Source organism: Schistocerca nitens, chromosome 5 (genome assembly GCF_023898315.1).
Source record: "Schistocerca nitens isolate TAMUIC-IGC-003100 chromosome 5, iqSchNite1.1, whole genome shotgun sequence".
Classification (NCBI taxonomy): Eukaryota; Metazoa; Arthropoda; class Insecta; order Orthoptera; family Acrididae; genus Schistocerca; species Schistocerca nitens.
In genome coordinates, this window is record NC_064618.1 from 73,699,112 (window position 1) to 73,771,200 (window position 72,089).

Consider the following 72,089-nt stretch of genomic DNA (forward strand, 5'->3'; position numbering starts at 1 on the left):
TCCCTCTCAATGTTCGTCTCTTCCTCCATCTCCTCCAAATCCTATATGTCCAGCTTCTCCTCCCCTCTCTCTCTGTCCGACCACCCATGACCCCCTTCTTTTTGCATATATCCTACTCATCTCATCTTTCCCCCAGCCATGGCCATCAGCATGTGTAGCGCCTGAAAAATAGGTCGACTAACGCGGCAGATACTACTGCAGCACAGCATCTCTGTCATGAAAGACATCAGGGACTGGAAACCCATACCTTTCCCTTGGATACGAACACTGCACTTCGAAGCAGATCAATAGGCCATGTCTATAGTACTTCCACACTACATGTCTGTCATGCAGGGAAGCTTAAAATCACGGTCTAAAAACCAACCATATTTTTGCCCATATGGTAGTTAGGATACTCTAACGCCACTGGGCTGACACCTTCGAAGCGTGGTGTCTTTCTGTCGGTGATGGTTGAAATCGATACTTTTGGTTTCGGAGGAGATACTGGTAAAAAAAAAAAACACACACACACACACACACACACATGTATGCACATGTTACAATATTCCCACAAACACTTCACAAAAGTTATGACATGATGTTTTCAGCAGCGCTGTACCTGGGCCGTCACGTGAGCGACGCTGTCACTATAGACTAAATATTTCCGTCTACGACTCCGCAATTCAGCATCTGACCTGCTGGTGCCCATGGGAAAATAAGCGTTAATGACTTGCTTTAGCAACATGTACTTGAAGCCTCTACCCAACCTAAAAGCAGTGTCTTGTAAATAGCTATAAATATTAGTATGAAAATAACATAACTACTGATGTAATGCTGTTCAGTATACCGTCCTCGGTCACCAATAGAAATGTCTGCACTTATACAGATCAATGGGGTACAGGTATAGATATTGTGATAATCAGTACCTTAATGTGTACCTACTTAAGTTCTTTTGGTGTTTTCTCTCTGCACTTAACAGTCTTCTCACAAAAACATCACATAATTTACAACCTGATGGTCTCTGCACAGTCGCAAATGGGCCATGAAATATACTATGCCTCTCACTGTGGGCTGTTCGTTTAGTGTCCAGCCCGACATGCATTGATGTCTTGCTTGTGTCACACGTATTATGAGGGTCCAACCCACCACAAACATATTACTCGCAACCGCTGTAATTAGTAGTCTGCAGATGACGTAAATTCTAATACAATGTCATGTAGTAAACTGTCCTCAATCCTCAATAGAAATATATCCTTGACACACTGTATACGATGTAAACGTAAATCATTGCGTTGTAATTGTTGATATTGCTGTTCAAACGTTATTTGAGTACCGCAAATGTGATTGCACAGTACAGATACAATGACTAGGCACTGAGATTTCAGCCAGATAAACTGCTTGTGTGATGACGTAGTTTTCTGTTCCTCAAACCATCAGAATGCATGACATCGATGGCCGCCCTCGAACCCAGCCAGCGTAATTGATTTCAGATTGTTTTCCATGCAACTGCTACGCGGCTAAGGGCGGAATACAAACGACAAACATTGTAATAATAACGTAAAATGTCCATGAAGTCATTATGACAGGCGCACCTGCCGTGAACATTCACCGAAATCAAGAATGGTGAGAGGCAACGGGACTCATCGAAATAAAGTATCTCGATGAGAACAGAAAACTGTTATTCCTCCGTCGTTGTCCCTGGATCAAGCTAAACACAGTTTCTAACCGGACACTGAACGACTAATCATATTGCACTTGTTGTGTCTAGTTCCTACAGCATAGACACAATGAGGTAGCTAGGTGCACGCTAAACTAACGCAGACGGGCTTGAAGTTCTGGAACATGAGACTTATCAATGAATAAGAAGAAAAGTACGTAGATGTTACTTAACTTTTATTCTCTTGTTGGAATACATCTCTCTTGAATTTTAGTAAGCTATAAGCACTGATACAAATGGCGCCTTGCTAGGTAGTAGCTATGGACTAAGCTGAAGGCTATTCTATCTGTCTCTCGGCAAATGAGAGGAAGACTTGGTAGGTCTAGTCGCAAGCAATGTCGTCCGTACAACTGGGGCGAGGTCTAGTCCGTGTCTTGTGACCTGCCATGTGGTGGCGCTAGGTTAGCGATTACACAGTGGCGACACGCGGGTCCGACATGTACTAAGGACCGCGGCCGATTTAAGTTACCACCTAGCAAGTGTGGTGTCTAGCGGTGACACCACATTCCTCCCCCGCAAATCGGCGAACGGTCGTGAGATAAGGCTTCCGCCCGCCGTGGGGAGGACCCCATGTTGACGTATGCGATGAGGTGGGGAGCCTAACAACAGGCGAGGCTGTGCCACCCGCACCCGGCCATTCGGTCCGAGGGGAGCTAGGAAACGCCTGCAAACCTAGTCCAGGGTGCACGTCAACATGGGGTGTATGCGCACGTAATGAGACAGGAGGGGCCGAAGGGTCGACCTCCATGTGGTCGGAGCACCCGACGGGCGAAGACGACATCTGGTCCGGAGCGGGCAAGAGGTCCATGGCGGAGGACGGCTGGTCACGGGAAGCGAGCGGCGGCGCGCGACCCAGGGAGGCGCATGGTGGCTGCAGCGAAGCGTCCACTGCGGGCGGCGCCGGCGGCAGCTGCGGCGGCGGCGCGACGCCATGAAGCAAAAGGGAAGGCAGCGTCGGTAACACCTGGGGATGAGGCGAGCCAGTAGTTGGGTCCCCAAGGCGCTGACCTGACGGCACCGTCGCTGAAAGCAGACGGGGAGCGGCAGAACCCAGGCGACGACAGAGGCGCAGCTGATTGAGATGCCGACGCACCTCACCAGAGGCCCCCAATACCAAATACATCGCGCGGCCGAGGCAGCGAAGAATGCGCCCTGCGAGCCAACGCTGTGAACCACGATAGTTGCGATAATAGACAACGTCGCCAGGAGCAAAAGCAGGAGTCTGCCGCTGGACAGGAACCTGATGCGGCGGATGCAGCAAAGACATCAGGGTGCGATGAGGACGACCATGGAGCAATTCAGCCGGCGAGCGACCATCGCGGGGCTGAGAGCGATACGAAGACAAAAAGAGCAACACTGCGTCCTCCCGAGAATGCGACTCTTTCAATTTCAACATCTGTGACTTGAAAGTCCGGACCAATCGTTCCGCGGCACCGTTGGACTGAGGCGAAAACGGCGCGGATGTCAGATGGTGAATACCATTGGCCTGGCAGAATGACTGAAATTCTGCGGACATGAATTGTGGGCCATTGTCGGAAACAATAGTCTGCGGAAGACCTTCAATGCAAAAGATAGCAGACAAGGCTTGGATTGTGGCAGAAGACGTCGTGGAAGACATCCGGACAACAAAAGGAAAATTACTGAAAGCATCGACCACAACCAACCATCGAGCATTCCAGAATGGACCAGCAAAATCGATATGCAAGCGTTGCCAAGGGGAAGTGGCTTTCGGCCATGCAAAGAATTTCCGCGGCGGTGCGGATTGTTGTTCAGCACACGCCACGCAAGAGGAGCACATATTCGTAATCGCAGCATCGATTCCGAACCAAGTACAGTGCCGACGAGCAAGTTGTTTCGTACGCACTATACCCCAATGTCCTTGGTGAAGAAGCTTTAAGACAGAGGACTGTAACGAACGTGGGACTACGACTCGGGATTGATCATTATCGGAACGCAACAACAAAACACCACGTCGTACAAAAAGTCTCTCCTTGTGAGCAAAAAAACGGCGAACCAAAGGATCCTCGATCCGTGACTTTGACAAGGGCCATTGCGTAGCAACAAAACGCAAAACAGTAGCAAGGACAGGGTCAGCAGCTGTGGCTGTAGCGACACGACGAAAATCAATCGGAAACGATTCGACCACGTCATCGGTTTCCGAATCAATGAACATGCAAGCAAGTTCGGAAGAATCGAATGCTTTATCCTCAGCAACAGGCAAACGGGACAACGCATCAGCGTTGCCGTGCTTAGCAGTGGACCGATACAAGATATCGTAGCGGTACTGCGAGAGAAAAAGTGACCAGCGAATGAATTTCTGCGCTGTACGTGGAGGTACAGGCTTGTTCGGATGAAAAAGCGATGTCAAAGGTTTGTGGTCAGTGATGATGGTAAAGTGACGACCATACAAGAAGTCATGGAACTTGGTCACACCAAACACGAGAGCTAAAGCTTCTTTCTCTATTTGTGAATAATTTCTTTGCGCAGATGAGAGCAATTTGGACGCAAAGGCAATAGGGCGATCATGCGAGCCATCCTTGTGCGCAAGCACAGCACCGATCCCGAATTCCGAAGCATCTACCATCAACAAAAGGGGTTTTCGGGGATCGAATGGCGTAAGGCAAGTATTTGAAAGTAACGCCGATTTCAACTGGCGAAAGGCGCGTTCGCATTCCGTCGTCCAGACGAACGGAACACCTTTACGGCGTAAGCGATGAAGCGGAGCTGAAATGGAAGAAGCATTGCGCAAAAATTTATTATAATAATTTATTTTACCCAACACACTCTGTAGCTGTTTCAAATCTTGCGGAGCAGGTAAGTCCTGTATGGCACGGAGGTGCTCTGGACTCGGATGTATACCTTGGGCATTTATGACATGCCCCAGGTAGGGTAAGTCCCGAGCAAAAAACACACATTTGTCCTTCCTCAAGCGAAGACCATTCTGACGCAATACCAGAAATAATGTTCGGAGATTGTGCAAATGTTCGGCTTCTGTCGTTCCTGAGATCACAATATCGTCCAGATAGTTCGCAGCAGTAGGGACCGACGCACAAACAGTTTGTAAATATTGCTGAAACAAAGCAGGTGCGGATGCACACCCGAATGGCAGTCTTTTGAAGCGATACAAGCCATGATGCGTGTTTACCACCAAGACGCGCTGGGATTCTTCGTCCACAGGTATCTGCAAGTACGCATCTGCTAGGTCCAACTTTGAAAAATATTTTCCCGGGCACAGTTTGTCAAAGAGATCTTCCGGGCGGGGCAAAGGAAAAGTAGCAGTCACAAGTTGTGGATTCACAGTTGCCTTGAAGTCCACACGAAGTCTCAATTTTCCGGAAGGTTTCGGCAAAATTACTAAGGGTGAGGCCCAGAGAGAAGCCTGCACACGTTCAATTACACCTTGAGATTCTAAATCGGCTAATGTTCTTGCGACATCATCACGCAATGCGTGGGGAACATTGCGCGCTCTGAAAAATTTCGGTTGCGCGTTGTCCTTCAGTTCCAAATGCGCTTCATAGTTCTTAGCGCAACCAAGGCCCGGTGCAAAAATGTCTGCAAAGTCTTCACAAAGAATAGAAACACTGGCGGAAGGCACAGTCTGATTCACTGATAGGACCTGATTTACTATAGACAAATTAAACAATTGAAACAAATCTAAACCAAACAAGTTCACTGCAGTAGAAGAACGAAGAACGTAAAATGATACAAGTTTTGTTTGTCCCTTGTATGTTGCAAGAAGGCTGCACTGTCCTAACACAGGGATCTGCTGTCCTGAGTAACCATGTAACTTAACATTTGCGGCACGCAATGGCGGTTTGCCCAGTTGTTTGTACGTGTCGTGATTGAGCAACGAAACTGCAGCTCCGGTATCGAGCTGGAATGGTATCACTTTGCCTTCAAAGTCTAAGTCCACAAAAAGTTTATTGTCCTGTTGAGCCGGCCGAAGTGGCCGTGCGGTTAAAGGCGCTGCAGTCTGGATCCGCAAGACCGCTACGGTCGCAGGTTCGAATCCTGCCTCGGGCATGGATGTTTGTGATGTCCTTAGGTTAGTTAGGTTTAACTAGTTCTCAGTTCTAGGGGACTAATGACCTCAGCAGTTGAGTCCCATAGTGCTCAGAGCCATTTGAACCATTTTTTGTCCTGTTGACGACAAGAGCGACTGTCACGTGCAATTTGAACTGATACAGGTACAGAAGCACTTGCGACTTTACGGGATTTCCGGCGACGTCGACGCACACTTTTGGTGGGACGAACACAGTCACTGTTAGCTAAAGTGTCACTGGACGGGTGGGAATGAACTACATGAATGTCCATGGGCGAAGGTCCACGAGCCCGATTGTCCTGGGTTCGATTCCGGCGCGAAGCAAAAGGCCTGGAATTTGTGTGATTGTCTGATCTAAGCTTTTTCTGGCAAACACGTTGAACATGTCCTTTCTTGTGGCAGTAAAAGCAAATAGCTTGGCGTGACGGGCAATTTTCACGCGAATGTCTAGTTGCACACCGCGGGCATGATTTCACTGCATTTGCTTGCTTACGCGGCGCACGTGTTTGCAATCTAGGCTGCCGCTGCGAAGACGGGCGCGAGGGCCGCTGAGCGTCCCGTGCAGCGGGCCCGGCGGGCCGGGGAATGTGACACACTGCTGGCGAAGTTTCAAATGAGTCCTGAGCAAAGTCAAGTGTGTCTTGCCTATCCAATATGTCTATCACTTGTTGAAGGGAGGGATTTACTAGTTTCAAAATCTGTTCCCGTATGCGAACATCAGAAACGTTCTGTGCTATTGCATCACGCACCATAGTGTCTGAATAAGGAAGTCCACATTCGCATTCAAAGGCACACTCCCTAGTAAGTCCTTGCAAAGTTGCTACCCACTCCCTATTAGTCTGACCGGCCGTACGTTTTGTACGAAAGAACGTATACCTTTTTGCAACTACATTTACTGTTTCTTTGAAATAGGCATCTAAAGCAGACAAAATTTCGTCGTAGGACAGAGTTGCTACGTCGCGTCGGGGAAACAATTTCACTATCACACGGTAGGTAGACACACCGACACAAGAAAGCAAAAACGGCTGCCGCTCTTTACCTTGTATTCTGTAGGCTGCTAGATGAAAGTTGAACTGGCGAGACCACTCGTGCCAGGTCTCTTCGGCCGCCACGTAGGGCCGAAAGGGAGGTGCAACAGCGTTTTGTGGCAGCGGTAGCGAAGAAGCGGCGGCTGCCGCATCGTTTTGTAGCGCACGTTGACCCTGGACGAGCTGTCCAAGGGCTTCCAATAACGCCTGCGTCTGCTGATTCTGCAAGCGAAAAAATTCGGACAGTATATCTGGAGATTGTGGCGAAGCCATGACACAAGCAAATTAATACAAACTCTTTTACTCGTCGCCAAATAATGTTGTGTCTAGTTCCTACAGCATAGACACAATGAGGTAGCTAGGTGCACGCTAAACTAACGCAGACGGGCTTGAAGTTCTGGAACATGAGACTTATCAATGAATAAGAATAAAAGTACGTAGATGTTACTTAACTTTTATTCTCTTGTTGGAATACATCTCTCTTGAATTTTAGTAAGCTATAAGCACTGATACAAATGGCGCCTTGCTAGGTAGTAGCTATGGACTAAGCTGAAGGCTATTCTATCTGTCTCTCGGCAAATGAGAGGAAGACTTGGTAGGTCTAGTCGCAAGCAATGTCGTCCGTACAACTGGGGCGAGGTCTAGTCCGTGTCTTGTGACCTGCCATGTGGTGGCGCTAGGTTAGCGATTACACAGTGGCGACACGCGGGTCCGACATGTACTAAGGACCGCGGCCGATTTAAGTTACCACCTAGCAAGTGTGGTGTCTAGCGGTGACACCACAGCACTGTACAAACAAATCTACCACATTAACGTAAATTTCGTAAACAAATGTCAAATGTTACAACACAAAAGCTTTCATTTATATCATAAATGAAATATAGAATCAAATGCGACGGTTCTTAATTGCAAACACAGGCACTCTTGGTATTTGTCAATTACAACGCCATGTACCACGGAAAACTGGTTTGCGTAAACCATACATATTTTTTTGGCGTAGAATCCGTAAATGCAATAAAATGGGGGGGGGGTTCCCATTTGGAAATACGATGTTCACCCCGCCCACGAGGGATGTATGTTTAGGAGATGGCCAGTGCAGCAGAAACAGATATGGCCACTTACTAAAATTAACTTTCCACCTAGAGCATTTGTTTTGTACGATGCGTCATTTTCTACATAACTAATTATTTCAAGTGACAACAAACACCCCCTATATACAGGGTGAGGAAAAAATACAACACTTGGAGGTCGTCACGCGATTCGTCATCCGGATTCAAGACAAATGTTTATGAAGCAAATTCATGTCGAGTGAATTTTGAAAAGACATGTATGAAAACGCGGAGCTGGTAACATTATCACGTCGTGCAGTGCATCGGAATGTGTATCACCCTCCACTATCGTGATAGCATTCGTAGCTCACTGACCCAGACACGCCATGGCCAGTGGTGTGGCGAGCAGTCCAACACTCCTTCCTCCATACATGGATATGAGCAGCTTGGTACCATATGGGCAACCGGAAATACGTGACGCTATTGGACTGATGGATTCCCCCCTATGCCCACTGTGCCACTTCCCAGACACTGATGAACACGTATTAGCATGTGGAACAGTGTTTGATGTTGGGGTACTGGTAGAGAAGATCTTGCATGTTACCTTAGTGCCTCGCCTCACACGGTTTAACGCAGGCTCCACTTATTCCCAGAGGATACATACACTACTGGCCATTAAAATTGCTACACCAAAAAGAAATGAAGATGATAAACGGGTATTCATGGACAAATATATTATACTAGAACTGACATGTGATTACACTTTCACGCAATTTGGGTGCATAGATCCCGAGAAATCAGTACCCAGAACAACCACCTCTGGCCGCATTAACGGCCTTGATACGCCTGGGCATTGATTCAAACAGAGCTTGGATGGCGTGTACAGGTACAGCTGCCCATGCACTTTCAACACGATACCAAGTGTAGTGACTGGCTTATTGTGACGAGCCAGTTACTCGGTCACCATTGACCAGACGTTTTCAGTTGGTGAGAGATCTGGAGAATGTGCTGGCCAGAGCAGCAGTCGAACATTTTCTGTATCCAGAAAGGCCCGTACAGGACCTGCGGTCGTGCATTATCCTGCTGAAATTTAGGGTTTCGCAGGGATCAAGTGAAGGGTAGAGCCACCGGCCGTAACACATCTGAAATGTAACGTCCACTGTTCAAAGTGCCGTCAATGCGAGGTGACCGAGAAGTGTAACCAATGGCACCCCATACCATCACGCCGGGTGATACGCCAGTATGGCAATGACGAATACACGCTTCCAATGTGCATTCACCGCAATGTCGGCAGACACGAATGCGACCATCATGATGCTGTAAACAGAACCTGCATTCATGCGAAAATATGACGGTTTGCCATTCGCGCACCCAGGTTGGTCGTTGAGTACACCATAGCAGGCGCTCCTGTCTGTGATGCAGCGTCAACGGTAACCACAGCCATGGTTTTCGAGCTGATAGTCCATGCTATTGCAAACGTCGTCGAACTGTTCGTGCAGATGGTTGTTGTCTTGCAGACGTCCCCATCTGTTGACTCAGGGATTGAGACGTGGCTGCACGATCCGTTACAGCCATGCGGATAAGATGCCTGTCATCTCGGTTCCTAGTGATACGAGACCGTTAGGATCCAGCACGGCGTTCCGTATTACTCTTCTGAACCCATCGATTCAATATTCTGCTAACATTCATTGGATCTCGACCAATGCGAGCATCAATGTCGCGATACGATAAACCGCAATCGGGATAGGCTACAATCCGACCTTTATGAAAGTCGGGAACGTGATGGTACGCATTTCTCCTCCTTACACGAGGCATCACAACAACGTTTCATCAGGCAACGCCGGTCAACTACAGTTTGTGTATGAGAAATCGGTTGGAAACTTTCCTTTCCTCATATCAGCACGTTGTAGGTGTCGCCACTGGCGCCAACCTTTTGTAAATGCAAAATTGTTGAGGCTTTCGTGGCCACTTGTTGACAAACTGCCTATTGGCTTCTGTCTCGGGTTCTTCGGCCGACGTTCATCTAATGATTTTTCTGACGTTTCGCCAGCACGAGTGGCTGGCATTGTCAAAGCTTCACCCTCCATTGCCGGTGGTGAACTGGAGCCGAGCTCGCGGGCGCAGACTATATGTACCTGGCGCGCCAACGTCCGGGGGCTTCTCCGCGGTCATTTCCGGTGCGGTTCTCCTCTTGCTACCTGCGACGGTCGTTCGCTGCAGTACGGGAAGCCAGGATCCGTTGACCTTAAGGCTTTCCTCTTTCTTGTTCAAACTGTTCGCGTGTTTTTGTATTTCTACAGCTTCTCTGAACAAGCGCGTGTGATAGTGGTTCTCTACAGCCAGAACTTCCGTGTCGGCGAATTTTATTACGTGGTCGGTCTCATTCAGTGCGTGTTCTGCCACGGCCGATTTCTCCACCTGCCCCAACCTGCAATGTCGCTTATGCTCCTTGATCCTGGTGTTAATGGATCGTCCAGTCATCCCGACATAAACTTTTCCGCATGTGCATGGTATGCGGTATATTCCCGACATTGAAAGTGGGTCTCTTTTCTCCTTCGCCGATCTAAGACACTCTTTGATCTTCCTTGTCGGTTTGAAGATCGTCTTTACGCCATGTTTGCGCAATATACGGCCGATTCTGTCCGTCACTCTGGGAATGTATGGCAGAAAGGCCGCACCCGACATTTCTTTTTCTGGTTCCTTACTTCGCCGAGTGTTTGGCTCAGTTACACTTCTAATATAATTTGTGGAGTACCCATTGCTCCTCAGGACTGTTTCCAGGTGTTGCATTTCTCGTTTGAGGTGTTGCGGCTCACATATTCGTCCTGCTCTCGTTACGAGCGTACTAATCATGCCCCTTTTCTGGCTCGGGTGGTGGTTTGACAGTTTGTGCAGGTATCGGTCCGTGTGAGTCGGTTTTCGATACACGCTGTGTCCCAGGTTTTCGCCGTCCCTTGTGACCAGCACATCTAGAAATGCCAGTTTCATGTCCCTTTCTACTTCCATGGTAAATGTTATGTTGGCATGGAGGCTGTTCAAGTGTCTTAGGAAGTCACCGAGCTGTTCTTCACCATGGCTCCACACCACGAAAGTATCATCGACGTACCTGTACCACACCTTAGGTTTGCACGTGGCCGAGTCCAGTGCCTGTGCTTCGAATTGTTCCATGAAGAAGTTGGCCACCACTGGACTGAGAGGACTACCCATGGCGACGCCTTCCAGCTGTTCGTAGAAGTCGCCATTCCACGTGAAATAGCTCGTGGTGAGACATGCATGGAAGAGCTTTCTGATGTCTAGCGGGAAAATGGAACCGATGTGCTCCAGAGCGTCACTGAGTGGCACTTTCGTAAATAACGAAACAACATCAAAGCTGACCAGGATGTCGTTTGGTGCAAGTTTCAGTTTCTTCAGCTTCTCAATGAAATGTCCTGAGTCCTTAATGTATGTGTCGGTCTTCCCCACGTGTGGTTGGAGCAGAGAGGCCAAGTGTTCTGGAACAATTCGAAGCACAGGCACTGGACTCGGCCACGTGCAAACCTAAGGTGTGGTACAGGTACGTCGATGATACTTTCGTGGTGTGGAGCCATGGTGAAGAACAGCTCGGTGACTTCCTACGACACTTGAACAGCCTCCATGCCAACATAACATTTACCATGGAAGTAGAAAGGGACATGAAACTGGCATTTCTAGATGTGCTGGTCACAAGGGACGGCGAAAACCTGGGACACAGCGTGTATCGAAAACCGACTCACACGGACCGATACCTGCACAAACTGTCAAACCACCACCCGAGCCAGAAAAGGGGCATGATTAGTACGCTCGTAACGAGAGCAGGACGAATATGTGAGCCGCAACACCTCAAACGAGAAATGCAACACCTGGAAACAGTCCTGAGGAGCAATGGGTACTCCACAAATTATATTAGAAGTGTAACTGCGCCAAACACTCGGCGAAGTAAGGAACCAGAAAAAGAAATGTCGGGTACGGCCTTTCTGCCATACATTCCCAGAGTGACGGACAGAATCGGCCGTATATTGCGCAAACATGGCGTAAAGACGATCTTCAAACCGACAAGGAAGATCAAAGAGTGTCTTAGATCGGCGAAGGAGAAAAGAGACCCTCTTTCAATGTCGGGAATATACCGCATACCATGCACATGCGGAAAAGTTTATGTCGGGATGACTGGACGATCCATTAACACCAGGATCAAGGAGCATAAGCGACATTGCAGGTTGGGGCAGGTGGAGAAATCGGCCGTGGCAGAACACGCACTGAATGAGACCGACCACGTAATAAAATTCGCCGACACGGAAGTTCTGGCTGTAGAGAACCACTATCACACGCGCTTGTTCAGAGAAGCTGTAGAAATACAAAAACACGCGAACAGTTTGAACAAGAAAGAGGAAAGCCTTAAGGTCAACGGATCCTGGCTTCCCGTACTGCAGCGAACGACCGTCGCAGGTAGCAAGAGGAGAACCGCACCGGAAATGACCGCGGAGAAGCCCCCGGACGTTGGCGCGCCAGGTACATATAGTCTGCGCCCGCGAGCTCGGCTCCAGTTCACCACCGGCAATGGAGGGTGAAGCTTTGACAATGCCAGCCACTCGTGCTGGCGAAACGTCAGAAAAATCATTAGATGAACGTCGGCCGAAGAACCCGAGACAGAAGCCAATAGGCAGTTTGTCTTTTGTAAATGCTCTGAAAAGCTAATCTTTTGCGTATCACAACATCGTCTTCCTGTCGGTTAAATTTCGCGTCTGTAGCACGTCATCTTCGTGGTGTAGCAATTTTAATGGCCAGTAGTGTATTAACAGGAGGAACAGTATTTGATGTATGGGCACTGGTACAGCAGATCTCTCATGTTACCTTAATGCCTCGCCTCACACGGTTGACCGCCGACTCCAGCTATTCACGGAGGAAATTAGAACTATATTAATACCTTGAGCTGCTAACGGGCTTTGATATATATCAACGGGGACAGGTGAAAATGTGTGCCCCAACCGGCACTCGAACCCGGGTTCTCCTACTTACATGGCAGACGGTCTATTCATCTGAGCCACCGAGGGCACAGAGGATAGCGCGACTGCAGAGATCCACATTCTCACCTTGTATGTCCACACACTACATTCGTAGCGTCCCACCCCAACACACTCGTTACTCGTGGAAGACACTCTTACCAAGTCCGGTAAGAGTTTGGGGAATATTGAAAGGTTGCTACACTGAGCCACAGCGACAGAGATCGCTAGAGAGCATTGTTCCGCCGCCTCCACGGGAAGTGATTATTGGGATGTCGTAGTGGGCAGTGCTTGTCGAGGACTCGTAGTAGTCAGTTCGTGTTGAGATGTGCTAGTAGGGAGTGCTTGCTGAGATGTGATACTGAAAAGTTCTTGTTGAGATGTGGTAATAGCGAGTCGGTGTGGAGATATATTGTAATGATTAGAGTGATTTTGGTCAATATATGAAGGTAACGAAACTTGATTTATTTTTCATTATTTCCATGTTTTAAATAATGCGTCATTACAGGTTCAGTCAACAAAGCATCTGGCTTGTGTTCTTGTATTAGAGTGTAATTCTGGTTTTCTTGAGTAATTATGGTATTTTTATTTTCTTTAATTAATTCAGTATAAATGATATTTAAAATTTCTTGTGTTATTGAAGAAGAACCGTGCCAGATGCGTACGTTGAGTCATACTTCCACACGCAGAACAGTTACACTTGTGCTTTGGTTTCGTAGGTTTTATAGTTGCTGGGGACTTAATTAATTAACTGTGTTAATGAAAATTTCCATTTCATTCTTTGTTATTGTTCTAAGCAGTCAGATTGCGTAATAATAATAGTCAGGGCCAACCGTTACGAGACTTCGTAATCGGACAGACAGCTACTAAAGCAGAAATTAAAATTATTTGCATTCAATATTTATATTAAGCCCCCATGCAATATGTGTGCATCCACACAGAAGAAGAAGGTTATGGTCGGTGTTGCCAGAACTATATACCTATATGGATATGGTGTCTGTTCTTTCGGACATTCCCGGAGGATACATACTTCCAGACCACGAATACTGACGCTCTCACATGGTTTAAAGGCATTTTCAGCTATTACCTATTGTACCATAATGAGAAGATGGTTCTTGACTATTGGCAATATATCCAAGATAATCATAGCACACTTGAGCACACCCCTCGCTATCAACAACTCCTAACAATACTTGCTTAGTGTCTTCATAAACCCATCTCACAGTTGGGGTGTATCGGACAGAAGACGACCTCCGTAGTGGACCTTGATATGAAACGAAATGGTTATCGACTTGGTCCTAATGAACATTGTCCGCAGATGGGAAACGTTTGTCGAATGGCTTGCTGAATTGTTTCTCATCATTATTTTAGCCGGCCGGTGTGGCCGTGCGGTTCTAGGCGCTTCAGTCTGGAACCGCGGGACCCGCCTCGGTCGCAGGTTCGAATCCTGCCTCGGGCATGGATGTGCGTGATGTCCTTAGGTTAGATAGGTGTAAGTAGTTCTAAGTTCTAGGGGACTGATGACCACAGATGTTAAGTCTCATAGTGCTCTGAGCCATTTGAACCCTTTTTTCCATCATTATTTTCATTTCCTTTGATAGGGCAGCTGTCGTATAAGCAATGAACTTGTAAGGGGTTGCACTTTATTTTTTCTTAGATGTTTTGATTTCACTCGTGTGTTGGATGATGGGTGCATGGTTTTTCTAAACATCAATTTCATTTTAAGATGATTTATGTTGTTTAATTTCTAACAGAAACAATTTCAATTGCAATTACAAAGGGCGTTCAAAAAGTTTTGCACAGTCGTCTCTAACTTTTTATTTTTTGCAGGAGAAGAATGAAATTTTTTGTGAACATACTTGGAACATTTAGCTATAAGTTGGTATATAAAAGTGCTTTCTTATATTTACAGGTGAATCATAATGGACCGTGATGCAGATGTCAGGTTGCGACAACGGTCGGTGATGGAATTCCTCTTCAAGATCGGCGATGACTCTGCCATATCGATTCACAGGAAGTTGCTCCCTATTTATAAGGAGGACACAGCGGATCGCAGCAGTATCCAGCAGTGGTTCCAGAGGTTTAAAGATCTTCACAAACTGCCGGCTGGAAGGCGATGACGTCCTTCTTCTGGGATCAGTGTGGTGTCATTTTCATCGACTTTTTGTAGCCTGGCTCCACAATTAACCGGGACAGTAGCTGTTTGTCATTGGAGAAAGCTACGACGTGCCATTAATACGCACAGACCACAGACTCAGGGTCAGTTCATCAGACTACACCATGACAATGCCAAACCCGATACAGCCGTTATGACGCAGCAGAAAATCTGGAAAATGGGTTGGAAAATTGTTCCTCGTCCTCCCTGCAGTTCGGAGTTGGCTCCGTCTGATTTTTACCTCTTTGGTTGCCGGAAGGCCCACGTGCGCGGTAAAACATTTAGTGAGAAAGATCTTGTTTCCTGTGTCAAGCGATGGTTGAAAAGTCAATGCCCAGAATTTTACCAAAGTGCTTTTACATCATGGAAAGAACATTGCGCCAGATGCGTCACAGCTGATGAAGGCTACAATGAGTAGGCTCAATGTATAGCTAAATGTTCCAAATATGTTCACAAGAAATTTCATTCTCCTCCTGAAAAAAATCAAAAATTCAGAGACACCTGTGCAAAACTTTTTTAATGCCCTTTGTGTATTCCAAATTCTTAAGTTGATCCCAAATTACTGAGTTCTAGAACAAAGTAAATAAATAAAATAAAAACAAAAAAGTAAAAGACAAAAAACTAAATGATAATAAATTCTGAGGGGGCTTTCAGGGACGGAATGGGGAACGTGTATTGTCCAGGCCTTGGAATTCGATCCCTGCCTATCATGTCTCCACCAGCCTGAAGCTCGCCGCTCTGCCAAGGTTGAGACAAAGTTTCACGGTGCCTTTGGGATGAATGCGTCCATATGCTTTTGGTGCTGGGTGCGTCTGATAATCAAGCTGCTGCTGCTCGGCGTATGCTGCACGTTACCCTCAAAGGCGCCATCCCGACTAGAATGTTTTTCGGCGCCTATCCGTATAAGTAAACGGTAAGTCAGTACCAGAGACCAGAAGACCGCATTCGACGAGTACAGTTTGTTAATGGCTTTTGCACGAAGTGAAAGTTAACGACCATTTTATAAATAATGTGATGTGGACTGTAGAATATAGGTTCACGCGTGAAAGTAATTACGCACGCTTTGGCATAAAACTGTGGGCTGAAATAGTAGAAATAGTGCTTTTTTGCCCTATTCCTAGACAAGTTGAACATGCCTCTGTATCTCCATTTATTTGCAATACTTTCCCTGTTACATTAGAAAACATTCCACTTGGTGTTCGGCGACGAGTACGGTTTCAGCGTGATGGCGCACTGCCCCGCTTAGGAATGAACGTGTACAATTGTTTCAATGATTCGTTTACAGAGGAATGGGTTGGTCGTGGAGGTCCAATGTTCTGGCCTCCACGTTCTCCAGACCTTAATCCGCTAGATGTTTACTTCTGGTACACTTACAGGAACAAGTTTATAGTACTCTATTCGTCGATGTACACAACTTAACAGCTCGCGTACATGCCGCTTCGGCAGTAGTGGATGCAAGCGTGTGGCGTAAGGCTCACCAAAATATGATCCAGCAAATGGCGAAGTGTTTGAAAATGTAGGGTGGTCGCTTTGAACATTTCCTCTAATGACGACGTTGCTAATATGTGTACGTACTGGCTCTGTGAAGGTAATTCTCGGCGTCAAACGTACAGCATGGGATTATTGTGCGTAGCATAATGTGCGATCTAGTGCAGCCTACCTATGAACTTCTTGTACCTCATTGGATAAAGGCAATGTTGTATTCATTGTTATTTTCTGTTGGTTTCATTTATGTCACGGACGAAATTAAGTGGTTGTTAACGTCTGTAAGAAGTTCATAGTATGTCTTAATCAACATATATTACAAAAGTAACTGCAAAATGTGCTTGCCGCTAAAACTCAGAAATGACTAGCGGTACGATCGAGGCAATTAAATGGCATGGTAGCCCCGTATCCCCCATCCATGAACAACGTTTCCCTTTTTAACCGAAGGACGTAATTTGTAGATGTAAGGGCTGGGAACTTTCGCCCTGTAGAAATTTCTAGAACATTCCAGAACATTCGACAGTATTCGAGAAGTTTCACAACATTCTATGGTATTCGAGAGCATTCTACAACATTGCAGAATGTTCGGGAATGTTCCACAATGAACCGGGATGTTCTGAAATGTTCCCGACTAGTCTGGAACATTCGGGAAGATTCCAGAATCATATAAAGCAACACCCGTCGCTGGTTCTAACATCAGCTTGTTCTCAGTGACGAAAGGAGGAACCGAGGAAGTGCAATGAGTTAATAAAAACAGTGAAGTGTGAGTAGTCAAGGTGATACAGTGACTGAATATAAATCGAAAATAAAGTGTGAAAAGTGTGTAAAGTGTACTTAGTGTATTTATTAGTAAAAAGTTGATTTCATTTATGTTTTAGACATTGCCCATACCTAAAAGAAGAGAAACAGATTAAGAGGGCGAAGCATGTTGATGTACCCAACGAATGAGAATGAGCACCGTGAGAAGCAGGGAAACCGAAGAACAACGAAATGAACAGATTAAAGAATCACCAATTGCGACACAATCTTATAATAAAAGACTGCGAACTCAAGCCAGCCCTTAAAATATCACACTAAAAGAAGGGCAGACGAGGACAGGTAAACAGTACAAGCTAACAAATGAAGTACTCTGCTATGACCCGACGAAAGAATATAACAAACACAAACACATCGGAATCGGAAAAATGGATACCATCTTCCAATTCTGCAACGAAAAAATATTCAGTAAGCTAACACCAGGATTCTGCTGCATAAAGGGAGAAATTCGAATACCACCACTCGAAGGACCACCGCAGGAATTTTTAAATTACGTGACCGGACAAACTTCAGAATCAAAATTTTCTTCAAAATATAAAAGTGTACAACGCCTGCGTCCAAATATTTCCTCCGGTGTCACCCCGATCAACACTGACAGAGATGATACCGATTATGTTTTTTCTCATCATAGGGCAAAGATATCACAACATAGCATAATTACTACCACTGCTCAACGAAGAACAAAGATTTCTGCAAGTACATTGACTCAGGTATTTAAAACAGCACTAGACCAAATGACTTCTGATGACTATAAAATTATAATTCGACCCTACAAAAGTCCACCTGGTGAGCACGAACTTCGATTTAAGGCACCTCACATAGACTAAGTCGCCATCGTAATTGTAGACAATGAAAACATAAGCCGTGACACAACTGTACAACGAAGAAGACAAGGGTTACACGTATTAGGAAGACACACCGTTCAGATGATGACCTCCAATATTCACTAATACACTCCTGGAAATGGAAAAAAGAACACATTGACATCGGTGTGTCAGACCCACCATACTTGCTCCGGACACTGCGAGAGGGCTGTACAAGCAATGATCACACGCACGGCACAGCGGACACACCAGGAACCGCGGTGTTGGCCGTCGAATGGCGCTAGCTGCGCAGCATTTGTGCACCGCCGCCGTCAGTGTCAGCCAGTTTGCCGTGGCATACGGAGCTCCATCGCAGTCTTTAACACTGGTAGCATGCCGCGACAGCGTGGACGTGAACCGTATGTGCAGTTGACGGACTTTGAGCGAGGGCGTATAGTGGGCATGCGGGATGCCGGGTGGACGTACCGCGAATTGCTCAACACGTGGGGCGTGAGGTCTCCACAGTACATCGATGATGTCGCCAGTGGTCGGCGGAAGGTGCACGTGCCCGTCGACCTGGGACCGGACCGCAGCGACGCACGGATGCACGCCAAGACCGTAGGATCCTACGCAGTGCCGTAGGGGACCGCACCGCCACTTCCCAGCAAATTAGGGACACTGTTGCTCCTGGTTTATTGGCGAGGACCATTCGCAACCGTCTCCATGAAGCTGGGCTACGGTCCCGCACACCGTTAGGCCGTCTTCCGCTCACGCCCCAACATCGTGCAGCCCGCCTCCAGTGGTGTCGCGACAGGCGTGAATGGAGGGACGAATGGAGACGTGTCGTCTTCAGCGATGAGAGTCGCTTCTGCCTTGGTGCCAATGATGGTCGTATGCGTGTTTGGCGCCGTTCAGGTGAGCGCCACAATCAGGACTGCATACGACCGAGGCACACAGGGCCAACACCCGGCATCATGGTGTGGGGAGCGATCTCCTACACTGGCCGTACACCACTGGTGATCGTCGAGGCGACACTGAATAGTGCACGGTACATCCAAACCGTCATCGAACCCATCGTTCTACCATTCCTAGACCGGCAAGGGAATTTGCTGATCCAACAGGACAATGCACGTCCGCATGTATCCCGTGCCACCCAACGTGCTCTAGAAGGTGTAAGTCAACTACCCTGGCCAGCGAGATCTCCGGATCTGTCCCCCATTGAGCATGTTTGGGACTGGATGAAGTGTCGTCTCACGCGGTCTGCACGTCCAGCACGAACGCTGGTCCAACTGAGGCGCCAGATGGAAATGGCATGGCAAGCCGTTCCACAGGACTACATCCAGCATCTCTACGATCGTCCCCATGGGAGAATAGCAGCCTGCATTGCTGCGAAAGGTGGATATACACTGTACTAGTGCCGACATTGTGCATGCTCTGTTGCCTGTGTCTATGTGCCTGTGGTTCTGTCAGTGTGATCATGTGATGTATCTGACCCCAGGAATGTGTCAATAAAGTTGCCCCTTCCTGGGACAATGAATTCACGGTGTTCTTATTTCAATTTCCAGGAGTGTATTTCTGCACGGAGAGAACGGATATCGTTTTAACGTGAAACAAATCCAACCTGAAACAGGTGTAGAAACGAACAAAAGAGTCACTTCTATGGAGTTCTAAGCTTACTGCTGAATGATGATCGACATCGAAACATACAATCAGATTCTCAACACCCGCCGTTTATTCCAACAAGTCCTGGTAGATATGTATGCAGATCTCTGCTGAACTGCCATTCCAGTTTAAAAGACAGCAATTTCCAATCAAAGTAGCCTACAGTTTTAAAATTAACAAAGCGTGAAGATACTCTTTAAAACAAAGTGCGAAGATAAACTTTAAAACATTGCGATATCATTCTCAAAGAGTCATGCGTCTCTCACGGTCAACTGCACGTAGCTTGCTCTCGAAAAGGAAATTCGAAAAATTTGTACATACATACCGCGGATAACAAAATGCAAAATGTTCTTAATAGACAAGTATTGTAAATAGTTAGACTCTGTTTTCAGTACAATTTGCTTGCCTCTTAGACTTTAGCTAGTATCGTCGGTAACAGGATTATGTTTCCAATCAATTTTTTATCTTATACTTTGACGCTTATGTTTTTATTCCAACTACAACACAATCTCATGTCAACTCCCTGAGTGAAGCCGGGTAGCCTAGCTAGTGTTTAAATCTAAAAGTAACAGTAATAGAAAGAAACTCACAAGATACAGCGTTGTGGAGGTGAAAACTGGATACATTTTGATGCTTTAATTGAAAAAAAAAAGTTTGGTTCTAATGCGACTCGAACATCGACGAACATGTGTTGCCTTGAGTTTTCTCATCTAACGGGACAGCTCCGTCACAGTGCAAGGTTCATGCTACTTCGCCACGATGCACGCGCATACAGCGTTGCCGGAGCCTTGATTTTTCAATCGCATCTCTATGAAATCTATTGGTGTGACTAGGTTTTGTCACATAAACTTTTGCTTGAACTGGGATGAGGAATCGCATGCTAATCGCATAGTGAGGCGTTTTCTCTTCACACCTTATACATAGACGATGGATTAGTATACTACATAATGAACATGATGATGACGGCCACGTAATAATAAAAGAGCATCAGTGAGAACCTTATTTGTAAACCATAAAGTTTGTTTTAGCCAGCGATGACATCAATTTTTCAATGGGTATATTTCTTCCAGCTGACTAGCCATTATTAATAGTCCATTAACACTTTTTGGCCGATGACTGCGTCAAATCATGGTATTAGTCAACACTTCTATCAGCCTTCAACTAACGTCTTGTAATGAGTGCCTCATGAAAGTACCGACTTCTAGAATTATATTAGGCATGAATAGTGTCCATGAACTACTGATAATATCCAGTCAGCTGAAACTGGTATAGCCATTAAACAACTGACTAAATGAACGTTCTTACTGAGAGATTACTGAGAGCTTGGAGTAAAAAGATCCTCGAGAACTTCAACAGGAAACAGTAAGTGAACGCCATGGAGAAGAATTAGTCACCCCTAGGAGATATCACGAGGGAACGGTGTAGCACAGCTGATACATTGAGCAACTTCACTTACATGTCGGTCATAGGCACTTCCAAATGCGGTAGATCCTTTCTACTATTCTGTGTCGACGACCTATGTTATTGAGCTCATTTTACACAGTCGACTGGCATATACACAGCTCTTTATTGTCGAGAAGTACATTACGACGGAGGGCCACATTGCCGCAGAACTTCAAAGAGATCAAGGTGTTAGTTTAGCGGAGTAATTAATATATTGTATGGTGAGATCATCAGTGATATGTAAACAGTTTCAGTCTAGATAATTGACTGAACTGGCCTTGTAACATGATCCAAAACAGCTTTGCTGTCCTGGTACTGCGAACGGCTGAAAGCAAGGAGGAACTTCAGTCGTAATTTTTCCAGAAGGCATACAGCTTTACTGTATGGTTAAACGATGACGGCGTCCTCTTGGGTAAGATATTCCAGACGTAAAATAGTCCCCCATTTGGATCCCCGGGTGAGAACTACTCAGGAGGTCGTCATTATCAGGAGAAACAAAAGTGGCATTCCACGGATCGGAGCGTAAAATGTCAGATCCCTTCATCGGGCAGGTAGAAAATTTAAAAAGGGAAGTGGATAAGATAAAAGATATAGTGAGAATTAGTTAAGTTCGGAGGCGGAAGGTACAGGACTCCTGGTCAGATGAATACAGGGTGATAAATACAAAACCAAATGGGGGTAATGCAGGAGTAGATTTAAAAATAAATAAAAAAAAGAGTAAAGTGGATAAGCTACTACGAAAAACATAGTGAACGCATGATTGTAGCCAAGATAGACACGAAGCCAATGCCTAACACAGTCGTACCAGTTTATATACTAACTAGATGATGAAGACATTGAAAAATGTATGATTATAAATAGAAATTATTGAAATAGTTAAGGGAGAAGAAAATTTTATAGTCATGGGGGACTGGAACTCGATTATAGAAAAAGGAAGGAAAAGTAGCAGGTCAATATGGACTGGAGCTAAGGAATCATAGGAGGAAGCCACCTGGTAGAATTTTGCACAGAGAATTACTTAATTATAGCTAACACTTGGTTTAAGAATCATGGGAGGAGGCTGTACACATGGAAGAGACCTGGTGACACACAAAGGTTTCAGATTGGTTGTGTAATGGTAAGACAGAGATTTAGGAACGAGGTTATAAATTATAAGGCATTTCTAGGGGCAGATGTGAACTCCGACCGCAATTTGTTGGTAATGAACTGTAGATTAAAACTGAAGAAACTGCAGAAAGCTGGGAATTTAAGATAGAACCTGGATAAACTGAAAGAACTGGAGGTTGTGGAGAGGTTCAGAGTTTCAGAGGGAGCATCAGGGAATGATTGACAAGAACAGGGGAAAGGAATACAGTAGAAGAAAAAATGCGTAGTTTTGAGAGGTGAAATAGTGAAGGCAGCAGAGGAACAAGTAAGTAAAAAGACAAGGGGTAGTAGAAATCCTTGGTTAACATAAGAGATATTGAATTTAATTGATGAAAGGAGAAAATATAAAAATGCAGTAAACGAAGCAGGCGAAAACGAATATAAACGTCTCAAAAATAAGATCGACAAACAGTGCAAAACAAAGTAAGGATGTAGAAACATATATCACTGGGGGTAAGGTAGGTGCCGCCCACAGAAAAATTAAAGAGACCTTTGGCTAAGCAAATAAAGGAAATCGGAAAGATGGAAGGAGAATATAGAGGGTTTATACAAGGGCCATGTACTTGAAGGCAGTATTATAGAAATGGAAGAGGACGTAGATGAAGATGGGATGGGAGATTTGATACTGCGTGAAGAATTTGGCAGAGCACTGAAAGACCTAAGTCGAAACAAAGTCCTGCGGGTATACGACATTCCGCTAGAGCTACTGATAGCCTTGGGTGAGCCAACCATTACAGAACACTTCCATCTGGTGAGCAAGATGTATGGGACAGGCGCAATACCCTCAGACTTCAAGAAGAATATAATAATCCCGATTCCAAAGAAAGATCCTGACAGGTGTGAAAATTGCCGAACTATCAGTTTAATAAATCACGGTTGCAAAATACTAACAGGAATTCTTTACAGACGAATGGAAAAGTTCGTAGAAGCGGATCTCAGGGATGGTCAGTTTGGATTCTGTAGGGATGCAGAAACACGCGAGGCGATACTGACCCTGCGACTTACCTTAAGTGCAAGGTTAATGCAAGGCAAACCTACGTTTATAACATTTGTATAGATAGCGAAAGCTTTTGGCAAAGTCGGCTGGAAAACTCCCTTTCAAATTCTGGAAGTGGAAGGGGTAAAATATAGGGAGCGAAAGGCTATTTACAATTCGTACAGAAACAAGATGGCAGTTGTAAGGGTCGATGGGCACGAAAGGGAAGCAATGGTTGAGAATGGAGTGAGACAGGGTTGTAGCCTATCCCCGATGTTATTCGATCTCTATATTGAGCAAGCAGTAAAGGTAACAAAAGAAAAATCTGGAGTAGGAATTAAAGTCCAGGGAGAAGAAATAAAGAATCTTGAGGTTTGCCTACGTTATCATAATTCTGTCAGAAACAGCAAAGTACTTGGAAGAAACGTTGAACGGAATGGACAGTGTCTTGAATGGAGATTATAAGATGAACATCAACAAAAGCAAAGCGAAATTAATGGCATGTAGTTGGATTAAATCAGGTGATGCTGAGGGAATTAGAATAGGAAATGAGACTCTTAAAATGGTAGATGAGTCTTGCTATTTCGGCATCAAAATAAATGAGGATGGTCGAAGTAGAGATGATATAAAATGTAGACGGACGATGGCAACGAAAGGGCTTCTGTCGAAGAGAAATTTAAGTGTCAGGAAGCCTTTTCTGAAAGTATCTGTATGGAGTGTAGCCATGTATGGATGTGAAACATGGACGATAAACAGTTTAGACAAGAAAAGAATAGAAGCTTTTGAAATGTGGTGCTACAAAAGAATGCTGAAGATCAGATGGGTAGATCACGTAACTAATGAGGAGTTACTGAATAAAATTAGGGAAAAGTGGAATTTGTGGTACGACTTGACTAGAAGAAGGGATCGGTTGGTAGGACACGTTCTGAGGCATGAAGGGATCACCAGTTTAGCAGTGGAGGGAGTCGTGGAGGGTAATTATCGTGGAGGGAGACCAAGAGATCAGAACACTAGGGAGACTCATAAGGATGCAGGTTCCCGTAGTTACTCGGATAGGAAGAGGCTTGCAACGGATACAGTAGCATGGAGAGTAGCAGAAAATGTCTTTGGACTTAAGACCACAACAACATCAATTTGTAACAAGTTTGTAAACGTACCTACTTCACGCATATTCTCAAGAATTCGTTACAAATTGGTACTTACAATACTGACGAAGATATCCCATTACACAGTTAGTGGCAGAATCCTGCACCTATCCTAAGATCGGAATTCCATGAGGATAGCACCAACGCAACAGGAAGTGGAACGAACAATGGATATCAGTTGCTGGCGGTCTAAATGGAAATATAATAAATTTTGATACATGTATTTGAAATCAGAGTGCATTTGGGAAGAAAATCGCTCAAGATTCTAATTATTCTCATTCATTGTTCCACACCTCGATCAAGATGACCCTATGACACAACACTGACCCTCATAAATATTCAGTTAATTAATTCTGTAATTTTAATGTCGTGTACAAGTACGTAATTTATGAATTTTGTCAGTCATCATTATATTAATATTCTAATATAATTATGAAAAAGTGTTGAAAATTACATTCTTAAAACGTTGCCGTAAAAATGCTGGCGAAAGTTAATGACGCATAAGCGATTTTTCAATCCGCACGGGGAAGTACATTAACGGTGCGCTCACAGCGGCAGGCAAACTGCAACCACTGAATTTCATCGAAACAACTGGTTTGGTGGCTCTTTTACAACGAAGAAGATCAAGAAAACTGTGCAAATATTGTTAGTGGGTGCATCCGGCTGTAAGTGAAATGCTGGTGAAAGGGCAATTTTACAAGTTACATGAAGAGCTGCAAAATCGCCCAAACAAATTCTTTCATTACTATCGAATGACTATGAATTGTTTTGTGGCACTCCCTTAAGCTATAGGATCGAAAATAATAACACAAGACACGACGCGGAGGAAGTCTTTTCCACTTGAAGAGAACTTATCAGTGACCCTGAGTTCAGTACACATCATTTCATTCAACAGCTTTTACTACCCTTTGACATTATTGATCAGATACATAAAGGAAATCAGTATTACAGGTCGAAACTGGTAAACTTGTTTCCGCTGAGAAGTGTAAAACCGAGCTGCGTATAGAAGTGTCTGAGTTCTTGTTGCAGATGTCAGCAGAGGGGCACAGGAACACGGTTTGTGGATATTCCTTTTCATTTAAGACGTTTGACAAATACAGCTGAATGAAAGATGTTTCTAGAGAATAAGTTGCTTTTGTAATGCTGCTATGAAGCTTGTTCGGACGCAATGGAAAAATTGGTGGAAGCTGACAGTATGTGGCATTCCTCATCACGTTCAGTATTCCTACCTACACGTAATGCTTTTGTTTTTCTTTTAACTTCGCCAGCATGGGGTCAATTAGTAAAGCAAAATTTTTGTCCTCGTTGATTCGTTCTTTTTCTTTCTATTTTAATATTTGTAAGAGAGATTTCTAGTGTGAAGAAACCTTCTTGGCCTCTATTTTGGTAGGATATCTCACTTTTGTGCTCTGTGCTGTGTCCTTTTTGTTTGTGGATAGAACCTGAGGGGTGAAGACCCTTCTTTCTCTCCTCGGCTATTTCCCAGAATTTCGATATTGCTAGTTGTCAGTCTGTGTTCCATTTGAGGCGCAGAAATAACATTGCATTGACGCACAGATATGTTCTCCGTTTTTCTTGCAGCCTCGCCTGACCTAGTCTTTTTCTGTAATTCCAGTTCTCTCGCGAAACATCCATTTACGTTCTTCCACCTCCTTTGAATTTCCTTAACTGTCATCAAAGAAATTAACACTGTGTGTACTTTTTTACGAGCATGTAGTCTAATGTTCCTAAACGATCAGTTGTGAAAATGTCTGTAGCCTCCTCATATAGCAGAAAAACCTAAGATTAGGGGATGATTATTGCCAAACAGTTGTTACACAGTACTACTTTTCCATATTGCATTGTTGCTGAGGACGAGAAACATATAAGACTGAAGAAGCCCGCAGACAGTGGGTCAGTATTTTATAGTTGCAAAAATATATTTTTTTTCAACAAGCATCAGACATGCTGCTTGCGGACGGAAGGTGTTTTCTTAGAATATAATGCGAGAGCGACTCAGAAACAGAATGGCTACGGCTCGCGGGTTCGTGCCAGTGTGTGTGTGATTCATTCAGCATCTGCGACTATCGTGTCGCACGTAAAATAGGGCTGCTTGCTTCTCTCAAATCGCTGCTACTGTTTGATGGCAGGTGCGCGCGCCCGTATTCCAGCCACCGTGTTCCATTCTTGAGACAAGTAGCGCGACGGATGTAATCGCCAGTGCACGTGTAGCCGTGGGTAGATCGTATTGTACAGAATCCAAATCATCTATTTCAGAGTTGACGATAATATTGCTGAGCGCGAACGCGTACAGAATGAATAGCAGAGAGGGAGTTACTATAGTCCGATTATAATTACTTGACAGCTGACACTTCACACGTTGCAGCTGCTTTCCTCCAATCATAGCGCTCACCGTCTCTCCCAAACCGTTCACCGTTTGCCAAGCTGCCACAACAGTTAGTTCCCTTCGAGGTTCTTGTCAGGCGTGCTTCCTTGATGTGTTTGTATTCCGAATCTCGGTCTGTCCCTTTTACTTCGTATTTAATGACACCTGAGAACCTCCCACCCACCCACACACACACACACACACACTAAACGATACTAACAAAATACACACGTTTCATATACAATACTAACCAAAGCACAACTGGATCCTTCCGCACAAGACGCGATTCAGTGTCATTTATACAGTTGTTATAATCGCAGAGATCGGTTTACATTAGATAAGCTTGGCACGACATTGCGTGAAGCCGAATTCTTGATGGCTGCCAATTAATCGTTGTGACTGAGACACCAGAATCATAAATGCAGTGTAATGGCATAGCGTAGCGGTTCGCGTATGAATCTGACATGTAGCATATCGAAAGTTCGGATTTCGTCGATTGCAGCGAAATTTTCTATTTTTCTAAATGTAATCGAAAGACTTTGATGATAATTTTTATTCAGTTAATTTGTTTAAATGAATTCTTTTATCTGTAATAATTTGCTACATGAATTTCAATACAGCGTTGACTTTTTTATTTCCTTTTGATTTTCTTCCTATCATTCGTTTTTAGTTTGGTATACGCTTCGCCGTCAATAATCTGCAACCAAGTGCCGCTGAAGCCCGTTAATCAATTGGTAACGCGGCATCCAGTGTGGCCACTGTGATTAGAGTTTCAGGTAAGTGGAAATTGCAGTTTGCGTTTATCGTGAAAACTGAAAATTTACTGTAGAAGATGGTTACGGAAACAAATAAATTACGAAATTTTTCTGTCTTGAGCTTGCTCACAGAGTTTAGCATTAACCTCCAGTTGGTAACATTTGTCTCTTAGGCGGGTATAATAGCTCTCAATGTATTGTTGACAGACGTGCATTGTTACTTGCATCTGATATTTCAGCAATGCTTCATTCGTGAGTTGAACTTGCTACTGTGTGGACGTCATTGTTTCATTTCCACGATAGTATTGTTTTACCCGCCCACTAACGTCAGTCACATCGTCTCACAAGCGGATGTTACTGTAGAGGTAAGATTTTTACTCCATCTGGCAGACGGATATTACTCGAAGCAAATAAGTTTTTTTTTTGGTGTTACACCCCTTACTTTTCAAATATCTCATTACCTGTAGATGGCTACTAGTGGAGGGGTACCATGTGTGTTACAGAGAAGCAAACGAATGGTGGAGATGGCTTTAGAGCAGTTTGAAGAAAGCGATGATGATTATCATTCATACTATTCTTATGTTCCTGAGGAAGATCACGTATCAGATTCAGACCATGGCAGTGATTCTGAAATAGATGTTAATGATATTTATTCTCTGCACGAACGAGAATGAACAACGTGATGTTGGCTCTCTTCAGATTAGAGAAAGTGATGACACCAAAACTGACAGTTTGTCATGGCAAGATGAACTGTTTCAGTTGGAGTTCCCGAGTTCCTAATTGCAGTACTAAGACACCAAACAAACATGTAATAAAAATTAGATTGTCATAATGGTTAGCACTAATGAAAGGAGTAACAAACCAGAAATTATCAGTTTCTATAATGCCACAAAATCTGGCGTAGACGCTCTAGACATGAAGTGCAGCAACTACTCAACTAACTGAAGAACAAGGAGATGATCACTGGCAGCATTTGCTTCCTAATATCTCTGAGCTTCGCAAATGTGTATCTTATGTATCTTCATAAAGGTACGATGTCAAGATTTGAGTTCATGAAGGGTGTAGGAATCAACTTAATCAGTCGAACTTAGATAAACTTAATCAGGCTCCAGATTTCAAACATACTGGGTGACGTCAGGAAAATTATTTCAGGTATTTTGGGTGAAAAGCAAAGAGATGGGAATCCAATAAAAAGAAAAATAAGCGACAAGCTAGAAAAGAGAAAAAAACTGTCGTTATTGTTCCTACACATTGAATAGAGTGACGGCATACAAGCGTGTGAAATGTGATAAACACAACTGCTTACATTCTCCATGAAAATAAGTAAAACGTTTGTACAAGGTTTGTAATTTTTCCCATATTTTTGCATGTATAACAAGACATTTGAGAAAACACATCTCAAGTTCAGAAAATATTTCATTTGAAACAGTAATATTGGGTTTTATGAATTTTGTGAAGGGATAATATACTTAATAAACTATTTCATATAAAAACTAATACTTATCTTTATAATATTTTCGTACTGCATTGCAAAATGTGATTGAAAGACAATAAAAATATTAGTATCAATTTTTCATCAAGCTTTTAAATTGTTATTTATTTTCGATATTCACTACAGTGGAAATTCTATGAAAAATTTTGCCATCATAGCCTCCCAGACCGATGTCACTGTAAACGCCAATTTTTCACATGTTACCAAGTAAGGGTTAAATTCTGTGAATAAAACGAACATGATTTCACTTCTGACACAGATTGTTCATCGTCATTTTCTCGGAGACGTTGCACATCAGGAGTTTGTGATTATGTTAGAACTTGAGTTTAAATTCAGGTCTACAAAACACATCGTCTGCCGCAGTTCAGTCATCGGGCACTTACCATGTTTCAGTCTTTGGTCATTTAAAATCGTCTGTCTAGAGAGCATCTTCCGTTTCCGGCAACCTCGCAGAAGCCACTTCCAACGTTGCTTCACATTACACATTAACAGCATTTGTGAAGTGCCCTGAGGTGCTTCTGTGTTGTCTACAACTGATAGTAGCCGACAGTGGTTGTGGCAGCACTGTAGCGACAAATGGCAGACGTCAACCATCAAGTAATTTTAATCGGACTAAGGTCTTTTGTAGTGAATGGCGGTGCTCAAGGGTGTAATGGAGTGTGCTCTCGACACAGTGTTCTAAACACGGGAAAGCACAGTAAATGGATAAGTGAACACGTACATGGGCACAGTACAAAGATTTAAAAAAAACTAGTAATTGAAGAACAGAACCGTGCAGCCAGAATTATTAGAAGCTACTCGTTAAAGAAGAGCTTACTGCCAACAACAGGCGTTACAAAATGCATTACGTCGCAGTAGTGCTTTTTAGACATCGATAAACTATCGATTAATCGATAGCATCTGCACTATCGTCATTGTTGGTAGCCTGGTTTATCTATCGATACTCCTATCGTTTATAATGTAATTCTTTTTTAACTGGCGCCTAAACAATTATCGATTCCTATTACCTCCATGGTGACTGGAGTGCACAGGGAAAGTATACTGGTAGATTTTGTGGAGGTATTTAATCAACATCAAATATGAAACTTCCTGGCAGATTAAAACGGTTTGCCGGACCGAGACTCGAACTAGGGAGCTTTGCCTTTCTTGGGCAAGTGCTCTACCATCTGAGCTACCCAAACATGACTCACTCCCTGTCCCCACAGCTTTACTTCTGCCAGTACCTCGTCTCCAACTTCCAAACTTTACAGAATCTCTCCTGCAAACCTTGCAGAACTAGGATTCCTGAAAGAAAGGATGTTGCTGGAAACATCAAATATGATGGTGCTTTATACATTCCGTGTTGTTTATAAACTATGTTGGCAATAGATTGGTCACTGTAGGGGAGGGGTCGTAAGAGAGGGTATTTTCTTGTTTGTCTTCCAGTGATGAAAACTCACGGTCGTGTGCATCTCGCACCGATCAGATGCTTACGGTAAAAACTACACATGTAAGTAATATGGATTCGTGATTGAACATTATACAGATTGTGATCTTCAAATGTGTGAACTTACTTACTTGTAGTAAGGAATTCCAATCTAAAATAGGCTGTTACTAATTCAACGCACCTGTGCTACTGTCTTCTTCTGTTTCTTAGTCCTCATTGCACTTACAAGTGTTTTCAGTTGTACATGTTAATGAGTAATGTGATTCGAAAACACAAAACACTGACGGAATCATAATGCCCATACGTCACTTCAGCTTTGTAGAAGCACAAGTACCATTCATATTTTGGTTCCCCGCGTTGTGTTCGATTAGCGGAGCTTGTTCCTTCAAGGACAAACCAGCTCCCGCAAAAGATTGTAGTAAAAGCACAACGCGTCGAGTGTCAATTTTTTTTAATTTGTATTGTGGCTATTTCAACTTGTTTTGCCTACTGCATCAGCTTAACAATACAAGATTGTTTCAAAGCAGAAACTTTTTCCAAAATTTTATTGAAACCAAAGGCTATTGTGACTTTCTTTCATAACTGTACACTATCCAGTGACAAACTGCGCAATGTTAAAAAAAGAGCAAACAAAAAACAATTCACTGATGCAAGAGGTGCTGACCCGATGGAACAGATCATGCCACAGGCTCAAAATAATTTTGGAAGCACTAACTGAGGTTGAGATTGCGGCCAATGAAAGTCCAAAAGCACTGCCTGTCTTCACAACAGAAAACTACTTAGCTATATAAGAGGTAATAGTTCTTCTTGAACCTTTTGAACTAGTGACAACAACAATTTCAAGGGAATTATACATCACTGCTTCCTTAATTATACCTCTGTTGCATAATTTTCATACCAGGAAAGCACCTTAACCATTAATGAAGGACGAAGCGTTCTGGATTCCTTGATTAAATCAGTTAATGAAAGAGTGAAACCATTTAACACATTGACTATTAATATGCTTATGATATTATTAGATGCTAAATTAAACAAACTTGTTTCAGGACATTTAAAGAGGCAGAGAACGTTGCACAAGTGCTTCAGAAAGCGTATGCTGTTATCATCGCATCAACTACAAGAGTAATACATGAAACAGAAGCATTGATGGGCTGTGCTAATACGTTTGCTGATTTGTCTAACAGTTGGAAATCGAATGACCTACTTTTATTGGCCCAATTAACAACAGCGTAACTTCGATGTCATTACACAAGTCAGTGATTCCATAATTGACCTACATCAATATTTTGAAAAACCTGTAATAGACAAGCTTGCTTGTGTATTACAATACTGTGCTAAATCTAATAGTATGTTGCGTATAATGGCCACTAAATTTTGTGATGGCCAGCAACTTCAGTTCTTGCATAGAGGGTTTTCTCCAAGGCAGGATAAATAATTACTTAAAAACACAACAGGCTAAAGGGGGAGAATTTAAACATTTTACTTGTGTCTTTTAATGTTGTGTTTTACACAACAGATTAAAGGACAAGAATAATACCTGACTTTTTATAAAATAAAATTTGTATATCTTTTATTGTTGTATTTTAAGCAGTAAGAATCCTTAGAGAGCTATTTTTCATTTGCAATTCCTGCAAAAAACAATCGATAGTTAATTGGTACATCTATAGATTTTAAAAATACTATCGATAACATCGCATGTGCCAACTATTGACGTTTAAATAACACTACGTTGCACAGCATGCAACTCGTCACAAAGAAAGACAAAACCAGTTTTCTTTTTAGTTATGTACACCGCTAGTGTATTAGTTTCATATTCTTTAATCGAGCTTTAAACATTGTGATTGCCGCTGGTTATCCCGATTCACTAACCACCAGCAGGGTCCTATCTTTTCGTCATTATTACCGAGAGAATCAAAAGTGAGAGAGATAATACTAGTTCAATGAGGAGAAAATTAATAACGTTCATTCAAATTCATGAAACTAGATGCAGTCGTATTTAACGTTTTTAGTGCATTTCAATGCTTCTATTACATCCAATCAATAACTAGGTAAAGACACTATAAAGTAAAGGTAATTTCAAATAACCGACATTTTTTTGTATTTTTTTCCTACCTTCGCAACGTTAGCATTGCAAAGGTGTTTGTTGCTAGTTAATGAAGTCATTATTACCTTTTCTGAGGTAATATTTATTACGAAACAATTAATAGTCTTGAATATTTGCTTTACAGAATCTTATGACAGACAGCATTACAATGAGCGACGTACTTCAGTACATCTGACGTGACGAGCTGCTAGCGGGTAACCATTATCGCGTTTCCTTGATTTCAGTGCATTTCTAACTTAAAGTAATTTTGTCATACGTGACTTTTACACTGAAACTCCTGCGTCTGCAGTCTTCTGCCGCTACTACCTTCCCAAGCACTTGTAATTATTATGTAATTTTAATTTAAATTTAGTCACAAACAAACGTTAACTTTTGCTCCCTTATGAGCTGGCCATGACAATTCATTAATCTGTAATCAAATTCCATACAGTTTCAGCTACTTTTTTAAATTGTGGCTAGCTACAGTGTATTACTTATTTCTGTAAAAAATTTCCTTTTCGGTTGTTGTCACACAGAGTAGACAACTGCGCGATAACGTTCAGTTATAATCGTGACTACATTCTTCCGATTAGCATTATTCTTCGGAATTGATGACCTTCGTATTAAATAAGGAACAGTAAGTAATACCGTTTATTAAAATCATTAATATACCAGTGATTTTACCCATGCTAAAACCTAAGGGAAGAAGTTGAAGGAATTGTGATACGCATCGCTAGGACAGCAACAAGCTGGAACAGACCAATTGTAAAGACCTTCGGCGAACTTTTTGAGTTTTATTCAGTGCAGGAAGTCGGCGTCTTTCTTGAGAATCCTTATTATAAAAATTAGACTTTGACATACGAGATGATGGGCGAAGTAGAGAGGATATAAAATGTAGACTGGCAATGGCAAGGAAAGAGTTTCTGAAGAAGAGAAATTTGTTAACATCGAGTATAGATTTAAGTGTGAGGAAGTCGTTTCTGAAAGTACTTGTATGGAGTGTAGCCATGTATGGAAGTGAAACATGGACGATAACTAGTTTGGACAAGAAGAGAATAGAAGCTTTCGAAATGTGGTGCTACAGAAGAATACTGAAGATTAGATGGGTAGATCACATAACTAATGAGGAGGTATTGAAAAGCATTGGGGAGAAGTTTGTGGCACAACTTGACTATAAGAAGGGATCGGTTGGTAGGACATGTTCTGAGGCATCAAGGGATTACCAATTTAGTATTGGAGGGCAGCGTGGAGGGTAAAAATCGTAGAGGGAGACCAAGAATTAAATACACTAAGCAGATTGAGAAGGATGTAGGTTGCAGTAGGTACTGGGAGATGAAGAAGCTTGCACAGGATAGAGTAGCATGGAGAGCTGCATCAAACCAGTCTCAGGACTGAAGACCACAACAACAACAACATACGAGATACTGCACACTGCGCTACAGTTCTACTTTATTTTTTTTAAGAAACACTAGATAGTAATAGGAGACGTTTGTGCTCCTACGAATCCACACAGATTAATTTTTGCCTGTTTTCGAATGTGAGTGGAATGGTATAGGTGGTAGCTAACACGCTGCGAAGGACCACGTCTATAATTAGAGGATGTCAATGTTAAGTCTACTTGCACCGTACAATTCTACGAGTTTCAAATGTAGACAGTCAGAAGATATGACAAACATAAACTGAAATCATTAAGACGTTGTAGAAGAATGCCAATCATTAACGTCATTAACTATATTGAGATTATGATAGATTAAAAAGTAACATCGCATCGTTTTTCATTGGATATATGAAAAGCCTGGGTTTTCCACGCAGTTAGACGCGTCATCTTACAGCCATTCAACGAGGTTTAAAATCAGGGTCTTTAATGACTATATCAGATTTGAGTCAGTGCATATACCCATGTGTGCTGCTGAATATAGGATCACATAGACAAAATCTGACGTGGAAGTGGGAAATCTTATAGAAACTGTTGATACCACTAAGTCGGGTAGATAAGTAGAAATGAAAACAGTAGTACGTGTTACGGTTCACGCGGCTCCCCCCCCCCCCCTTTCCGGCGAAGGTTCGAGTCCTCTCTCGGGCATGGGTGTATGTGCTGTCCTTAGCGTAAGTTAGTTTAAGTCAGATTAAGTAATGTGTAAGTCTAGGTACCGATGACCTCAGCAGTAGTTTGGTTCCATGGGAACTTACCACAAATTTCCAATTTCCTATTTCTAGTACTGCAAAATTTTAAATCAGCATCTTCATTGTCAAATGATGGTAGACGGATATTGGACTTACATTTGGTTGTATCACTCTGAGAATCGGTTATGGTATTGTGCGAGATTAGAAACAATATCTGTCTGGACATGGAAAGCATACCCATTTTGTGATAACTGAACACTGACTGTTACTTTCATGCATTGTCGGCAGCATTACTTATTCTTCTAATGTGGCTGCATTGTGCTGTTCTGCCAGTTTAGTAGTTTTGTTCGATTTTGAGCATTTCAAAAATAGAGTGTAAACTTCGATGCATAATCTGCTACTGGAACTAGCAAAACTGTCTGGGAAGCTCGCTTTTATGTGTGAAGAAATAAGTAAGAAATTTGGAAATTTGTGGTAAGGACTATGGGACCAAACCGCTGAGGTCTTCGGTCCCTAGGCTTACGCACTACTTAATCTAACTTAAACTGTCTTACGCTAAGAACAACACGCACACCCATGCCCGAGAGAGGAATCGAACCCCCGACGATGGCAGCAGCGCGAACCGTGTCAAGGCGCCGTAGACCGCACGGCTACACCTCCCGGCGGTAAGTAAGACATGAAACACGGCATACTAATCACAGAGAAGAAATCTTCAGTCGTTTTGATCTACACGACAACCTGATCATCACATAAATGTAATGAAACTGTAAGTATTAAAAGTAACAACTGGGATAGATTGATTTTTTTTTTCTGTCATAAAGGCGTTGACCTGCGTCATGAGTTCGTTAGGTGTGGTAAATGATTTCATACTCTCTGCTTCAGCATAAAACCATAAGGACTTGAGTTGCTACAGTTAAACATCCTAACTGTTCCATACATAATACAGGGTGATTCAAAAAGAATAACACAACTTTAAAAATGTGTATTTAATGAAAGAAACATAATATAACCTTCTGTTATACATCATTACAAAGAGTATTTAAAAAGGTTTTTTTTTCACTCAAAAACAAGTTCAGAGATGTTCAATATGGCCCCCTCCAGACACACGAGCAATATCAACCCGATACTCCAACTCGTTCCACACTCTCTGTAGCATATCAGGCGTAACAGTTTGGATAGCTGCTGTTATTTCTCGTTTCAAATCATCAATGGTGGCTGGGAGAGGTGGCCGAAACACCATATCCTTAACATACCCCCATAAGAAAAAATCGCAGGGGGTAAGATCAGGGCTTCTTGGAGGCCAGTGATGAAGTGCTCTGTCACGGGCTGCCTGGCGGCCGATCCATCGCCTCGGGTAGTTGACGTTCAGGTAGTTACGGACAGATAATTGCCAATGTGGTGGCGTTCCATCCTGCTGAAATATGAATTGTTGTGCTTCTTGTTCGAGCTGAGGGAACAGCCAATTCTCTAACATCTCCAGATACTGTAGTCCAGTTACAGTAGCACCTTCGAAGAAAAAGGGACCAAAAACTTTATTGGCTGAAATGGCACAGAAAACGTTCACCTTAGGCGAGTCACGTTCATACTGAGTTGTTTCCCGCGGATTCTCAGTGCCCCATATACAGACTTTGTGACGGTTGACTTTCCCGTTAGTGTGGAAAGTTGCTTCATCACTAAACACAATCTTTGAAACGAAAGATTCATCTGTTTCCATTTGAGCAAGGATAAAATCACAGAAATCGATTCTTTTAATCTTATCAGCTGCAGACAGTGCTTGAACCAATTTCAGACGATAAGGTTTCATAACTAACCTTTTTCGTAGGACTCTCCATACAGTTGATTGTGGATTTTGCAGCTCTCTGCTAGCTCTGCGAGTCGATTTTCCTGGGCTGCGAACAAATGCTTGCTGGATGCGTGCTACATTTTCATCACTCGTTCTCGGCCATCCACAACTTTTCCCTTTTCACAAACACGCATTCTCTGTAAACTGTTTATACCAACGTTTAATACACCACCTATCAGGAGGTTTAACACCATACTTCGTTCGAAATGCACGCTGAACAACTGTCGTCGATTCACTTCTGCCGTACTCAATAACACAAAAAGCTTTCTGTTGAGCGGTCGCCATCTTAGCATCAACTGACGCTGACGCCTAGTCAACAGCGCCTCAAGCGAACAAATGTACAACTAAATGAAACTTTATAGCTCCCTTAATTCGCCGACAGATAGTGCTTAGCTCTGCCTTTTGTCGTTGCAGAGTTTTAAATTCCTAAAGTTGTGGTATTCTTTTTGAATCACCCTGTACTAAACCTGCTGGAAGATGTAACAGTGGCTCTGAGCACTATGGGACTCAACTTCTGAGGTCATTAGTCCCCTAGAACTTAGAACTAGTTAAACCTAACTAACCTAAGGACATCACAAACATCCATGCCCGAGGCAGGATTCGAACCTGCGACCGTAGCAGTCTTGCGGTTCCAGACTGCAGCGCCTTTAACCGCACGGCCACTTCGGCCGGCAACAGTGGACAGACATGCACTGACCAGCGAGAACATTATAACGACCTACTTAATGGCTGGTATTTCCACCGGTGGCATGGGTAACAGCAAAGAAGAGTCGTGGAACCGAAGCAATGAGGCATTGGTAGGTCGCTGGAAGGAGTTGGAGCCACATCTGCACATACAAGTCACCTAAATCCTGTAATGTTCGAGGAGGAGGGTGATGAACTATGACGTCAAGTTCTATCGACGCCACATCCATGATGTGCTTGGTCGGGTTCAGATCTGACGGGTTGGGAGGCGAGCACACCTATTGGAGCTCGCCACTGTGTTCCTCGAACCTCTCGATCACACTCCTTGTCTTGTGACATGGCGCATTGTCTTGTTGAAAAATGCCACTGTCGCCAGGAAGCGTTATCATCATGGAGGGGTTTATGTGGCCTGCAAACAGTGTACAATACTCCGCGGCCAACATGGTGCCCAACACGAGCTCCCATGGACGCCCACGTGAATGTTCCCCAGAGTATAATGGAGCCGTCGCCAGCTTGCCCCCATCCTGCACTACATGTGTCAAGGAGTTGTTCCCCTGGAAGACAACGGACCATGCTACGCTCCGCCAATGAACCAATGTCCAATGCCAGTGCTCACGTGCCAATTTCAGTCGTAGATTCCGAGGTCGTCGTGTTAACATCGGCACATGCTTGGGTTGTCGACTGTACTGGGCCATTGTTAGGATTGTTCGATGCAATGTGTCTTCAGGCACACTTGTACCCTGCCCAGCATTAAAGTCTGATGCTAATACCGCCACAGTGCTCCGCCGGTTCGGTTTTATCAGTCTGCCCAGCCTACGACGTCCGAAATCTATAATGATGGGTGGCAGTCCAGCCCCATGACGCCTGGACTTGCTTTCGCCTTGGTTTGGTCACGTGTCGAGCACACTCACCACAGCACTTCTCGAACACTCGACAAGTCGTGCAGTTTCCGAAAAGCTCGTGCTGAGCCTCCGGGCCATCGCAATCTGCCGTCGGACAAACTCAGGTGGATCACGCGCCTTCCCCATTCTACACGTGGGCAGCACTCTCACTGACTACGTATGTAACACACGCTCCTGTTACGTTCAGCGTCGTATAGCTGCTCGGTATCGATAACCTGGAATAATATCGATACCTGCGTGAAGGTGTACTCTTCTGTATCGAGGTCAAATCGTAATATCTTTGTATGCGTCGTTCTGACGCATTTTCGAATCAGCCAGTCAGTAACAAGCCACGGTTTTCGCGGCAGTGTGAACCCTTTGCTGAGCCGGGAGCGTGGCATTCTCCAGTCTGATTTCTGTTCGAGTCACATGTTGGCTGAAATTTCGTTTGTTTGCCATGGTGTCGTAGATTTTTTGCACTTCAGGTTAAATTATGATAAGCTGTCGGGACCTCGTAACTCTTCTGATCGTTTCCGTTTGTTTAAAAATATCTTCCTGAGTTCTTTGTAGTAACTTGATCTACTCTTTCATGCTTTGGTTCAGCGTGCTTGACTTTTCGATTATATTTATGAGGGAACTATGTGGTATGTCATAAATAGTAGGCAATCTGATTTAATAACAGTGATTCGGGCTGACAACATACACTGCTGGCCACCGTAAATGCAACACCCTGAAGGAAGCATCCGAATAAAGTGAAATTTACACCATGGGTTTGCAGTGATGAGATATGCAACTGATTATAATTTCAGCGCAGACGCACATCACGCGCGCCTGTGGCGCCACCTCATAGCGCCATTTGAGGCTTGGCGATTTCGACGAGTGTACGTTCGGCACGTGTGTTTACCTTGTGGTTGTTTCACAAGACGATAAGTTATGCCTCGTAGACGACAGCGAACATCTTTTGATCAAGTATCCGAGTTCGACAGAGGAAGGATAGTGGCTTACCGAGATTGTGGATTATCATACAGAGAAATCGCTAGTCGTGTTGGACGAAACCAAACAACTGTAATGCGGATATGTGACCGTTGGATGCAGGAGGGTACAACGGACCGACGTGGTCGATCGCATTCACCTCGGTGCACCACTGCACGTGCTGATAGGCAAATTGTGCGCATGGCAGTGACGGATCGCTCAGTGACATCCCTAACCATAGCACAGCACATTGCGTCTGTAACGCATCATCCAGTGTCTGCGCGTACCATTCGACGCCGTTTACAGCAGAATTGTCTGTCCGCAAGACGTCCATTGCTTCGTCTACCATTGACGCAGAACCACAGACGTCTCCGTCGCCAATGGTGTGATGACAGACGGATGTGGACGGCAGAATGGAATGACGTTGTCTTTACTGACGAGGCACGCTTCTGTCTGCAGCACCACGATGGTCGGATTCGAGTGTGGAGACACCGTGGAGAGAGGATGCTGGACAGCTGCATTATACACCGCCACACTGGTCTTGCACCGGGTATTATGGTATGGGGCGGTATTGGATATTACTCTCGCACGCCTCTAGTACGCATTGCCGGTACTTTAAATAGCCGGCGCTACATATCCGAGGTGCTGGAGCCAGTTGTCCTTCCTTACCTTCAGGGCTCGGCCACAGCCATATTTCAACAGGATAATGCGCGACCACACGTGGCACGCATTGTCCAAAGGTTCTTCGTCAATAACCAGATTGAATTGCTTCCCTGGCCGGCTCGCTCTCCGGATCTTTCACCGATAGAAAACATGTGGTCCATGGTTGCTCAACGAGTGACCCAGATTACATCCCCAGCTGCCACACCAGATGAACTTTGGCAACGTGTGGAAGCTGCTTGGGCTGCTGTACCCCAGGAACACATCCAACGTCTCTTTGACTCAATGCTGAGGCGTGTGGCAGCGGCGATCTCCAACAATGGCGGCTACTCTGGCTACTGATTCTGGCAGGAACCACATGTCACAGACGTCTGTAAACGTAATCATTTGATACTTGGTCAACATGTTATCTACAAAATAAATTTTGTTGTGCTACCTCTTGTCTTTCTTGGTGTTGCATTTACGGTGGCCAGCAGTGTATTTCGCTTGGTATTTCATGCTTAAATCCAAGGGACATCAATTCTCATAAATCAAGTTCGTTATGTTGGAAAACAGTCATATTATTATCTGAGAAAAATGTATATCTCTCAGTTCTTGGAGCTCTTCTGAAATTAATTGTGAGAGACTAAATGTATAAATCTCAAGTTATCTCTAATCAAAACTCCTTTCCTGGTAGTAACCTCCATCTTGAGATTCATTTAACATGCCAGCCATTATAAGAATCATTGTCCATTTTGTATGTTAAAAATGAGTCGCCGCCTCTCAATGCTGTACACCACATCCAAAATTGAAAAATCGTAACCACTCACTGCACTCAGGGTATCAGACTCATGAGGTTGTCTCCATATCTGTACACGTCCATCAGCTCGATACAATTTGAAACGAGACTCGTTTAGAGAGTTTCTAGTCATCAACAGTCCAATGTCGGTGTTGATGGGCCCAGGCGAGGCGTAAAGTATTGTCATGCAGTCATCAAGGGTACGCCAGTGGACCTTCGGCTCCAAAAGCCCATTTCTATGATGTTTCGTTGAATGGTTCTCACGCTGACACTTGTTGATGGCCCAGCATTGCAATATGCAGCAATTTGTGGAAGCGTTGCGCTTCTGTCACGTTGAACGATTCTCTTCAGTTGTCGTTGGTCCCGTTCTTGCAATAACTTTTTTCTGGCCGCAGCGATGTCGGAGATTTGATGTTTTACCATTCCTCATATTCACGGTACACTGAAGAAATTGTTGTACAAAACAATTCCCCACTTCGTCGCTATCTCGGAAATGCTGTGTGCCATCGCTTGTGCACCGACAATAACACCACGTTCAAACTCACTGAAATCTTGACAATCCGCCATTGTAGCAGCAGTAACCGATCTAACAACTGCGCCAGACGCTTGTTGTCTTATACGGGCTTTGCCGACCGCAGCGAATATTCTGTCTGTTTACCTATATCTGTTTTTGAATACGCATGCCTATAGCAGTCTTTTTGGTGCTTCAGTGTATTTTCAATTGATTAACTTTTAGCTGATCTACTAAGGTCTCAGGCGCAGTTTCCAATCGCAGGCAGGGTCATTTGCTGCGAGCTGGATTTATTCTATCTTTGTGCGACAAGGTGTCCCTCACACAGTTTTTCATTTATTACTGTCACTACGAAGCCGCATTCTCTATTTTGTATCACAAGAATCTCAGGGAGTTTAATATAGCTTCACTCATGTAGACACTTACATATTCTCTTAGGGAGGTTTTCATGTACGATTCCGTCATGCGAAATACGTTTGCTCCATTCTCTTGTCTATTTATGAGTAACTTGGTGTCTTATCAAACTATTTTCCAATTCAGATTAGTATTATCCGAATATTTTTTTTTACTATTTGCCGAAATTCTGGGCAAAATCATTAGCTTCGAATCTGCACAGAAATGTACATAAGCCAGACTAAGTTATGGAGATCAGGGCCAGATACGAGGTTATCTCTGATTTACGTACTTCGATACACCATATTAAGAAGTAGCAATTAGTTTTAATTGCATATCGGTTGAGTTAATTTACAGAATTAAAATAGGCTATTGCATGTTTCAATTCGTAACATATTTTTACCCGATGACCTAGCGTTAGATCATATTGAGCGAATTTTACAGGAGGAATCCGAGAAAATTGTGATGCATAGCAGTACCATTTGTCGATGTCGACAATTCAGTATACATTGTAAGCAAGGTTTGTACGCACTTAGGCGCACGTATCTCGTCAGTGAGTATATTTTTCCCTCGTGATCTGTGATCCTTGTGTCCGTTACGTCAAGCACAAACGGGTGCTTGTTATCAATCAGGTCGGCTCAGTTTCGTACTCATGTGTCTGCGCGCTCACTATTAATTGCTTCTCTGTGTCAGCTTTCCTCCCAAGTGGCTCACGTGCAGTTAACCATCAAACATGGATTCAGATACGGCAGAAGAATGCAAGTTTTCTAAAATCAGTAGGGGAAGTGGTATCAGAACTGTTATGCAAGTTAGTGTGTAGAGGAAATACGAGAAGAACCATCAGGATGTTGGAAGAACATCATTCACGCAATCCCGAAAAAATCAAGGGCCAATAAGTGCGAGAACTACTCCAAATCAGCTTAACAGCTTTGTGCTTCGACGTTTCTGACGAGAAAAATAAACAGAAGAAATGGAAAGATTACTCAGCATCTGTTAGGTGACGAGCAGTTTGGATTTAGGAATGGTAAAGGCACCAGAGAGACAGTTCTGATATCGTGACTGATTATAGGACCAAGAGTTAAGAAAATTTACGACACATTCATAGGGTTTATTGACGTACAAAAGGCAGTCGACAATGAATAATGATGCAAAATGTATTAAGTTCTCAGCAATTTCTTTTTTAACAGCTAAAGCGAAAAATGGATAAGGTATATGATACGCACAAAAACCTAGAACGATTGAAAGTAATGGATGACTAGTACGAAGTGTACGTATTGGAAAGGGTGTAAGACAGTGTCTTTCCTGCTGCAGTTCAATAAATACATCATAAAGGAAATAAGAGAAATATAAGAAAGGTTGTGGAGTGCGACTGTAATTCACGGAGAGAGGATACCAATGATAAGCCAGACATACACAATAACGTTGCCATCCTCAGACTATGTGAGGAACAATTACGGCATCTATTAAATGGCAAAAGACTCTAAATAGCACATGATATTTAATCAGATAAGGCAAATAAAGACGAAAATAAGGGGACATCTATTAATCTCAGAATAGAACGGCGGGAGGCGGGAGGGGGGGGGGGGGCAGAAAAATCTTCCCAAACATCATAAAAAGGGGAGTGGGAATGAATATCTCACGTCAAACTCATAATTGAGAGGATCTCAATTCGAATAACTTTTTGTTTTCTGCAATTAATCCCGAACATAGACAATACTAAAGGGCATACAGACCTTTATAGCCTCTCTGAACTTACTGCTATACACGTGGGAATGTCTGGGATTCCTAGAATTGAAACAAGTGCCGCACAAGTGTCAGATATCATTCGAATATTTCCCTGCCCTGCCTGTCAGTCAGTCAGTCGTGATAATCTGCAACGCATTTAAAACCGATGTCATTATGTTCAAGATGAATTTGTTTTACACTTTTACAATGTGTGTTTTAAGCAGCATGCGGGAAAGTAAAAAAACGCGCGATATTCGGAGGTACCCCACGACTTTTGTCGCCTCAATGCGTAATGTATATGATGTATGAGTAAAAGGCAGTATTTGAGGTATCTGCCAAAACGGTTAATACTCTTACTGCGGAAGCCGTTTGTCCAAAACAGTGGTGTCAAAAAAGCTGTTTAATACACTTTTCAAACCTAGATGCCGCGCTTTCTCTGCAAAATTGGATGTGTCAACGATATCTACGTGTAAGATCCACTGTAACGAGTTTAATTAAATTAATGGCTTTGGAGGCTGCCAAATGTTATAGAATATTCAGAGGATTTCCGTTATTATAATGGATAACATTTTATCTTGTAATAATAATTATGAGCAACCTAATATGGATTTTAGTGGTAAGAAGCAAATCAATGAACATACCAAATAAATTACATAGTACCGAAAAACTTCATGTGAGGGGGAATGTGTGGTTCTACATCTCACCAGATCTCACCAAAAGGGAAGGGAAACGCGTCCAATTTTTTAAAAAAGGTCTCACGTTTTAATGGGCGTCCGCTAATGAGTAATAGTAAATAAGGAAAGCGGGAAATTTGACATCGAAATTGGTGTTCACTAAGTAGTCGCAGGAGGATATAAAAAGGAAACTAGCACAGGCAATGTGGCCATTCTTGGTCAAAAGATATTATTTCGTTTATAAATCGATCTAAACTAGAGGAATAAATTTCTGAGCATGTTTGGAGCAGAGATTTGTATGAAAGTGAATTATTGGGTGTAGGATAACTAGAAGCGGCTGACATAAAGTGCTATAGAAATATTCTGAAAATTACGTGAACTAATAAGATGGGGACTGAGGACGTTCCATGCAGAATCAGCGAGAAAAGAACATAATGAAAGACACTAACGAAAAGAAGGGACAAGGTAATTTGTTGCAACATCAAAGAATAAATTTCATGGTAACTGTGGGACGTGTTGGGGGTGAAACCAATATGTTAATTTAGGAAGTATAACGCAAGTGCTACTCTGAGGAGGAGTTAGTGTTTAACGTTCCATCGACACCTAGGTCATTAGAGACGGTGTGTGGTGAAGGGTACCTTGAGCACCTGTATCGGTTCTCCCTTCGTGGAAAGAAAGATTTTCGGTATGCCTCTGTGTGGGCTCTAATCTCTCTGATTTTATCCTCATGGTCTTTTCGCGAGATATACGTAGGAGGAGCAAGATACTGCTTGACTCCTCGGTGAAGGTATGTTCTCGAAACTTCAACAAAAGCCTATAGCAAGCTACTGAGCGTCTCTCTTGCAGAGTCTTCCACTGGAGTATATCTATCATCTCCGTAACGCTTTCGCGATTTCTAAATGATCCTGTAACGAAGCGCGCTGTTCTCCGTTGGCGGTTCTCTTTCTACACTCCTGGAAATGGAAAAAAGAACACATTGACACCGGTGTGTCAGACCCACCATACTTGCTCCGGACACTGCGAGAGGGCTGTACAAGCAATGATCACACGCACGGCACAGCGGACACACCAGGAACCGCGGTGTTGGCCGTCGAATGGCGCTAGCTGCGCAGCATTTGTGCACCGCCACCGTCAGTGTCAGCCAGTTTGCCGTGGCATACGGAGCTCCATCGCAGTCTTTAACACTGGTAGCATGCCGCGACAGCGTGGACGTGAACCGTATGTGCAGTTGACGGACTTTGAGCGAGGGCGTATAGTGGGCATGCGGGAGGCCGGGTGGACGAATTGCTCAACACGTGGGGCGTGAGGTCTCCACAGTACATCGATGTTGTCGCCAGTGGTCGGCGGAAGGTGCACGTGCCCGTCGACCTGGGACCGGACCGCAGCGACGCACGGATGCACGCCAAGACCGTAGGATCAAAAATGGTTCAAATGGCTCTGAGCACTATGGGACTCAACATCTTAGGTCATAAGTCCCCTAGAACTTAGAACTACTTAAACCTAACTAACCTAAGGACATCACACACACCCATGCCCGAGGCGGGATTCGAACCCGCGACCGTAGCAGTCCCGCGGCACCGTAGGATCCTACGCAGTGCCGTAGGGGACCGCACCGCCACTTCCCAGCAAATTAGGGACACTGTTGCTCCTGGGGTATCGGTGAGGACCATTCGCAACCGTCTCCATGAAGCTGGGCTACGGTCCCGCACACCGTTAGGCCGTCTTCCGCTCACGCCCCAACATCGTGCAGCCCGCCTCCAGTGGTGTCGCGACAGGCGTGAATGGAGGGACGAATGGAGACGTGTCGTCTTCAGCGATGAGAGTCGCTTCTGCCTTGGTGCCAATGATGGTCGTATTCGTGTTTGGCGCCGTGCAGGTGAGCGCCACAATCAGGACTGCAAACGACCGAGGCACACAGGGCCAACACCCGGCATCATGGTGTGGGGAGCGATCTCCTACACTGGCCGTACACCACTGGTGATCGTCGAGGGGACACTGAATAGTGCACGGTACATCCAAACCGTCATCGAACCCATCGTTCTACCATTCCTAGACCGGCAAGGGAACTTGCTGTTCCAACAGGACAATGCACGTCCGCATGTATCCCGTGCCACCCAAGGTGCTCTAGAAGGTGTAAGTCAACTACCCTGGCCAGCAAGATCTCCGGATCTGTCCCCCATTGAGCATGTTTGGGACTGGATGAAGCGTCGTCTCACGCGGTCTGCACGTCCAGCACGAACGCTGGTCCAACTGAGGCGCCAGGTGGAAATGGCATGGCAAGCCGTTCCACAGGACTACATCCAGCATCTCTACGATCGTCTCCATGGGAGAATAGCAGCCTGCATTGCTGCGAAAGGTGGATATACACTGTACTAGTGCCGACATTGTGCATGCTCTGTTGCCTGTGTCTATGTGCCTATGGTTCTGTCAGTGTGATCATGTGATGTATCTGACCCCAGGAATGTGTCAATAAAGTTTCCCCTTCCTGGGACAATGAATTCACGGTGTTCTTATTTCAGTTTCCAGGAGTGTATCAACCCTATCTGCTACGGATCCCACACCGGTGAGCAGTATTCAAGCAGTAGGCAAACAAGTGTACTGTAATCTACTTCCTTCGTTTTATAATTGCATTTCCTTAGGATTCTTCCAATGAATCTCAGTCTGGCATCTGCTTTACTGACGATTATTTTTATACGGTCATTCCATTTTAAATCAGTCCTAATGCCTACTCCCAGATTATGGAATTAACTGCTTCCAGCTGCTGACCTGCTATATTGTAGCTAAATGATAAAGGATCTTTCTTTCTATGTATTCGCAGCACATTACACTTGTCTGCACTGAGATTCAATTGCCATTCCCTGCACAATGCGTCAATACGTTGCAGATCCTCCTGCACTTCAGTACAATTTTCCATTGTTACAACCTCTCAATGTACTACAGCTTCTTCCGCAAAAAGCGTCAGTGAACTTCCGATGTTATCCACAAGTATATATATTGTGAACAGCAACGGTCCTACGACACTCCCCTGCGGTACACCATCCCGGAATTTGCCTGAAGATTTAGGGGAATCACGAAATACCTAAATCAGGATGTCGTGGGAGTTTCAACTGTCGTCGTCCCGAATGCGACTCCGGTGTGCTGACCACTGCACTGCCCGCCTCGGCCGCTGGTCTGAAATGCAGAAGTTTCGCACACGAGACAAATTCGTAGTGGACTGCATAAAACCAGCCAGAAGACTGATGACGCAATAAAGAAAGGTATTGTCAGCCCTTGAGGGTGTTGCATCACAGCTCCGTTAATTGCTCTTTGGATTCGATATTGCCAAGAAACACACACGCTGCATCGCAAGATAAATTTCCCTTCTGCTCTGTGCCGTAATGTACATTAGCAAAATGAAGTAACGGTAAAGAGATCAGCAAGTTAGGTGAAAAATACAAGTGTGTTTAAATTGCTGTATTCGTTATGTGCATACACATGCTGTAAGTAGGCGCTCTTGGTTGCCAGAGGTTTTAGGCACTAGCAAACTTTTTAATAACAGTTCACATCTCACTGGGAACAGTCAACTGAGAGAAAGACGTCGCATAAACAATTACTTTCCGACACTTTCTTTATTAAAAAAGGAAAGCAGACAGTTTATGAAAATGAGAAACCATTTAGTGTATATTACTCGATTCACTAATGGATTATGCTACATGCTGTTGGACGATCTGCTGCTCTAGCGAAATTAATATAAAACTCGCCTAAGGCATACCTCTCGCTCACATGGTTTTTCCTCGTGTTTTGGAATGAGATCCCCTACATTGTTCATAGAGCTCAGTTTCTCTGTTTTGTGAGAGTACTGTCGTGGCGTCTCAGATTCCAGGTTTCCTTTCAGTCGCAGACATTAGGGGTCCTATATTTATTCTACTTTCGAATAATATGTTCATTTCCCTCACTACTCAATCTACCTTATTTGGTACTAACCGAGTACTCGTCGTTGCCCAGGTATGTATTTATTCCAATTTCTTATTAGTCCATCTACCCCTTGCACCTCCCTCTCTCCACCTCCTCTCTGTTCATCTCGTCCAACCTCTCTCCCTGTCCACCTCCTCCACCCCTCCCACTACCTGTTCATTTTCTCCTCCCCGATTTCCTACCCTTTCCCTTGTAACCTCCCCACAGAGATTTATTTTTATATTTATAATATGAAACAAGTGTAGCCTCCACACAATAATATATAAATGAAAATGAACCATGCGTAAACTTCTCACAAAAATAACAATTAAATGAATTTTTTAATATTGTAACCTCTGAACAAAATTGGGTCTCATTTATAATCTGTATGCAGAAATACATTCACATTTAATGTTCCCACAAAATTCTTTTCTCATTTAATGTTAAGTTCGAAACAGAAAAATTCCTAAACACCAAAATAATAAAAAAAAATTAGTAACATAGTAAATTTTATGACGACAGCCACGCTGCGCCTCGGCCCTGTATTCTGAATAAAAAAAGGCAAAAATTCTTACCTCAATAAAAACTGCAAATATATCTGCTCTTACATAAAAATTTTCGGCACAGCTCCGTGCAATGCTGGCCTTTGCTTTGTGACTCGTGAAAGGCATTAATTATTCACTGGATAAAATCTTTAAATTGAAATGAATGCTATTTTTTTTTAAATTACTTTATATTATGAAAATTATTATTGGGGCATTTTTTTTTGAAAGAAATTAAATGACAATTAATATACATTACTAGATATGCGCAAGGCTGCTTCTTTACCTTCTACAACAATACTCATCCTCCAGACTCCTGACCAGAGTCCCGAGCAGAGCAGACAGCCGACACGCGCCGACTACCGCCGACTCCACGGACTACTCAAGACTACTGTCGACACGCGCAGACAAGCGCAGACTAGCCACAAGCAACAACTAACGACATACTGCTCTCTGGTCAGAGACTCTCCTAAGTCTTGCCTATTGCAGGCAGCGCATATAGCGCATACCTCACCTCTTACATAACCCTCCACTGGGGGGGGGCAAAAATTTGGCAGCGATGGCGAGTCAATTGGACTTGCCATGAGCAACAAATTTTTCCTAATTAACTATGTTTACAATGACAGAATATATATATATATATATATATATATATATATATATATATATATATATATATATATATATAAGTGCAGAACATGAAATAAAATATAGTGCACATGCACTGAGTACAGAACATATCAAGCAAAGACAAAATGTGTACACAATGAGTACAAAACATATTAACAAATGACAAAAAGTGCACACGCACTGTAGTACAGAACATATCAGGAAATCACAAAATGTATAGGCAATGAATACAAATCATATTAACAAATGACATAAAGTGCACACGCGCTGTAAAACTCTTTAGCATTTTTACAACAAATAAACATATCAAGGAGCGAAATAAAGTGCACACGCACTGTAGAAGTCTTTAGCATTTTTACATAACATATATTTGGAGTGAAATAAAGTGCACACGCACTGTAGAAGTCTTTAGCATATTTAGGACAACTGATCATATTAACAAATGAAAATGAAGTTCACACGCACTGTATATGTCATTATCATTTTATAAGAACTAGGAAAGGAATGGGAAGGATTGCGTCATGGTTGTAGCACATTAGGTTGCACGCAGCTGCACTGAAAGTCCATATCTTTCTACAGAAGCACAACACCAAGTGAGACAATCTGAAGTTCTTTTCCCTGAAGTATTTATCAGTGTACCCAAGACACTGAAATGTCGTATTAATATTCCATGTTATCATTTTGGTAATACATTAGGTACACCAAACAGTGGGACCATAATAATATCTCCATCGCTCAAGGTGGTGGACAGCATGTCGTGTCAACACCACGTTCTTGTAAGGTACTCAAATGTAGAATTAGTGCAAAAACCAAATATAGTGCTCCATGAGCATGAGGATGACAGGACAAACGGATATTACAGTAATTTCTGGTGATTAGGTTAGAAGGTGAAGGACATTAAATCTTATGCCAGTCACCATTGATAATTAGACTAGTCTATTAACTGATTTTAAGTAATTCGTGGCACTCATCGCCCAGTTATTGGACATTTCTGTACCATGTATGAAGTATTACAGAATAATGTTCATAAGTTATCTGTTTATAGAGAACATTAACACTCATTGGCCAGTTACAAATCAACAGAAGTCATCATTCAAACAGGAGCTAATTCATATATATTGCATGAAAGTGACGTAATATAAATTTAAAGTATAAGAAACAGTGGCATTCGTTGGTCAGCAAGTATTGATTATTACAAAACATTTTTCATCATTCAAGTGACATATGACATATTTAAAAATAATTATTGGCACTCATTGGCCAGTTACTAAACATGTAGCAAGTATTGAATATTACAAAGCACTATTCATAACTCATCTGATTGCAGTAATTATTGGCACTCATTGGCCAGTTACAAAGTATTCATATAGTTTTACAAAACATTATTCAGTATTATTCAGAAGTCATCATTCAAAACAAGAGTTAATTATTGGCATAGCATTTATGCATAAGTCATTATTCAGTATTACTCAGAACTCATGATTCAAGTGACATAGGACATATTTAAAATGTAACACACTGTAACTATTACTCAAGGTCTGTAGTCGACTAATATATAGACATAATGGATTCAATACAACACAGAAATTTGTATCATATTTAGAACTAGAAATATATCTTAAACTGGTAGCATTATTTGGTTGTATACTGGTAATAGTTGGGACTGGTAATAATTTTTTTTTTTTGCTAGCAATGCATTGTGTTGGGATCGATAATTAATTGCTGGGGCATGAAAATATTTTTCTTTTTGACTTATTGCTCGAAATAAGGATTAATAACGTCATTCGTCATGAGTCAGCTGTAGCAAGGTTATGAAACAAAGGCAGTATATGTGATCACATTTATAAATGATAGACACAACTGGGTAAAAAAAATGCAAGTACTAGAACATGTTTAATAAGTAAGAGGTTTAGTAAGTATCATGAAAAGCTTCTCCTGGAAAAAATACAAAATGGGTTATTGAGCTGAAAGAAGAAATGCATGTAATGCTGAAAAGTAGTGAACTTCGAATTAACAGTTAATGAAACGTGTACTCAATATCTGTGTACTGTAGCTGTCTTTTCCAAAACATTCAGTCATTATACTATGCAACATAAGACATACTGTCAAAAGGAACTGCAACAAATACTTAAATAACTACATAGCATCTCTTAACTAATAGTAAATATATAAACTTCATCATTATTTTCATCTGCAAAGAAAAACTTCATTATCATTACTATCATCACCTACAAAGAAAAACTTCATTATCCATATTAGAATATTCTGCATCACTATTCATCATCATTCATTAACATTTGCTAAAAAGTCATTGCATTATTCATTTTACAACTATTCATAGTATAGAATTTCTTATTTCTAGCATATTTCATCACTAAAACTAAGATGTGTAGTTCTGTCTGACAGTCTGCATCAATCGCCTCGTATTCTGAAAGAAAAAATTAGTTAAGACTGCTATCATACGATGTGTATAATATATTCTTGTTAATGCTTGTTAATTCTGATCCATTTACTCTTCGTGACGACGTATTGCATCTTCTTTCGGTCATTCCGAAGTTGAAATTCCCATTTCTGTTTAATGTATTACTTTTACACGTTATTTGCATTTAAATGACATACTCACTAAATAAAAGCTGGTTTCTAGTGATATAATTGAGCATACAGCGTAGCATGACAGAAAACGTAATATGTCAAAAACATATACAGTGTTCAGATGCAAAAATGTACACAGAATATCACAATATAGCAGCAAAAAAAAAATGTAAAAATAGTTACGATGTTGAGATATCATAAGGCAAAAAGTCAAAGTCAACTGGTGTTTGTTATATCTTAAAGATTACATAGTGCATACAAACAAAACAGTAAAACAATCATACATACATGAAAAATGGAAAATGTGCACGGTCTGATGTGTAACAACAACAAATGCCTCTCTTTGTTCAGCTTGTATGTTGTGTAGTTGACAGAGGCGAGAGTTGAAGACTTTAATGGAGAAAGAATTTGATAAAATTAATATGTCACTAGATAGAATCGTATAATTGGTCATAAAATGTGTAAGTTTATCTGGAAAAATGTGCACGGTCTAATGTAGAACGACAAGAAAAGTGACCTGCTAACCTTACCTTGCCGGGCACTTGCCAAGAAAAAATACGATAATCATAAGTAAGTAGTCACATAAATATAATTGCATAAGTGGTCATAAAATGTGTAAGTTTATTTGGAAAAATGTGCACGGTCAATTGTGTAACGACAAGAAAAGCGACCTGCTAACCTTACCTTGCCGAGCACTTCCCAAGAAAAAATACGATAATCATAAGTAAGTAGTCACATAAATATAATTGCATAAGTGGTCATAAAATGTGTAAGTTTATTTGGAAAAATGTGCACGATCTATTGTGTAACGACAAGAAAAGCGACCTGCTAACCTTACCTTGCCGAGCACTTCCCAAGAAAAAATACGACAGTCATCAGTAAGTAGTCACATAAATATAATTGCATAAGTGGTCAAAAAATGTGTAAGTTCATCTGGAAAAATATGCACGGTCTGATGTGTAACGACAAGAAGAGCGACCTGCTAACCTTACCTTGCCGGGCACTTACCAAGAAAAAATACGATAATCATCAGTAAGTGTTCATGTGGATATAATTGCATAAGCGGTCATAAAAAATTAGGAAATGGCATTACAGTGTGATAAATCATAAAGTATTTTCATTCAATAAAAGGTTTGACGTTCGACACGTGGTGGTTCCCTTTGGTTTTTCTGGTTCTCAAAGTTTCGACGTGTACTACTTTGGGGTGAGGAATGCTGCGAATCCGATATGGACCTGCGTATAGAAGTTCAAATTTACTGCACCTACATTTTCCTCTATTGGATAAATAGTGTGTACGTACTAATATCTTCTGTCCAATGTGAAAGTCACGGCGTGTACAAACCTGTTTTTGCTGTCTTCTCCGGCGCTCTGCGGCACGTTTGATGTTGTTCAGCGCAATGTCAATTATTTCATGGTGTCGTAGTCGACGAGATGTAGGAAAGGTTACAAATTCTTTAATTTTGTTAGGTGGTTCAACATTTGTCAGTATAACAGACGGAGATAGCATAGTAGATTCATTTGGTATGGAATTAATTACATCCTGGAATGAGAGTATGTGAGTGTCCCAATCAATATGTTTTTTTATGGCAGTATATTCTACACAGTTTACCAATTTCTTTCATTAATCGTTCACAAGGGTTCGAAGAAGCATGGTACCTGGATATATAGATCGGAGAAATGTTTCTAGCTCGTAACATACATGTCCATATAGCAGATCGAAACTGTGATCCATTGTCGGAAATTACTGTCAATACATGCCCTACATGAAATAGAAAATGTTTTACAAATGCTTTCGAAACAGTTTTACCAGTAGCTTTGCGTAACGGAGTGAAGGTAACAAATTTTGAGGTGAGTTCAACAGCGACAAAGATGTAGCAAAAACCTCTATTAGTTCTGGGAATCGGACCAAAAATGTCTACAGCGGCCATGTGTCTCAATTTAACAGGTACAATGGGACGTAATGGAGGAATATGTGGAGTCGTATCTGACTTAGCTTTCTGCCAGATTTTACATGACGCTAAAACTCTTCGAATACGTTTCTCCATGTTGGTAAAATAACAGTTCTGTCTCAGTATAAGAAAACATTTTCTGGCTCCGTAATGTGCGTAACTTAAATGAGTATACCAGATTAATTTGTTAACAAGTTCGTCAGGAATGCATAATAACCAATTGTTGCTGTAAAGGTGAGAGCGGCGAAACAGAATGTTATTGCGTACAGTGTAATGGTTTCTAATGGTAACATTATTCCTATCTTGCCATATGTTGTCTTTACTCTGCTCTTGTGCTATGTCTTGTAATGACGACGAAATGAAATTCTCAAATGCAGCTTGTTGAATGTACATGACGCTGAAATTTGCTTTGCAGAAGTTGGTTGCTATGTCTTGCTGATTGTTGCTGAGAGAACGGGATAGTGCGTCTGCTATAATATTTTGTGTACCGGGAATGTGAACAATTGTAAAATTAAATTCCTGCAAATAAAGTTTCCATCTACTTAATTTGTCGTGTGTAAATTTAGCCGAAAGTAAAAACTGTATCGCTCTATGATCTGTGTAAACGGTAGTGTGTCTTCCATAAAGAAAATGCCGAAATCTCGTAAATGCCCATACAACACATAATGTTTCAAGTTCTGTAACAGAATCATTGCGTTCAGCAGGTGATAGAATGCGACTCGCAAAGGCTATGTTTTTCATTACTGTAGTCCCATCTTCTTCAATTTCCTGAAAAATGTGTACGCCTAAAGCGGTGTTAGAACTGTCGGTTGTAATGGAAAAATTTCTAGTAAGTTCTGGGTGCGATAAAAGTGGTGCATTCAACAAAGCATTTTCGTGAACAAGATTCTGTGTATCTGAAGTATTGCTTACGTTGCTGGAAGATGCAACCTGTACTGTGTCTAGTCAAATTCTATCTGTTGTGCTATTATTTTCGGGAGGATGCTGTAGCATTTCAACTATTTGTACTGTTCTGTTATTACTTCCTGACGTATTACGTTCGGGATGATACCTACTGTCTGGTTCATTCATGATAATATGTTGTTGCGGATGATTTTGCTGTTGGTAAGACAGACTGTTATTAAATGTACGCTGAAAATTGTGCTCATTATTTTTACGTCTGTCATGATAGTCATTTCTATACTGTGCATTGCGATAGGAATTGAAATAGTGTGTTTTCTGTACGTACTGATTCCCTTGTTGCTGTGCGTTACTATTTGTTGGAGCTGATGCTATACGTGCACGCAGCGAAACATTAAAGCTTGGTTGACCTTGTACATTAAATTGTTGGTTAGGTATGCTAACCGGTTGGTTTTGTTGCTGTTGCGGAGAAAAACGTCTATTGTTACCAAAATGTGTTTGCGACTGCTGAAAATTTTGTACATACTGTTGATTAAAATTTTCTCTGATATTAAAAATTATGCTGGTAGTTCTTGTCATTTCAGGAGTATCTAATGAAAACTGTCACTTTCGGTAAAATTTGTCATATCGGGTTTTCTTTACAAGTTTCTTAATCCTAGATAGATCGATAGTTAAAGAGCTGTTTTAATAGATACAAAGGATAGTAGAAGAGAAGGCAGCAGTGCAGAAAACTAAAGATGAAACAGCACTACTACGGCTCGGGGCCCTGTGCACGCTACGGCACATATTCATTAAAGCGTAATGAATCCCCTGAGGTGTATTACGCGCTGCAAATAAATTTTAGTTTCTGTGTTACAGGCAATGCCGGTGAAAGTTCAAAAGCAAATTCCTGTATCCATGCTAATTCTAGTTTCTGTATTACAGGCCAAGCTGGTGAAAGTACGAAAATAAATTGTCGTATCCAGTTCAAAGCGTATACCTGTGCTCTATCATTTTTAAATACCTTAGATTTTTTTACAGATAAGAATTGCTCGTAATCAACGTTATCGTCTCAATGTGTGAACAGGTTCAGAATTGCATAAGAATCTGTTTGTCTGTGTCACTTCGTATTCTAGGTCACGTAGTCTCTGTAAATTACCTAAGTTACACTGGCTGTGTGAGTGTGACAAATGTTCGGAATGTGCCGTATGCTGTGACGTGTTAGGGGCTAAAACATTTTTCATTTCTGTTACTTTAATACTTTCGTCAATTTGACTGATCTGTTGTTCAAATTTCTTATCGACTTCCGTATCCAAAGTGTATGAAAGTTCTGGTGACTTTAAATTAAACTCGTCGCGTATCTGTATTGCGTTTTCTGAACATTGTTCAGTGACTGCATTAATTTCATCTCTAAGTGATTCTGTTATGTCTATTACCTAATTCTTGTGCAACAGATCTAATTTCTTCACTACTGTTACTAGCACAAGCCTTAATTTCGTCACGTAATTGTTCTTTAGTATCATGACGTTGCACGGTAACAGCTGTAACCTGTTCACTAAGTGGTTTGTTCTGTTCATTAACGTTGTCGTGTTTTTCGTTCGGCTGTTTAAAACTTTTATCGAATTGTTTGATCGACCCGTCACATTTTTCATTAAGTTGTTTGCACGATTCATTAAGTTTGTCGTATTTTTCATTACCTTGTTTGAAAAGGTTGTCGAAACTTTCATTACGTTGTTTGTACGATTCCTTAAGTTGTTTGAAATATTCATTCCGTTGTAGCAATACTGCCGTAATTTGACCCAAGCCAATATTACCTACTCTATTCTCTGTGCTGTTTGATGGCGTACATGCAATTGTCACGTTTTGTGTAACCATTTGGTCATTCTGTGATTCTCGAAAAGGTTTGCCAATCGGATGTGCACTGTTAGTCACTACCTCGGAATCAAATAAATCTGTCGTACTTTGAGTACACTGTTCATTTTCGTTAGAAAAATTTATCTGTTCACAATTCAAATTTTGCAAATCGGGTGTGTTAAACTGGGCAGCGTTCATTGTAACAGAACGTCCCGCGTCATCAATTGTCGTTAAATTAACAAAGGACACAATTGAATTCGTTTGTTCATCATTAGGATCAAAATCAATATTAGTGGTCGGTACGCACTGATTGTCTACTATTAGGGGATTATCATCATTACACTGAGTGTCGCAAGTATTATCGGTCAAACTATTCGAGTCGGCTATTTCACTCATTACACATCGCGATGTACTGTTAACAGTTTTTCGCGGCATATTTTTTTTTTTTTTTTTTTTTTTTACAAATCAGAATTAAGCACAAATGAAACAAGGACAATACAAAATGCAACAAACACAATTACAACAAAGAGCAACAAATTGCCGATGATCTGTGAAAGAAAGAGTGACAAATTAGTAAATGCGTGGCGCCAGATGCTAACTACATTTAAGTAAATAAGAGCAGATATATGACTACTTCTCAGAAGATTCACAAAGAAATACGATCCTGGCCGGATGTCGCCAAGTGTAACCTCCACACAAAAATTATATAGATGATAATGAACCATATGTAACCTCCCAACAAAATTATTATAATTAAATGAAAATGAACCAAGCGTAAAGTCCCCACAAAAATAATAATTAAATGAATTTTTTAATATTGTAACCTCTGAACAAAATTGGGTCCCATTTATAATCTGTGTGCAGAAATGCATTCACATTTAATGTTCCCACAAAATTCTTTTCTCATTTAATGTTAAATTCGAAACAGAAAAATTCCTAAACACCAAAATAATAAAAAAATTTAGTAACCTGCTAAATTTTATGACGACAGCCACGCTGCGCCTCGGCCCTGTATTCTGAATTTAAAAAAAGGCAAAAATTTTTACCTCAATAAAAACTGCAAATATATCTGCTCTTACATAAAAATTTTCGGCACAGCTCCGTGCAATGCTGGCCTTTGCTTTGTGACTCGTGAAAGGCATTAATTATTCATTGGATAAAATCTTTAAATTGAAATGAATGCTATTTTTTTAAAATTACTTTATATTATGAAAATTATTATTGGGGCATTTTTTTGAAAGAAATTAAATGACAATTAATATACATTACTAGATATGCGCAAGGCTGCTTCTTTACCTTCTACAACAATACTCATCCTCCAGACTCCTGACCAGAGTCCCGAGCAGAGCAGACAGCCGACACGCGCCGTCTACCGCCGACTCCACAGACTACTCAAGACTACTGTCGACACGCGCAGACAAGCGCAGACTAGCCACAAGCAACAACTAACGACATACTGCTCTCTGGTCAGAGACTCTCCTAAGTCTTGCCTATTGCAGGCAGCGCATATAGCGCATACCTCACCTCTTACACCCTTTCCAGTCTGTATCCATCTCTTCCTCTCCCCTTTCTCTCACTACTATCCTTTCCCTTTCCAGTCTGTAACCATCTCTTCCTCTCCCCTTTCTCTCACTATTTCCTCCTCCCCCTGTGACAGTTCGTCTCCTCCTATCTCATCCTACCTCTTTATCACCCTGTCTCTCTCCATCTCCTCGTCTTTTCTTCCTTCTCCATCTCTGCCTCTCCCACCTCTCTGTCCATTTTGCTGTTCCCTATTTCTGCCCATCTCCTCTTCCTGCTATCTGTTCCTATCTCCGGCACACTGAAGAGCCAAAGAAACTCGTACACCTGCTTAACATCGTGCGAGCACACATAAGTGCGGCAACACGACGTGTCATGGACTCCACTAATGCCTTAAGTAGTGCTTGGGGGAAATGACACCATGAATCCTGCACGATCGTCCATAAATCCGTAAGGGTACGAATGGGTGGAGATCTCCTCTGAACAGCATCCCAGATAAGCCCAATAATTTTCATGTCTGGGGAGTTTGGTGACAAGCGGAAGAGTTTAAACTAAGAAGAGTGTTCCTGGAGCCACTCTGTAGTATTTCTGGACGTGTGGGGTGTCGCATTGTCCTTGCTGAAGTTGCCCAAGTCCTTCGGAATGCACAATGGACATGACAGGATGCAGGTGATCAGACAGGATGCTAACGTACCTGTCACCTCTCAGAGTCGTATCTAGACGCAGGGGGGGTCCCATATCACTAAAACTGCACAGCACAAGCCCCACACCATTACAGAGCCTCCATCAGCTTGAACAGTTCCCTGCTGACATGCAGGGCACTTGGATTCATGAGGTTGTCTTCATGTCCGTACACTTCCATCCACTCGATACAATTTGAAACGAGACTCGTCCGACCAGGAAACATGTTTCAAGTCATCAACAGTCCAATGTTGGTGTTGCTGGGCCCAGGGGAGGCGTAAATCATTGTGTCGTGCAGTCATCAAGGGTACACCAGTGGACCTTCGGCTCCGAAAGCCAATATCTACGATGTTTGGTTGAATTGTCGCACGCTGACACTTGTCGATGCTTCAGCATTGAAATCTGCAGTAATTTTCGGAAGGGTTGCACTCCTGTCACATTGAACGATTCTCTTCAGTCGTCGTTGGTCCTATTCCTGCAGGATCTTTTTCCTGCCGCAGCTATGTCGGAAATTTGATGTTTTGCCGGATTCCTGATATTCACGGTACAGTCGTGAAATGATCGTACGGGAAAACCCCACTTCATCGTTACCTCGTAGATGCTGTGTCCCATCGCTCGTGCACCGACCATAACACCACTTTCAAATTCACTTAAATCGTAATAAACGCCATTGTAGCAGCAGTGACCTATCTAAAAACAGGGCCAAACCCTTGTTGTCTTATATTGTCGTTGCCGACCGTAGGGCAGTAGTCGGCCTGTTTGCGTATCTCTGTATTTAAATACGCGTGCCTGTATCACCTTCTTCGGCGCTTTAGTGTATTTTGAGGTAAGATATCCATCATCGTTCAGTCACAGCTACACTGGGGTTAAAAAAGTCTTGGAATACCTCTGAATGTGGTGCCGGACTTCATTCCACGCAATGTACTGCAGCAACTCGACATGGCATAGACTCAAAAAGTCGTTGCAAGTCCCTTGGAGAAATAATCAGCCAAACGGCCTCCACAGCCGTTCCTAATAGAGGAAGTGTTGCCGGTGCACGATTGTCTACACGACCTGTCCTCTCGATTACGTCCCGTAAAGGTCGGGACACACATGTCCGGACCGTGTCCGTGCCGAGACACGTCCGAGTATCGGCCGTCACCCGGACAACGAAATACAACATTAAAACAAATGTAGAGCGGCGGGCCCCACTTGACCGGGCCGCGCACGGGCAACGTCAACGGGCCTGGGCTGGGCGGGATTCGCCGTGTTTAATTTTTGACGTGACGGACACGGCCTGACGGTGGAGTTGTCTCGTGAGCTGTGCAACTGCGCAAGACTGTTCTGTGTACAAAACATGGATGTGGAACGACTAATAGAAGAAGTTCGTAAATTTCCTTTTCTTTACGATCAGGGAAGTGAAAACTACAGGAATATCGGGTGCAAAGACAGAGTTTGGAAGACAATTGCAACAGATCTACAAGCCAAAGGTAAGATAAAAACTATACAAGTTTTAATACCCGAAAGATATTTATTTACTTTTTATTTTACAAACAGATGTTTGGTTTATGTCATCGTTATATCGCCAAGGTGACCTGTTCTTGCCATTCCACAGTCCCTTGTAGAGAATTCAGGAATTTTTCGAGTTGTTCTCGTACAGCAAATGCAGCATCTGTTGACCTCCCACGAATTCGAGGTAGGTTTCGAAGATTTGATGATCTTCCGGATCCCTAAGCAGTTTCCTTTTGATCCATCCTCTGTTCGGGCACCATATAACCTTCCATTTTTCGAATAAAGTTGTAGAGTGCACACGCAGCCGTCACAATCATTGTAAGGTTATTAGGATCTCCCTGAAGGATTCTTCTAAATATTCGAAATTTCTGTTGGAATATAGCGAATGGTTCCATAATTTTCTTCTTCCTGCTTGCCTTCGTTCTTTTTCCTCTTTTTCCTCTTCGTCTAAAGCAAGTGCTAAAAGTCATAATTCACTGTAACGAAAATTAGTGAAAATGTTTTACAGCTTTCACAAACAGAAACACAGATCACCGCGTCCGAGTCACTACAAGGAACAACAGAGACACGTACGTGCCCCGGTCATGTGTGGCCCCTGCAGGAACGGACCGGAGCATGGCCGTCACTAGTCCGACGCTCGGCCCTGACACGACCCGGACGTGTGTGTCCCGACCTGATATGTTCGTTGGGATTCTTGTCGGGCGATCTGGGAGGCGCGGCCATTGACTCGAATTGTCCAGAATGTTCTTCAACCCATTCGAGAACAGTTGCGGCCCAGTGACATGTTTGGAAGCATGAAGTCCATAAATGGCTGCAAATGGTCCCGAAGTACCATTTCCAGTCAATCATTTCAGTCGGACCAGAGGACCCGGTTCATCCTATACAAACACAGCCCACCCATTATGGATCCACCACATGCTTGCACATTCGCTTGTTGTCAACTTGGGTCCATGGCTTCGTGGAGTCTTCGTCAAACTGGAACCTTATCTCAGTCCTTGCCAAGTGTAATGAGGACTCATCTGACCAGTCCATGGCTTTCCATATGTCTTTGGCCAACCGATATCTTCAGGAGCCGAGGAGAGGTTCTGCAGGCAATGTGTAGTTAGCAAAGGCACTCAGGTCGGTCGTCTGCTGCCACAGTCCGATAACGCCAAATTTCGCTGCACTTTACTAACGAATACGTTCGTCGTATTTGCCGCATTGATTTCTTCTGTTATTTCACTCCATTTTCCTTGCCTGCTAGCTCTTACAGGTCTATGCAAACGCCACTGCACTCGGTGGATTGGTGATGACCTCCAGCCACTGCGTTGTCCGTGGTGAGAGGTAAAGCCTGAAATTCTCTGTGCACTTTACAATGTGGATCTCGGAATACTGAATTCCTTAACGACTTCCGAAATGCGGTGTACCATGCGTGTAGCTCAAACTACCATCCCAAGTTCAAAGTCGGTTAATTCCATTCGTGCGGCCATAAGTACATCAGAAACCTTTTCCCATCAATCACCTGTGTAGGAATGACAACTCCGCTGCTTCACTGCTCTTTTATACCTTATGTACGCAATACTACCGCCATCTGTATAAGGAGCCAGCCGGTGTGTCCGAGCGGTTCTACGCGCTTCAATCTGAAACCGCGCGACTGCTACGGTCCCAGGTTCGAATCCTGCCTCGGGCATGGATGTGTATGATGTCCTTAGGTTAGTTAGCTTTAAGTAGTTCTAAGTTCTAGGGGACTGACGACCTCAGCTGTTGAGTCCCATAGTGCTCAGAGCCCTTTGAACCATCAACATATTTTTGCATTATATCACCTGCACCAGCAAAAATATTGATAGAATTGAGCTCTGTTTCACACAGTGTGAATCTGTACCGTATACGGTGTTTGTGTTACATCTTTTTTCGTTTTATGTTTCGTATATCAGCGAAGACACAGTTAAAAAGAAATGTATGAGGAAAATGTAAGTCATCGACTTCATAGGTATACAGCGCAATACGTGGTCAACTTTTTTCGCAAAGAGATTGAAATAGGCAAACTGAATAACAGCTACAAATCATTAACTACGCGATATGTACAAAACGATATATCAGAAGCCACGTAATCCGTCACACAAGTCTCAGATCTAGTTCACAGAAACTTTCCGTGCGTAAGTTATTACATGCTAACGTTTCCTCGGCTCATTCTCAGTGTTCTCCTTATAGATATTGCCATATATACCTGTAGAAGTGTTTCCGTGTTCCCATTTTTCATGTGGCTTTCTACATTTATTACTGACCTGCAGTTTAAACACGTAGCTACAAAAGTGAAAAAACGTAATCTAAAATATATGTTTAGTAATATAATCATCATGTAAGCAGTATGTAGCACTAACCTGACCCACGTATTCCAGTCTAATTGATTTTTTTATTACTTACTTTCAGACGAAATCGACGAAAGTCTGCTTGATAAAAGTTCGACAGAAGACAAACTTGTACCATTCTTTCACTATAATGCTGACCCTTATAATCAGACACATTTTCTTTTTACTTTCTTAGATGCATTTATAGACTAACATTATGTCCCGCACAAATAGATTTGGTTGTCCATATGTTAATTATCTGACTTCTCTATGAAATGCGAAATGACCAGTAGCATTTTATAACTGATGGAAAGTGATATGGATCAGTAGAAGCAGGCTTGATGGATCTGTATGATTATTAACTGATTCATCATCAAAGTCTGAACTGCACAGCGCCCTTTCATGAATGAAATGTAGTGAAAAAAGATGGCAGAGAGAGAAGCCCCGTTATGGCCGAATAGGAAACTGAGATTCTGTTCGATTTAGTTCTTTCAAATCAGCAAGTGTGTCATTCTGTTGTGAATATTTTTGTGTCTTCTGAAAGAATTAATGCAAATATATATTTGCATATAGCAGTTCATTTATACATCCAAAAATAGCTAGTAGTATTTGTTCATTGTAAGTATGTTAGTGCCTTGCATATAGTTCCTTAGACTGTATTCATCTCTGCATGACTTAGCAAAAAAGGAAAATGAAACATGTGCAGAATTGTACTCACACCAAACAAGATTGGTTTACTTAGGCAGTTAATTATGTCACATGTTTATTGTACTGTGTAGCTCGATAGACATTGAAAAATGGGTACAGATTTTTCTAATTTCAATTTAGTGTATTTTCAACCCAAAGGTGAGTAACATACTACTGCAGATTAGCCACTGATGTATTAGATTAGATTAGATATTTTCTTCCGACAGGTCCATAGTGAGAACCTCCTCAAGGATACAGTATGTCATAAAAAACACAATACATATATTTACAAATAAAAAGAGAAATGCTGATTTACTATTCATACATCACAAGTAAACGAGAACTCACAATGTGGAATAAGGGAATAAGGGTTAACATATAATACAATGAAAAAAACTTGTCTCGTGCATGTAAATATACATTAAACTAAGGTGTATACACTAAATCTTAGCCTATTATACTCACGCACAATCAAAGAGAAATTTATTTTTCAGTTCTCATTTATGTAGATCACAATTACTGAACTCAAGATGTTCAGGAGATAGATTTTACATAACGTTCACATTATCTGATATTACCCATTACTCGATTCTACTAAGATATTATGGAATGGTGTGGAAGAAGTTGGCGACCAATAAATGCCTCAAGGCTCATTTTAACTGAACTTTATTGGTAAGTGTAATGGAATAATGGACACATTTCTGAATGTAAGTGAGTGACTTTATATTTTTGTGGAGTTTGTTATTACGTCTAGTACTGATTCAATGAACAGAGCAGTTGACTGAAAATGAGTTGTTTAATTTATGACGATTTTATTTAAGAAATACAAGTAGACTGTTTCACGATTCATATCACACACTTTTGGAGGTTGTAGAGGGGACTTGGTAGATGTTCCTAACCCATGTCCGGAACTGTCATCCATCGATGCTACAGAGCATCAAAGTTATAGGTACTGGTGCCTATAAATGTATGTGTACACAAGATGATTCTGTAACGATGTTACACACTTTCGCGGATGATGGAGAAGGATAAACGAATCAATTTGTGGAAAGGGTCGCTGTATCAGAAATGTAAGAGTTGGAAGTTATAAACGAAAAGCGTTCTGGTACCTCTGACAGTGGAATGCATGTGCCAGTACTGTTGTTTTGCTAAGATTGCAGAGTAGACGAATTTCACAGGTGGTAGAATGGACCAAAACAAACAAAAGTTTAGTAAACATGAGCTGTAAAATGTATACCTTAACAGCTACAGTAGGAGCACTTGTTCCATACAGGAAATGTGTTGCACACTAGCGAAGATGAACAAGAGCTCATAGCTATTACGGTATCCATTGTGGAGATCATGTTTACTCGTAATTTTTTCTTGTCTTGGCCCATCCTACCACATCTGACAGTTGCATATCCTGCATTTTTAGCAACATCTGTACCAATACATGTATTCCATTCATGCCGTGGCGCGGCTGGCGCCAGTGTTCTCGCACTGAGAATGGCATCGCTGTCCTCGATTATTGGGTCACCATCTTAGCCTTCCGCGATTCAGGCCGGTGGTCGGGTGGTTAACAGAGAGAGAGAAGAGACAGCGGAGAGGATATTCGCAGGGTCGGAGGTGGCTTGTTGGCGTTTACCGTGAGGCCTGTGGTACGACGCTTGTACGCTATGGGCAGGGTCAGCGAGAGATCCCGGCACTGACTTGATGGGACCTCGGGTTTGGTATCGCGGTGGTGCACTGTTGTGTTTTGGGGCTTTTCTGCTGCGAGTGCATGTACGAGGTGTGGCTAGAAAAAAACCGGACTAGTACTGGTGAAACAATAAAACGAATGCAATAAGGCTGAAAGTCGCGTGGCCTGTCACGTGACTCTCGCTCCGCCTACTGCTCGAGTTTCATCTGCCTCCTGCACTCAGTCTGCCCGTGGCGTCTGATTTAAGTAGTTGACGTTTTGTCTGTGCGTCGGAAAATGTTGAGTGTACAGAAAGAACAGCGTGTTAACATCAAATTTTGTTTCAAACTAGGAAAATCTGCAAGTGAAACGTTTGTAATGTTACAACAAGTGTACGGCGATGATTGTTTATCGCGAACACAAGTGTTTGAGTGGTTTAAACGATTTAAAGATGGCCGCGAAGACACCAGTGATGACACTCGCACTGGCAGACCATTGTCAGCAAAAACTGACATCAAAGGGATTGTGCACATTGATTGGGTACCAGAGGGACAAACAGTGAATCAGCATTACTACATTAGCGTCCTGGCTACCCTACGTGAGCGAGTACGGAGAAAAAAGTCATGGATCCTTCACCAAGACAATGCCCCAGCTCACAGTGCGTTGTCAGTGAAGACGTTTTTGGCAAAACACAACATTCCCATCTTAGATCATCCACCCTACCCACCTGATTTGGCCCCCTGTGACTTTTTTCTTTTCCCTAAAGTCAAGTCAGCTTTGAAAGGAACTAGATTTGAGACTGTTGAAGCAGTAAAAGAAAAAGCGACGGAAGTAATGTATGGACTTACCGAAAATGATCTGCAGCATTGCTATGAACAGTGGAAAATTCGTATGGAGCGGTGTAGAGACCGAGGAGGAGAGTAGATTGAAGGAGATAACATGAAATTGTAAATAATTGTAAATAAATGTTTTTTCCAGCATTAGTCCGTTTTTTTCTAGCCGCACCTCGTACAGGTTCTTGTTACTGGCCATTGAAACTGAGATGTGTCTATGGCGTGACGGAGGAAACGTGTGATGGTCGACGCTGATGCATGTGAAAACACTTCTTCTGCCTTGTGTCAGTGCAGGAAATTATGTGAAGTAAATAGCTGATACCAAGGCGACGTCTTGCTCACACGCGTTGTTGAATACATTTCGGAGTTACTGAATGGTGAAGATATCCCACGTGTAAGGCAAATAAAGCCATTTGCGCCATACTAAGGTACTGTTTTATTCTGCTTAAATTTGTGTCAGTTATATGTGCATTTATATTACCTTCTTTAGTTGCAGAAGTTATAGAAGAGTGTACACACAGAGCTATGTGGAAAGGGATGTAAAGTTGAAACCCTTCCAGTAAGTAAATACACTCGAACTCTGTATTACTAAAGGTGCCTTTCGATACCAGCACCTATCTTGGGTACTAGCAGCACCAACCTTGGAGGTTGTCATTAGATTAAGTATTGTGTAATTATTATATACAAAATTGTTTATTCTGATTATTCTACATTGGAGATGTGAGGTCGGTTGTATGCCGCTGTAAATTACTATTGTCTCCTCTGTGTGGCAGCGTATCATTGTTAGTGGCTTCAGTCATTATTCCTGTCACATTTAGAGTTTTATATTCGCTGGTTTGCTTAAGTTGACACTGTTGAGTTGTAAGACCTATAAACAGGCCAGTCAAACTGAGTATTCTATGAGTTCATGGCGATATTCTATTACGTGGTACCTTAGTTTGTTATAGGTTAGAAGTATTTTACGTGTTATTAATATTCTGCTGTTTGCTTTGTCTAAAGAGGAGCTAGTTCTGTGAAGTAGTCGTTTATATTTTATTAGTGTGTTACGCGTTGTGCCTTTCCATGTTAATTGTTTTTAAGAAGCTACAAATGACTCTGTGTATGTTGCAGGTAGCTGAAACTGACGTGTTAACGGGGGTCGCGTCCTGACGGGGTTGATAGTGGCCCTTTTACTACGGCACATCCGGCTGTCCTCCTTCAGTGCATTTCTCTCGTTTATATCGTTACTACGTTTGTCGAGTGGAATTAGGGCTTACTGTAATCACCTTATATTTGAAGTTAAGTATCTCCCTTGCCAGGGCGCGAACCTTCGTGGATATAGTCGTATTCTCATCTGTAAAGACTGATAGTGTTATTCATTTGTTCTCGACACACGTACGATTATTTATCTTGTTGTATTTAATGCCAGTAAAATGTAAGTGTTAGTGAGGTCCGAATTGGGACGTTGTATTCTCCTCTTGTGGAAACAAAAGTGATTTTATTCCTTTTTTAAGTAGCTTTTAAATGCGTACTTTTTGCCTCCATGTTTGGTGTTTTTATGGCTTCCACGTTAATTAAAATTACAATAAAGGTAAATTTGGCAATGGAGGGTTTCGTGTATTTATTAGTTCCTAAGTGGATCCCAAGTTAAATGCAGGAACCGTAACACCACTGTCAGAGGTATCAGAATGATTTTGCTTGTAACTTCCGATTCTTTCGTTTCCGAACTGGAGACCCTTACCTCAAACTCATACATATTTTGCCACACGCGGTAGCCGTGAGGTCTATGGCACCTTGCCACGGTTTGCGCGGATCCCTCCACAGGAGCTTCGTGTCCTCCTTCAGGCATGGGTGTGTGTGTTGTCCTTAGAGTAAGTTAGTTTAAGTTAGATTAAGTATTGTGTAAGCCTAGGGACCGATGACCTCTGCAGTTCTGTCCTATAGGAACTTACCACGAATCGCAAATTTTTCCTTGTCCATCATCCGTGAAAGTTTGTAAAATCATTACGGAATCATCATGTATGTACGTACATTTACAGACGCTGACGCCTATAACTTTGACGCTCTGCACAGTCATTGGATGAAGTTTCCAGATATGGGTTGATCTAAATATCCTCTACAGATTGTAGAGGATACTTAGTAACATGAATTAGTGAGTAACATGAACTGTGAAACACCCCGTACATTGGGAAATAATGTTTATTATCTTCAGTTCCTTAAAGCGGCTCGGCAGGACGTTTCTGAGTTCACACCATGTTTGTGGACTGGGAAAACGTCAGCTTTACTTGATTAGGTACCCCAAAAAGTGATCCATTATGACTTTGTTGGAATGAAAGTACGATAGCTATTTTTATTTTAATGAAAGAGCGGCGTAAGGCATATGGAAGTGTGACTCTAGTGATACTTGGAAGGTAAAAGCGTCGGTATCCAGTAACTCGAGTACTTCATAAGACCGGAACCTGTCCACGAGACATCAGTCTGCTACCGGGGCTACACAGCTGTAGCTCGGAAGACAATGCCTGTTCCCCGGGAGTCTGAAGTCAGTGGGGGAGACGGCGAGCTGCTCTGCTGACAGTTCAGACGCTGTGGCGCCGTCTACGCCGCGTTCGCAGGCCTGCCTCCGGCTGAGCGGGTGGCAGACTGGCAGAACAATGGCCGCGCCAGGCACAAAGCGCCCCCACCTGTTCCTCCGCCGTAAGCCGCTCCGAGCTCGGCAGTCGCTGCGGCTTCAGCTTCCAGACGTGACGGAGCGCGCAGAGAATTAGCGCCAATGATTAATGCCGTTCCCAGGAGCTCCTAACGTGCTGTAATTGCAGAATTAGCTGCAGGGTATGACATTTTCTGTCGTGAGCCAAGGTGTGATGCATGTACGTAATGTATGTTGGAGAAAATGCGTCACGTGGGTAAAGCATCTCTCATTACAGTAGTTAGTAATTAAGACTCTAGTGTTGGTGCAAGGCCTCTTGTGAAATCTTTCATGAGTATTTTAAGATCAGAAGATGACAACAACGTCTGTCGAATATGTTTTCAAATAAAGAGATGTTTATGCGATCTTGGCTTTTGAGTGTTTTTAGCATGTTCCAATGTGGTCATTACACTTCTTATGCCTGCATTTCTAACTCTTCCTCTACGACTACCGTTTAAAATACTAGGGAAAAGGAAGGAAGGTTATAGTTCACAGTCCGTCGACTTCGAGATCGTTAAGAGTCAGAGCATCATCTCTGAATACGTAAGGACGGGGAAGGAAACCACCCGTGCACTTTTCAAAGGAAGCACACCATGTGCTTGGAGCGGCTCAAGGAAAATCAAGAAAAACATAAATCTGGCTGCCCAGACGAGAATTTAAACTGTCGTCCTCCCGAAAGCGAGCCCAGTGTGTGAACCGCTGCGCCACCTCGTTCGGTAACACACTTGGTAGGTCTCTTTCAATGCCCGGTGGGCCACACTGAAGTTGCTTTTGTGCTGTAGCACGATAATGCGAACCCCCGTGTATGAATTAATAAACCAGTTATGCTGACAGGTACATAACCTTTCATGTAAAATTCCTGCCTCAAAACATGTTAGCGTACCAGATATCAGTTACTGCTACTGAGTCATGAAATCAGTCCAAGGTAAGCAAAATTGTTGTTATTAACTGGGATATTCCTAACTCACCGATTTATTACTACAGGTAGTTTATCAATACATTAATGGGTGTAACAGGAGTCTTGAACAAGACGTCAACTTCACTCACTAACTCGAATAAACAGATACTGGAATGAGCATATTGTTTCTGCCTGATCTGAGTTGTCACAAAAATAGTACCACTTTCTCGGTTGTAGTCGAGGTATTCGAGAGGTTTCTTCGTTTCAAAGCAAATGCAGAAACTGAAAATGCCCTCACAAATATTTCAAATTCGTTGACCTCTCTTCCCTAACAGGTTGCACGGTTCGGATGAAGAAAATCTGGACTTTCCGGGTTAGAGAATGAAACGCCTTAAAAGAAGGTGACCCGAGGTGAATTATTCTTAGCTAGACGCTCTAGCTTATTCCGTATAGCCCCAGGTGGTATGCAAAAGAACAGTGTCGTATGCAAATTCGCACTGCAAATTTGTTTTCTCCACATTGTTGTTTTCAAAACAGATGTTCTAAACAAAACGGACATATATTGTCGCTTCGTAACGACCCTCACACCTAAATGTCCAAATTCAAAGCTGGATCATCAGTGAGGTAGAGTAAACTCGAATTATCCGAACACCAACTATCCAAATCATAAATTATCTGGATCACGTTGAGGAAAAATAAATTTGTACTGTATGACTAAAATTCTTGGATTTGTTCGATTGTTTCTACAGTATGCAGTATGCTGTACGTTTCTTTATCGTTCTAAAATCAACCCGCAGTGTATGCTTTGAAAGACAAATCATCCTGTGAATAATGAATACGTTAAGCGCATTGTTGTACGCGCAATACTCCCATCGTCGTGTTTGTGGCGCCCTTCATTCAGTGCGGCTGCATTAGTCTGTGTCATAACTTTAACATATACACTGATTCGTCGCAATAAGTTCGGTTTTTCTTCTCTTTTGTTTTGCTTTGTGCATGTATTTTTGCTTAACAATTACACAAAGGCCATTGAAGACAGCAAAAAAAGTAACTGATCGATACATTCAAGAACTGAAATTGTGTGTAAGTACGGTCTGTACAAATTCTAAACAACGTAATTTTGTAGTCGTTAAATTAATTGTGAAAGACACCACATATATAATTAAGGCAATGGTGGCCAGTGAATCCTTGGAGACGCAAATCAAACTCGGACTCAATCGGCGAGATGCCGCGATTAATGATGCTAATGAGCAGGGGCACTACGTCATTAGTGTGTCGGGTCTGTCTTGAGGCATGCTACTGTAGTGACCAGTGGGCCCGGATGAGAAGCGGTATGGTCCAAATTATCACATTAGCAACATTTCCGATAGTCTCACTCCCTAAGCTGTCGTTCTCATTCGTTCCGGTGATGAGATGATCACGCTGTCCTCCCGACGATCTTCTGATTCAAACGAGAACAGTTCATGTATTGCAACTTTTGCTCTGATCGTAGAGCAGAAATTACTGTCTGGAGCCAGTAGTGTCTCGATGCCCTGCGTTGTATGTGTTACAACAGGCAGTATTGTATCTCAGTCTCCCTGTTCAACATGAGTGTAGATCTACAGCACATCTGATAAAGTCATATTAAAGCGTTCTACAATACAATTCATCTGTGGGAGGTACACAGTTATCATACTCTGAGTGTTGTTGTAACGTGATATTACCTGTGATACTAGTCTGGCCCGGTTGCAGATCATTACACAGGCTGATCCTGTCAGAATGATGTCTTCTATAATGAACGTTGCAATTTACAGAGCTTCGGCTGTTGGTACAGCTTTTCTTTCTCCTTCCTTTTTCTCTCCATCAGTCACCTGACTTGTTAGATGCTGCCCACAGTGACTTCTTCTCCTGTGCCAACCTTTTCATCTTAGAGTAGCACTTGCAAACTACGAGTATATCATTACTTTTTTCCAGTATGTATTCCAATCCAATCTCTTACTTCTTGTATTTATTATTCTCTACTGCTCCCTCCAGTATCATGTAAGTTATTCCCTGATGTTTTAAGAGATGTCCTATCATCCTTTCCCTTCGCCTTGTCAGAGTTTTCCACAAATTCCTTTCCTGTCCACTTCTGCACAGAACCTCCTCATTACTTACCTTATCAGTCCACCAACAGAATTATCAGTGACTCATGTCACTGACATCCTTCACCTTGAATTTTAATTGCACTCTTGAATCTTTCTTTTATTTGTATCATTGCTTATTTAGATATAGGTTGAACCGAAGGGACGAAAGACTACATTCATATCTTACACCTTTTTTAATCCAAGTGCCTCTTTCTTGATCTTCCACTCTTATTTTTCACTCTTGGTTGTTGCACATGTTGCATTCTCTCCCTACAGCTTATCCCTGTTCCCCTCAGAATTCCGAACGTCTTGCAACATTTGATACTGTCGAACGCTTTTTCGAGGTCCACAAACCTTACGATCATATCTTGATTTTTCTGATGCAGACTATTTTCCACAAATTCCCAGTAGCTGCTTCAGGAACCTCCCCTAGAAGTCGACACCACTTCAGTGTAGTACACTGCAGGAAGAATTGATACTAGGTGCCTAGGAGGTAATTGCATCTCGTGCTTCTGACATTGACATTCCTTACGCTGGCTCACATATTGTCTAACGAATCGGTGGAGATATGGACAGTAACACACGTGTCTGATTCAGTGTAGTGTCTCCAAGAATCCTAGATGACCAGGCGTTGCCGTGTCGTGGATAGAACAGCTGGCTATTGATGAGTCTGGATGAGAAGCAACTATTGCTGCCCCACCGAATCATAGTTTCTCTTACGCAAAGTTCCATTTATTGTTTGGAGTTCTATTTTGATTGATTTCCTCTTTCTCAAGGCTTCTATGGTTTTCAGCAGTGCTGGATCTTCCTTTGCTCAGTAGCAAAGTCATGTAGAGCGGCGATGGAAGAGGTTTTATCCATGTTCCTCTGTTACCCCACAGGATTCCTTGAAAGACAGTTGCCACCCTTATGCTCATATCTGCTTTTGCATACACTGTGTCGCACTGTTGAGGTCTGTGTGCCCGTCTTGGCAGTCGACCCAACAGGTTCTTCAGGCTAGTCAGCCAGTGTAGATAATGGT